General features: G+C 51.3%; 6 protein-coding genes and 1 long non-coding RNA gene across 8 annotated transcripts; 4 read left to right on the plus strand and 3 right to left on the minus strand.

Annotated features, from left to right (window-relative positions):
* Window positions 1-13,387: 13,387 nt before the first annotated feature.
* LOC100908475 (LETM1 domain-containing protein 1) lies at window positions 13,388-18,757 on the minus strand. Its single transcript, XM_018641384.1, has 8 exons — window positions 18,727-18,757; window positions 18,428-18,570; window positions 18,227-18,339; window positions 18,022-18,104; window positions 17,647-17,827; window positions 16,088-16,192; window positions 14,021-14,264; window positions 13,388-13,934 (listed from the first exon to the last, which is right to left on the minus strand). The coding sequence occupies exons 1-8, from the start codon at window positions 18,750-18,752 to the stop codon at window positions 13,852-13,854; spliced, it is 978 nt and encodes a 325-aa protein (XP_018496900.1). The 5' UTR covers window positions 18,753-18,757; the 3' UTR covers window positions 13,388-13,851.
* A 361-nt stretch (window positions 18,758-19,118) lies between these two features.
* Ak3 (Adenylate kinase 3) lies at window positions 19,119-21,215 on the plus strand. The gene is made up of 5 exons (XM_003748316.2): window positions 19,119-19,308; window positions 19,894-20,024; window positions 20,379-20,603; window positions 20,737-20,887; window positions 20,997-21,215. The coding sequence occupies exons 1-5, from the start codon at window positions 19,283-19,285 to the stop codon at window positions 21,133-21,135; spliced, it is 672 nt and encodes a 223-aa protein (XP_003748364.1). The 5' UTR covers window positions 19,119-19,282; the 3' UTR covers window positions 21,136-21,215.
* Window positions 21,216-23,083: 1,868 nt separating this feature from the next.
* ncm (pre-mRNA-splicing factor nucampholin) lies at window positions 23,084-26,927 on the minus strand. Its single transcript, XM_003748407.1, has 5 exons — window positions 26,807-26,927; window positions 26,111-26,293; window positions 25,642-25,847; window positions 23,429-25,469; window positions 23,084-23,292 (listed from the first exon to the last, which is right to left on the minus strand). The coding sequence occupies exons 1-5, from the start codon at window positions 26,815-26,817 to the stop codon at window positions 23,127-23,129; spliced, it is 2,607 nt and encodes an 868-aa protein (XP_003748455.1). The 5' UTR covers window positions 26,818-26,927; the 3' UTR covers window positions 23,084-23,126.
* A 1,220-nt stretch (window positions 26,928-28,147) lies between these two features.
* LOC100908755 (histone-lysine N-methyltransferase EZH2) lies at window positions 28,148-32,572 on the plus strand. Its single transcript, XM_029112868.1, has 9 exons — window positions 28,148-28,271; window positions 28,785-28,987; window positions 29,080-29,527; window positions 29,648-29,923; window positions 30,053-30,292; window positions 30,997-31,432; window positions 31,563-31,824; window positions 31,947-32,194; window positions 32,290-32,572. Exons 1-9 carry the CDS (start codon window positions 28,148-28,150, stop codon window positions 32,351-32,353), a joined length of 2,301 nt encoding a protein of 766 aa, XP_028968701.1. The 3' UTR covers window positions 32,354-32,572.
* A 601-nt stretch (window positions 32,573-33,173) lies between these two features.
* On the plus strand, window positions 33,174-33,827 carry LOC100907868 (hornerin). Its single transcript, XM_003748317.2, has one exon. The coding sequence runs from the start codon at window positions 33,174-33,176 to the stop codon at window positions 33,825-33,827; it is 654 nt and encodes a 217-aa protein (XP_003748365.1).
* Window positions 33,828-34,073: 246 nt separating this feature from the next.
* Window positions 34,074-35,100, minus strand: LOC100908007 (uncharacterized). 2 transcript variants are annotated; one of them, XR_145710.1, is made up of 4 exons: window positions 34,969-35,100; window positions 34,542-34,593; window positions 34,276-34,418; window positions 34,074-34,193 (listed from the first exon to the last, which is right to left on the minus strand). It is a non-coding gene; the product is annotated as an uncharacterized LOC100908007 (long non-coding RNA). The 2 variants fall into 2 exon arrangements; XR_001951237.1 differs by having other exon boundaries at window positions 34,108-34,193; window positions 34,276-34,406; window positions 34,969-35,074.
* A 119-nt stretch (window positions 35,101-35,219) lies between these two features.
* On the plus strand, window positions 35,220-39,261 carry LOC100908147 (ATP-dependent RNA helicase DDX42). Its single transcript, XM_003748318.1, has 11 exons — window positions 35,220-35,320; window positions 35,828-36,074; window positions 36,163-36,355; window positions 36,439-36,628; window positions 36,776-37,000; window positions 37,097-37,266; window positions 37,419-37,625; window positions 37,730-38,060; window positions 38,198-38,378; window positions 38,487-38,847; window positions 39,039-39,261. The coding sequence occupies exons 2-11, from the start codon at window positions 35,842-35,844 to the stop codon at window positions 39,192-39,194; spliced, it is 2,247 nt and encodes a 748-aa protein (XP_003748366.1). The 5' UTR covers window positions 35,220-35,320; window positions 35,828-35,841; the 3' UTR covers window positions 39,195-39,261.
* The last annotated feature ends 14,027 nt before the right edge of the window (window positions 39,262-53,288 follow it).

Here is a 53,288-nt window from a genome sequence, read left to right on the forward strand (position 1 = left end):
AACGTTGACGACTTTGATGTCATTCAGACGCACACAACCTCTCTCCTCTACCTGCCAACAAGAGGGTGAGTGAGTGAGTGAGTGAGCGAGCGCACACTCAATGCTCTATGACGAATCCGAGTTACGATCCTCGAATAATAAAGCCACGCTCCCAACCGTCCAGTCATTTCCAACGAGGGATAACTTTCCTCGCTCACCGTGAATCATTCGAGGAGCTTTCCCGCGATCCGATTTCAGAAACGCTCGCTATAATTCTGGATTCCCGGTAGGCAGTCCGGATCGATGATATCTTTCACTTTCGTGACCGACTGAGTCAGTCTTTCGCGGGTCATCGACCGGTTTTCCTCATCTTCGAACATTGTATTGTGTGCTGCTCGACGAGGGTGCTTGCATCTCTTGGACATCATGCAGAATCGACGAAGCTCGACTCCGTCATACAACCGAGCAATGAAGCGAGTCCGACTGCGTGATCGGAGTTTTTTCTCTCCGTGATTCGTTAACACCGATAGCTGAGACGTTCGCACTGGCTGTAAGTCAAACAGATTCCGTCAATCGGACAGACATCAAGTCGAACTATTCGCGAAGCCACCGGTAAAGAGCACTGTGAACATTCAGTGAGCGCCGCACTTCTGCGAACTGAAAGCACGGTGGATCTTTTTCTCTTTTTCTGCTCGACCGTTCGATGCAAATGATGCTTCGTCGCAAACGACACAGCCTACACAATGCTGAGAGTTTTGGAACTCGTTCGACGTTTCCGTCCGATCGGCGAGTGGTATGCGAGGAAAGGTTCCTGTACGGTAGATTGCAACCCTTAATTAGAGCTATGCTTTGTCCTTTCCGTAGAAAGTATGACAGTATTTCCCCGAAACCATAGCTCTCTCGTGGACAGCTCATCCGGTTTTGATAGGCCCTGCGAACGATTTTTCTCACTGAGTCTAACTCGGAAATCACCGTCTTTTTGCCTCAAGCAAGCGAACTAACTGACCGATCGTGTTATTGCTGCTGCGGCTGCTGCCAATCTTCATGAGTGCTATGCCGGTACCGCTCGCGGGCAGCTGACGAGTGGATATTGCTGAAGGTCAGCAAGTTGCTTCGCATAGCTTTTCAAATTTTCCGTCCTATATCTCCCACGCGGCGATGTTCCTCCGCGGAGATCTCAGAATTGTTCAGACCGTTCGAATTGATTCCCCGGTCGACGGCGAACGGGGCGTTTTCGTTCGAGCGCACTTGAATTATCACGCTGCGGTCTCAGATGTTCGACGAATCGGATCCCTCCGTAGTCGTCGTCGTCGTCAACATCATCATCATTATTATTATTATTATTATACGCAGCTCCCGTCGTGGAGCTGACTAAGGCACTCCAAAAGCGGAAGTCAGATGGAATATAGAACACTCACGCTAGGTCACGGCCTGTGGGTCCCGTGTGTCTTCCTCTGACGAGACTCGACCGTCTGACGACGGCTGTTTGTCGCTCCGGCGGCTCGGCAAGCTCGTAGACTGATCGGCACCCACAGAGATTCTCTGCACGGGTTGGATTCAGTTTTTCACTTTTGGGATTCCCCGAGCCTTCAAGGAGACGAGGTTCCGAGTCGACGAGCATTCGACTGTCCGGAGTCTAGAGCCTAAACCTCGAAAATCGTTCCATAGTCAAGCTATTGCCCTGACTAAACTACTTTCATTGCTGGTTAATCAAGATAACCTTTGAGCTTTATCGTCTGGGCCGGCACTCATCTGCGTGAATCGAGCCCTGACACACCGTCAGACACTTGACAGGCTTTGGGGAACGTTATCGACAATCAGCACTGTAATAACCACAGCCCGCACGATGGGGATTTTGATGAGTTGCCCATGACGGGAGCGTCGATCTCAATATTCGACCGAACTCGAATTAGAATCCCCAACACGGACATCACACGTTTTTTTCGGAACAGAAAAATCCGTCCAGTTGTCCGGAATTTCAGCCGCTCTTGGTCATGAGCTGTGTGACTTGTCCCTTAAGTCCATCCGCTAACGACGATTCGGGTCCTCCAATTTTTTTCGTCGGTGGGATACTGAGAAATTTCTGTTACGGAAGGAGCGACTCGAGACAGGGTCCGTTGATACGACGCTGCGGATACCGCTAGGCACGGGTGAATCCCGAAAAGTTTACTCTGCCCAGAACAACTGACTGTTCATTGCCATGGCACGGCCCAGGTTTTTTGTTCTTTCTGAAAATCGTTCGAACAACGACGAGATTGTTCTCCACATCGTTTTCCGAGCCCGAGTCATCGTTGTCGTCGTCGCTGTTGATGTTGCCGTTAGCCGAAAAAAAATGTAGAAGAAAGACGACTCGAGCAACTTTAACAAGGATGTCGTCGTCTTCGAGTTGAATAGCGGCGCGCACGCGCAGGCGTAGGGCTCGGGACTCGACACTCGGTCAGTCGGCGACGAGCGGCTGAGAGCTACAAAAACTGATTAAGATTGATCTGATTCGAGTCTCGATGGACGGCTTACTCGCTCTCTCGCCGATTGGGCTGATAGTGTGACCGACCAGCTGATGGCCGCTTGCTAAAATACCCGAACCGGGCATCTTCGCAGCGTTCTCCGATCTCGCTAACCGGATGCCGGACGAGGGAGAGCCGTTCGTTTTGAGAACTCTCGCGATCTTCTTCCTCCGGAACATCATCTTTTTAGTATCCGTCGAGCCTCGATAGCTCTTGACGCGCGAAATTAGAGTCCTTGGCGGAGGCGTGAGAAGCCGGAATGGATACATGTACATTCAGCTTCGTTCCAGCCTTCCTACGTTGCGGCAATCGAGGAGCCGAAGGTACGAATCGACGAGCAACGTGGACAACTGTCATAATAACTGAATTCAGGCTGGATAATCGGTCAGAGATTGGGATTTTTTCAGATTCTCTTCCCGAACGACTTCCACGGCTCAGAAATCGAGAACGGAACGGGAAATTCAATTTCATCCATTCGTTCGCCGAAAGAAGAATTCCCCAAGCCGCTCGCGGATTTTGGTAAACAGGAACTCGTAGACCACGCTGTTCAAGTGAGCGCGTGCGCGAGTGATTGACTCACCAGGCCACAGAAATCTCAGCAAACAGAAAGACTTACGCGCAGCCCCTACGCGCGGATGAACCAGAGGCGAGCAGGCGATCGGGCATTTGTGAGATAGACACTGATTTCAGAAATGGATTTTTCTGTTTTTGAAGTCATCCACGGAATAATCAGAAGTGTCTTGATCCCCCTCCCGCGCGCTTCCCTCCGGTGGGTCATCGCTCAGAGCTACCATCATCTAGCTCATCGGATTCTGTGGTCCTTGTCTACGGAGCTGACCGACAGGGAGACGTATAGAATCATTTCGCCTTGACTCCGCATTACGGACTAATGAAATGGGATTCTCTAGTAAGTCGAAGTCCGCCGGATTTGCACGGGGCATCGCAATGCCATCAGATTATTTATTTGTTCCCCACGCTCCCGCTTTTCCGATCTCCACCACGCCACTCTCTAATTGAATGGCGTGGGCGGCCGCTGTAACATATTCAGAAAGCCATTTACCAAGCTAAAACGACCAATCGAAACTTGTAGCCAGGGCGAGGGAGCGAGAAGAGCTCTGAGACCAAGAGTCGGATCCCAATGTAAAATCGATACGGGCCGACCCGCCGGCCGGTCGACAGACGGACCGACGGACGGGCGGGCAAGCGACCGGGCGATCGGGTCGCTCGCTTCGAGTGTCATCGAGTTCCGAAGCGAACCTGGCCTGAGAGCAAGTTTTGCAAACCTTTTTCCTTCCACGTTGCGCCTCTACAAGATCGGAAATGAGCCGAGAGCAGGAAAATCTCGAAGCCACGACCTTGGTTCTGTTTGTTACAAGTTTTGTACAGCGAAGGTCTTTCACTACGAGCTCATAAATTGGTTTTGGTATATACGACTCCCAGACTTGCTAGTCTTCGGCATCCGCTGCTCAACCGCCAGCCTTCGAATCTGTCTGACAGGCTTTGACTATTCCAGAACGAGAGTTTTCGAAGCTGCCATCGACTAGTGAACAGCAGCTATACTAGATTTATTGACTCGAGCTCAGCCTGTGAGTAGTTTTGGCAGCGTATCGCTTCGTCTTCAGATACTTGAGGCTTCGGGTACTTCCATGTCTGGAAGAGCTGAGCCGCCGAAATGTCGGGGTTTCTCCCGAACGGGAAACGCTCGAGTTCGCTCCAGACGATCTCGGTGTCGCTCCCTCCGTGAACAACACGAAGGAACGATGAACACAGAATGAACGAGTGCATATACGAAACAAGGGGTCCCGGCCACGCTCAGTGAAGTGAAATCGAGCAAAGTGCACTCCTGTTCGTGCCCACCTCCCTCGAGCAAGAGGTATCCGTCTGGAAAATGTTTATATCCACCCCCCACTTCGCCAGCTCCCGCTGTTCCTGCTCGTTCCCGCCTAAACTTTCGAGATCTTGCCCCGCAACTTTTCGCTCGTTCCATATAGGTTTCTCGGGTAGTTCCCTCGATTCTCGCGCTCAGTTTAGCGCTTGTTTCGCCCTCGCTTTTTTTGCTTCTTTTGCACCCATTTTCAGAAATGACTCGACGCCTGACTCGCGCTAATCGTCGAGAGCCTCGTTCCTCTCGGCGAGGAAAGATACGTCGAAGATATCCTCGCACAGCTTCAGCGAGAACGCCTGCGGAAATTCGGGGTGGGTATGGCGCCCGCTTCGAATCGCATGTTCAATTACTCCGCGCGGTGCATGTTTCTCGATCAGATGCTCGAATCCCGAGCTGATCCGATCCGTGGCAAACCGGCCGGTGGACTGACCAAAGGCAGTTACGTTGATTATATGGTAAGGAACGGCAACGACCAGCGCTGCCGTGGTGGTTCAACAGCGGCGGCTGGATGGACTATGAACGATGCGGGCTGCACCTCCCATTTGGACTACCGGCGACGACGATGATGTAGTTGTCATTTCGAATACGATAATGACATCCTATATCATATACCGGGCGTTCTTCTTAGGCTTGCATGCCACTCGTTCAATGCTTCGGGACTCGAGAGGATCGCTGTCTAATTTTCTCTCCGAACAGCTGGCTGAGCGCATCGTCAACTTTGGCAGCGGATTCGCGCACGGTCGAGTCGGCACCGCGCCTCCCGAAGATCAATTCCCGGTGCAGGGAGCTCGTTCTAATCCTTTGTGATCGTCCGCGAGTACACGTTCAGAATTTTCAGAGATTCGCGGAACTTTCCCAGTCAGGACCACGGTAGCGGTCTCAGTTTCCGATTTGAGTCGGTTGCGTACATCGTACGAAATAGGAATCGCGCGCCAAGTGAATAGCATCGAGCTCGACACTCGAGCGATCTGACATGAAGTTTGTGGCTTCCCCGCTTGCGAGCTTTTCGGCGGAGAAGCTCCATCCAACCGAAGTTCCTCGAAAATTTGGGAGCTTGCGAAGCCGGTGAATTTCGCGAGGAGAATCGACGCTGTCATAGTCCTATATGTTGACATTTACCTGTTGCCATGTTTCCTCGAGCGACGGTTGAGATGGTAGGTATCCGGTGTCGTGGATGGCCTGAAGTTCATTGAAGATACTTCCCGAAGCAAGGATGTCCATTTTGCCAGTTTGGTCAGTTACCAATCACTTCGATTGACGAGCTGGCGTCGAACAAATGGACAACTCCACACAAAATCACTCGGATAATACAAACAAAATCTTGCAATAATCCAACGTCAGTAGATCATGGGAGACTCGACGAGATGCCGTGTCTGATGTCGTCCTGTCGTTTCACAATAATTGCACCTTGCACAGTCGGAGTATCCTCGTCGTAGTATGTGTAGTAGTATGCGGAATACACGTTTGCCTTTTTCCTTTCTCTCACAGCACTTTATAACACAGCGACAACAGATTTTCGTCGTGTCGCTGGGTCGAGTTGCGATCACACACTTTCTGCTCAGCTGCTAGCTCTGTCAGTATCTGTCAGAAGTGGAAACGGCACCGAACTCTGCGGCATCAGCAGCCAGAATAGCCGAAGCAGCGGTTGCAGCAACAGTAGCTGTCGTACTGCTGTCAGGAGTAGTCGTCGTCGTCGGAGCAGATATAGTATTAGCAGCAGCGGCAACAGAGAAACTCATGCTGACATGGGTAAGTCGGAGCGCGCGATACGGTCCCCTTGAACGTCGAGGCGCTTCTGAACGAGCCACCCGACAATTTCCCTTTCCAACTCGGCGGTGGTGGTGGCGGCGGCGGTGGTGAGCTACCACGAAGCTCTCACTCAGCAGCGACGACAACAACAACAACGACGACGCCGACAGCAACAACGACCCTTCCCTTCCTTCCTTCCCTCCGTCCGTCCATCCGTCGAGTTTTGTGTTTACATCGGTGGCCGCGTGGAGGCGCTAGAGAAAGTGCACACCACACATCAGAGAGGACGTTCACCCCGCTCTGCCAGCCTTCCTGCTCGGGAATCTGCTATCCTGAGTGCTGCTCCTGCTCCTACTACTGTTGTAGATGAGGAGCAGCAGCAGCCAAGTCTGGCCGCCACCTCTCCGGCTGGCTGTTCTTCCCGATCCCCTTGCGTTAGCTAACTCATTTCGACTTTTTATTTTTGAGTCGGTTCTCATTTCGCGCTCGGCACACGCTTTCCGCAGACATCATTTCTTTCCTATGCTAGAGGATTCGCGGAAGAACCCTTTTCGCGCATTTTCGTTCCCCTCGACAAGTAGTTCTCTTGCGTACGAAACCCACTTCGATTGGCAGGGGTTCCCTCCTGCAAGAGGAACGATTCCGTACAACTCAACTCTTCGCCTCGCTGCGAGAGGAATTTCGCCCGCTGTCTCTGCGGTCAGGTATCCCAGAAATCGAGTCCACCTGGACTCGATTCCCATCGCCAAGTCGACCAATTGGCCAGAGAAATAATCCCCTGTCTCGAATTCTTATGTTCGAGACGTGGGGTCAAATGTTCACTCTGTAGGCCGAAATTCGCTTTCAAGGACGATCCGCGGGATTCCGGACCGGCCGCTGCTCGTCATCGATGCGAATACTATGACCACGTTCAGGAATTCGATTATTCTGGAGGCTCTTGTCATCTATCTGGAAAGAGTTATCCTCTCTGGGCAGATCGAATCGAGCTGTGAACTCGATCACCGGACGAGCTTGAGTAACCCCTTGGTATCCGCAGTCTGGTGGTTCGTGAGTCGGGCACTGATTGAATCATGTCGACCTTGATTCCTAGAGACATCGAACAAGCACCTGGAAAACCCCGGCTTATACCGGACAAGATCAAGGGGGGGGATTCTTTGTGTACGACGCGCCTCAAAGAAATACCTTGAGTGTGACAGACAGAGATAGGATTTCCAGAATTCAGGATTTCCATTCTGGAGTGTGAAAATGAGAGACGGATCCTGGCGCTCGAGCGGGCAAGAGCGGCTTGATCGACGCTGTGGCATCGTGAAGCCGGTGGTAGCAATGGCACCTTCGGTGTTGTTGGGAAGAGTGTTTGCCGAGACCACGACGACGGCTACGAAGAGATGAGTGTATGTTGGCCGGTAGGTCGGCCCGTCTGAGTTTCTGTCCGTTTGTCTGTCAGTCAGTCAATTCGTCTGGTTTGTGCGAGCTCAGCGTCTAATGCCACTCAACGTCAAGAAAGCTTCTCACATCACTGCGATGAGTGTTCTTCCTTTGTTGCCTACCTTTGATTCTTCTCCCCTCCACTCGTCTACAGCTAACCAGCCTTGCCGGTCAGACACACGCACGCACCAATCGCTAAGCCGAAAACACTCGAAAATGAGAATTGCAACGACACACGCCAATCTGTTTATTTGCCGAGGACACACCGTGAGGGGCTTCGTCGCCGCAGACGGGATTCACTCTCGTTCCTCTGTCAGCATCTCCGAGACTCCCGCTAGCTCGTCGCACGCACGAAAGACTCCCGAGAATTTAGAGCATGCATGCACAAAAATACCCAATATCTATTATACCGAAATACCCGAATTTCAGAGAATTTCCGGAGTTGAGTGATCGCGAAGCTTATTCCACTGCGAGCTCTCCCTAGGTTCATTTTCGGCTCCTTCCAGACCAGACGGATCTTTACCTCCGGGGTTGAGGCCGAATGTGGCGAAGCCCGCGGATTGTCGTGACAGCCGGGATTGGGCCCCGACCGGGACTATAATGTAGTTCGGGCACCTCGAAGGGAACCCGGTCAGGAACACCTACAAAGGTGTTTTTCCCCCTCGATTTTTGTCGATTCGATGTTTTTTGAGGTAAATAGCACAGAGATAAAAGCGTTATTGCACAAGAATGTTCAGACCGCTAACGGGTTGACAATCGGACGGTGTTTGACTAGCCATGCTGGTTAAATCATTGGAAGAAGGAGTCTAAACAAACAGTGGATTTATTCCATGATTCGATTCATGATTTCGCAAGGTCAGTCTCTCAATTGTTTGCTCTCTTCGTAACTGGCAATCGCCGCTTTCTTCCCGTGCTCTTGTCCCACCGTAGAGCACCTTGCCGTTGGTCGCGCAATGTCTCGGCGTCGCGTCGTCATCCCGCTGACTCGCTCGATTCACAGGAAGAACAAAACAGTCGAACCGTTCCCAAGTGACTGGCTGGCGCTGTCCAGAGGAGTCATGCGTGCTTCGCGCATGAATCACGAATCTTCATCCTACGTCACATGGTTTGCCTCGCGATGGAGATCACCGAAAGGAAAAACCTTCGAAGATCGCCACCAGAAACCGCATATGCCGCAATATCTCTCCGAGTGTTTGGAATGCGGCGATTTTTTGCGGCATGTCCCGTTTCTCCCTTATGCTACATTCACGATGGATTCGGAAACGATTAATTCCATCCGACGTGAACGTGTCACGAAATCGACTGAGTACTCGGCTTTTCCGATTTATCCAAAGTTTGTGGCGTACGAGAAGAGCCACGTCGATACTGGGTTGTCTTTCCCTTGCGATTCTCCGAAATCGTTTTGTTCCATCGCAGGATTCTCGAGAGTGTCATCGATTCTAGCCATGATGGATCTACCGCCCGATCCCTCGTGCGGGAGGATCACTGTCGGGGCTGTAGCGCGTAGAGAGAGAGAAACTTCGAAGGCCTGTCCCCCGGATTTTCAATGAAGTGCTGTCACTCGAAGACATGCGATATAGAGTTCAGTCGGTGATAGTCCTCCTGTCGGCGCTGTTGTCGTTTCAACTTTTTCCTTTGCCACGAAGCCTGCTCTGAGTGGCTGACAATCGAGCTGGTTAACCATTACCAAGCGAATGAAAACGCAGTTCCTTGATGCCTCTTTCTATCGTAGCGTCCGTGATGACTTTCTCAATCTCCGTCATCCGTTCGTACCGGGGCCAACGCCGCGCGGCCGTCAACCGCTGTCCACGAACTTTGGGATTCACGATTCGATCTGGCGCTCCATTCACGAACCTCTCAGCTCGGTATAGGAAATAATATAGGCGAATATTTAATCACCCATCATCAGGTTCGTCACTTTAGACCTTTCTGTCGGACTGGACAGAGAGCTACTTCACTTGCGACTTGCGACTACTGTGGAGACAGCTGAGACTATGACGAGCCGCTGAAGGTTCGAACCCAGGACCTCTTCAGCGCTGGGTCCATGACACAGTGGATCGTGCTTTGTTACTCAGTTACATTGCAAGCGCACTCGACTCAATAATTTTCTACCGACGCGACGTGCGTTGACTGCGACGCGAGGATGAGAAGAATGCGTCGCTCGCAGCGAACTCATTTCCCGAAAGAGAATCCACATATTGAAATTGTCTCTGAACTCTATTCATCGCAACGACACATTCAAAGTCGCACTCTGAACACCGTTACCGTTGGACTCTTCCTCCTGTTGCACTCGGGGATTCCAATTTGGTGACCCGAGAAATTCTGCACAGCGTCGCATCGCTCTCAAAGAGTAAACCCGTTTTTTCGCCCGCCACTCTTTCCCCACATACTCAGAGCCGACCATTTCGAATGAGTGCTTGGGAATTGAATGAGATCGGCGGAATGAATCCCTCCGTACAACCGAACAAACGAGTTTTCCATCGATCCCCGGAGGCTGGAAAAGCATTCTCCCATGGACGATAGGCACATGTTCTCTTTTTATACGAAAGTAAAATCTTAATGTGGCCCGCGGGCATCTGCAGCGCTCGAATGTGGCCTGCCAAAAACTTAAGACTGTCGCCCCTGCTCTAGGTGGTCAAGAAGAGTGAATTACCTACTAGGGGCTCTGAAACGTGGGGAAGTGCGGAGAATGTCGTTGTGGAATTTCGAGAATTGAACGAATTGATAACGGGAAGCCCCGGGAGAAAAGCGGACCAACAGACAGACATGAGGGAGCACACCTGAGTTGGGTGATCCCCAAGATCTGCGGACCTATACGGGGGAAACAATCGATAGCTGCTGGAGCAGGTCCAAGATTCCGGAAGATCTGATTCGTGAGAACCGCGTAGGCTAGGATAGTGTGTTTACGCGCGCTGAGGTTTGCGAGCACGGCCCAGGAGTAATTTTCGTTTCCACATTTATTGAATTCGGTTTCCATCTGGGAAAGATTCGTAGCATCTCCGACAAATCCATTCGCAACACCAGAAACTCTTCAAGTAGAAGCTTTTTAATGAATCGTCTTGGAACTCTTGCTGCACCCAAGGCGCTTTCTGGAAATTCTTCACCATCCGGAACTGCGAGACTGCTTCTTCCGTACCACTCGCGATCGAACGTGGCTGTCGGATTCGGCAGTCGGTGAAGCAGACAACCCGATGTGCGCGAAACGAGCTGTTCTAGGAAAATCAGGAATCAGTCGAACTACCAGGCCGTGCGATTTTTCTCTGATTTAGAGTTGTTTGACATCTTCTCTCTTCTGAAGATTTCGCGGGGGAGTCCTCATAGGCGAAGACAGAGAATTCGTTCCCATAGTGCCTTAATCAATCCCATTCTAATTAAGTATTTCCGACACTATCCCAAGCCAAGAACGTTGTTTGACGATGAGAGCTCGGTGAATTCAATGAATGAGTGAGTGATTCTTGACTCGTAATTGATACATTCACGAAATAGAAAGGATGCCGTCTAGGGTCAATGTCGAGCTGGAAAGATTTTATTCGAACCTCGCAGTCGCTGGTGCCAGTTCATTGTTTAATCACGATGATGTATTAATTACGCGGGGATCTCAATGATGTAAGACTTCTCAAAACTCGGCGGCCTGAGACCCCACCAGCACCGAAGTTCATTCACCGCGGAACGCCCGAACCCCAATCGCTCCTCATACGATCGGCTTCGGTCCGCCCGACAGCTTTGAGAGTTGCTCGGCCAGCTGATTATTATCGAAGACATTCTGGGTAGACACGTGGGCCCGCTCGTAAAAAGAAAACACTCACGTCATCCGTGTGATTCCAGAGGCGTCCATTCGATGACTCACGCGCTCGTACAGGGCCATATTTTCGTTTTAGCTCTTCCTCCCCCGGTACATCTTCTATCCAGTGAAGACTTCTCTCTGTGGACCCATACGCCTCACAGAGAGAAACCAAAAGTGTATACCATGATGGCATGATTTAGTGTCTCTGCCATTGACTCGAATTTCAGGAATATTCAGGAATTTATGCACTCCACGGTATCCATGTTGTACCCAGCACGCAACTTGCTATCGTCAATGCAAATGACCTTCCTATTTTGGTCCCACGGGATTTCATTAAACCGATGTGTCGCTCGATTCCAAAGCCAACGAATGGTTCAGCAGAGCTTCTGTATTGAAATTTCCTCTCCCCTATTTTCATTCTAGGGACTTCACAGGCGTCCGGATCCGTAGCCTTGCTCCCGGTCTCATGTCAGCGGTATCGATGCCTGCAGCTGCGGAGAAAGCTCTCGATCTGCGACATGAAAGCTCGAGACACCCTGCGCTCGAAGATTCTTTCTCTGACTGAACCCTCTAATCAGGTACTAATCGAGCGTCCGGACCCCAGCCAGAAAAAACAGTTTCAGTTCTGTATCGAGAATTCGTTGCGGTGTTACATCCGTCAGTCACACGGAGAGGTAGGAAAAGGAACAACGGATGCAGCGACGTTGCTGGGGAGCGGCGTGGCGTCTTCCAGCTATGAGTTGCTTCATTCGGCGCGAACTCGGTTCATTCCCCGAAGAAAGCCCTGAGCCTGCGAACTCCCCGCAAGCCTTGACTTCTCGGTCGGAAGTGCCATCGAACTATGTATTATCCAGAATGATAGAGTATATTGTATTTATTCGTATTTCATGTCTGAAACCTGAGGTAGAATACCAAAAATCTGAGGACCTGAAAGCTGGGTAGAGCTGACCCGGAGCAGAGGAGACTAAGAAGAGAGAGGAAGGGCTGGAAGTGTTGAGTCTCATGCCGGAAGCTAAAGGATATACAGCGCTCCTCAAGAGCAGAGAATGTAATGAAGCTTAAGCACTCTGAGGCGCGAATGAGTTTTCTGCAGCCGTGGCTGTGTCTTTTGTACGCCGTCCATCCGAAGACGATTTGACGTACGGCTTGGCTCAATCGGTACTCAGGACCTCCATTTTTTCTCCCTCGGTCACAGCTCGGGCGTTTGTTGGATAGGATTTGTTGGCACAGTCTGGAAGCTCAGGAGAGCGACTTGACGCCTTACCGGACTCGATAACCGGAGACCACGCTCATTCTCGCCGTGATGAAGTCATTGGGAACTCGTCGATGCGAGAATCGATGAATAGCCGCATACAAGTTCTGATAAAAGCGCATTGAATCCCGACTCTTACTACTATGTACTACGAGCACCTGAGATTCGAAACTCAATCTTAACGCCAAGATTTAGAATCTACCGATCGCGGATCTCCCGCACTATACGAGGTGATTTTCCGGCGTGAGTAAATGTTCTTGCGGATGTGCATGTCATACAGACTATTCGGAAATCCGTCAGTCGAAACATTTCTGATCTCCGATCTTCGACTACCCCAAGCTGTGCTGGACTCGCCAATTCATTTCTCCTTCGCCCGCTATTGTAGCCATGATCCCTCCGCGTCGAACGGAGTCTGACTCGGGAATGTCTCGATCCGGTCCCCTTGGATCTTCACGACGCCGACGATCGAGCCGCGAGACTCTGTCAGCGATTGGTGTCTGTTTTGCCCGGGGCTTGGATTCCGACGCGGCCTGCAGGGCTCTCGACCCTCACATACACATTTCAAGAAACAAAAGGCTCCGGATATCAAATGCAGTCATCTTCGATTAGTATTGGTCGGGCCCAGTTGCGGCTCCTGCGCTTTCCGGACCGGAATGGACAGCCTCTAACAGAAATCTTCAGACTCTTCGGCAAGCTGCTGTCGAGATAGGGTCTTCTAGGATATGAAGAAATAATGGAGATAGGGTATGATCCTATCTCTAAATCGGGACCTCTCGTCATCTATGGGCATGCACGAACTCCCTTAACTCAGCGGCACTCAGGAGAGCGAAAGTTGATGGTTTATTCACTCGCTCAGGAACACAGGTCCGATCTGACTTCCGCCCTCTCTCTCTCCATTTTATATATTACAACAAGCGCCCCTCGAGGGACCTCACCTCGTATACACTGGAATCCGGTGTATCTCGTGGAAGAATAAATAAGTATCTCCGCCATTAGACTTGAGCTTCACAAGAATTCCCTCGTGGTATCGATGTTGTACCAGCGACAGGAACAGCTACCGTCGGCGCAGACGTCTCGTCTGGGTTTCGGCCTCACGGAAAAATTCAGTTCCACGGAACATTCCGTGTTTTCTGTACCAATAAGTCGCTCGTTCGAGAAGTCGAGGGATCTTCTGTCACAAAAGAAGAACGACCAAACGAGAGGATTCCGAGAAGCTACTGTAGGTGAGACAGCTTCCGACGAATCTCGATGTATCCTTCCGAATCCTAAGTCTTCACAGGAAGCTGATTCCGTAGTTGTTCTTGTGGTTGTATGCCAACAATATCGGCGAGTGCAGCAACAAGGAAAGCTCGCGATCTGTGAAAAGAGTGATTCAGAGTTCGTCTACTCTGACTGGTTATGCATTTGAGAAAATGCTGGCATTCACCGGTCCGGGAACCAACCTTTCAGTTCCAGTGAAACTCGCAGCCATGTATCGAGATACTGCTCCGCTTCGACTCTCTTCAGACCGACGGGATTGAAACCGCGCATGAAGCAGCATTGTTGCAGGTCGTCGTCCTGTAGCTGTGCAATGCTTTCTTTGGCGAGTCCTCTGTCCATCTCCCAGAGGTAGCCTCCGAACCTCCAAGATTTTCCGTATGGCATGATACCTCCATAACGAATGCCGTGGGACAACGATAGAGCTCTCTGTGAACGACGGTCGTCATAAGAGTCTAGCGGTATCACGAATTTTCGTCTTTCTTTCCTACGGGCCGAAGGCGTGGAGGAAGAGGCTGGAAAAGTTTCCGAGAAATTCCCGACAATCGGTGCTGAGTCGAAGCCTAGGGCCCGCTTCCCGAACAGAAGATGCCCCCCAGGAGTTCCGCACCGGAGGCAGCGCAGAGCCCGTCAGCGAAGAGGGGGAGCGTTAGGAACATGGATGAATCTGGTCTTGAGCTCCGCTCAGAGAAGCATTCAGAAGAAGACAATTCGGAGGAGCAACAAGAGAACTGAATGCGACGAGTGAGTTGTTACACAAATCGACGAACCCAGCGGCGACCGTGGATTCGAGCGAAACCGTGATTGTAAGTAATGGGTAATGGTCACAAATCGTCCGGGTAATTGCGATACCGACGCCGCACACCGTGACCCCAGCGAACAGCGCAGGCGAGAAGACCACGAGCTAGTTTGATGCTGCGAGAATTCGTCGGTACTCATCGGAATGTATAATGTTTCTATTCTTTCTCCTTCCCGGCGACCCTTCCTCCGAGTGATCGCTCCAAGGACTCAGGCAAATAATCGAGGCGGTGAAGTGTACAGAAGCTGTCGACAGAAATAATGATCGAATGTACGATCCAGCCATCTCCATCGTGGCGTTATTTTTTCCTATACTGAAGCCGCCGCTGCCTCGGAAACAACAAGTTGGGAGCCAATGCGAATCGGGCAAGCAGCTATAAACGTCCCCAAGAACAGCGGAGTAGCGCATTACCGTCTCTCATCACCATACATTTAATAACAAGTTCGTCTATTCTGCAAGATGAAAAATGATTCCGGCCGTATCAAGCGGAGCCGATGAAACCGCGGTTGCTGCTGCTGCCGGATCACGAACTTGATCTTCGGTCGGCAGCATCGACGTCGGAAGTCGTTTTGTATTTTCTCTCAAGATTCTCGAAGTTCTCAATGAAATAACTCCCTCGAGGAAGGAGATCATAAACATCGAGAGATGGTAATGGATGTTTTCACTCGACTGATCAACTGATCAATCGAACAATCAATCCTGCTTGGATCTTCCGAACCCGATGCCGAAGATTTCACCTAATTACACAGCGTCAACGCAGAATTCAGGCTCATCAAATCTTGAGGATGGCAGAAAGTTCTGTCCTCCGCGGGGACATCTTGAACTCTCAAGAAAACGAATGAGAAATCTCCTCTATGCCGAGAACGGGAGCGGGATAGAGCCTGCTTATAAGCTGTTCCTGAAATTCGTCCGTCGCTGTTGAAGTGAGCTCTGGCGAAAGAGGATCGGAGCAACTCCTGAGAAATTGCCAGAAATTGGAGAATTAGGTCTCCAAAGCTCCGCGATGTCCCAGATTCCAGTCCAGCTTGTAGGAAAATTTTCGGCGTATGTCTTTTTCAAAAAATCACCCTCGGACCCAAGGGAGGCTCCACTTGTCATGGCTCAGGCAAAATTGGAGTGCGATCTCTGAGATCTGGGTCTCTGGGAATTCAGAGGACGTCTTGAATCCTGATCTAACAATCGATCTTCATCATGAGCATATTTCTGCTCCCGACATGAGACATTTCTAACCAATATATTCTCGATCCTATTTCCTCTATATGCGCCGGCGCACTGTCGGTATCCACTCTGTTGACGAGAAGACTTCAACCGTTGTCGTAGAAGAATTCGTCGCTCCACTCGACGAGAGACTGGCGGAGCGAATGAGCCAGGAGGAGGACTCGTCGACCGCACCGATTCACTGAGCGGAGAAAAAGTGATAATCACAAGGTTTCGGAAAGAAGTTAGAACTCACCAAGTGCCCGTAGCCGAGGTTGTGCAGCGCGAAACTTCCTCCATCTTGGAATAAAGGTTTGATTGCGAGAATTTCTTCGATACTGGGCTGCTTTCCAGAGCGAAGCTGTAAGCGGATCGAGGCGTACGACATTAATCTCACCGAACTGAAGAGGGTGAAAAATATATGAGTTCCGTGGTACGTCCATTTGATAGATGTTTTGAGATTCAGTGTGTCTTTCGTCGCTCTATACATGTTGATGAGAGCTGCCGATAGTATCGGTACAAGGAACTCTCGGACGAGCATTCCTCTGTGAGCTATACGTTCTTAAGATTTAACGTTTCGTATATTCCCCCTGAAGGGACAATCGAACTGATGGGTTGCTTCATTTGTCCAGCCGCGGAGGTGAGCGGGGAACAACACTTCCTACCGGAAACCCGATCCGGCATCCATCGGGAGCGGCGAATCGCCTCGAGGAGTTTCCATTCGCTATGTCGGGCTCCCATTGACGATTTCCCCAGTATACAGTAAAAGCTCGTTATAACGACCCCCATAACAACGAATTTCTCGGTACAACGAACATGGAATTTTTCCTCCTTTGGCCAGCTCGCCATAGGGATAGTGTTGAGCGGCATTCGTTACAGCGAAAATTCGGTACAACGAACCAGTTTCGTCGGTCCCTTCGTGCTCGTAGTAACGGGCTTTTACTGTATCATGATCCCGGACGGATCGAAGGGGAGCATGCTGAAGGTTTTGAATTCGAATAGGGTAGTGATTATTGACTCTGGTCGGAGCTCAATGTTTTCGTCTGATAGTGAGACTTCTTCGATTTTTTCGTCAGAGGCTCCGATCAAGGTATCGAGACCCAAACTGCCAAGATGCCGAGTTCCTCTGGGGAAAACAGCGCCAGATCTCCCGGAGAAACCTGGCTTGACAGCAGAAGCCAATCGAGGTGGAGAAGAAAGTTCTGGCTGACAGAACAACGCAGGGTCAGAGTCCAGGTCCGAGAGGTTCCGTGGGTTGTCGCCGACGCAGAAGTTTTTCCCCGTCGAGTGGCAGAGGCTCGACCAATCAATCAGTACCCCCACCGGAAACTTCATCAAAATCTCAGAATTGATCCCACACTGCAAAAAAGCCGATGCTGTCGTCCCAAGACGAATCGCCGAGATTTGCCGCAAATTATTGAGAAAGAGAGCTACATATCAAACTATCCGTTCGCAATCTATCAAATTGCGGACTGAGGGAGGATCCTTTTCCCAGGCAACCGTCTCTCCCTGTCAACCGCTCAGGTGGGATCTCGGCTTGTGGACACAAAGGCGGTGCTGGGGATTCGATACCTTGGTGCTGCACTGTGTGGATGATTCGCTAGCCATCCAACATCAGGCTTGGCGCCACCCCTCCGTCTCTTGGAGTCTGAAGAACTTCAAACAACATCCTATCAAGAATGCTGTGAACCACTTCGGGCGGGGTTCCAATCTCGATATCGGTATCTATCGGGTGAAGCGGAGCAGCTCGACCTCGCGGCACTTCTGCCGTAGCGACAGCTAGTTTATAGCCCAGAGGCAGCGTTCAGAACTCACCAAAGACACGATTTCAAGACTTCTAGCTTTGAGATCAGCATCGCTAATGTTTCCGCGCTCGAAATGCCAGAGCACGTTATCGTGATATTGAACCCTCTCCAGATGCCTTGCAACTTCGAAGTAACGGAGCTGTCGACTCGTCCAATATTGCGGAGATAGGAGTTTCTTCGGGAACAAGTACCTGAGTGGATATTGAACGGAATGTCTCCATTCATTGCGCCAATGATGAACGGGAGCGGCTCACTCTATCAATCTTCCGCGGCATATAGTCATCGTTCTATCGGAACCCACATCAGATTGGGAAGGAATGAGAATCGTCGTTCCTCAGAGAGGGGGGAGGCTCTGGGAGTGCAGATTCTGCAGAATTCAACTCACAAGAGCGGGAATATGATGTAGTTGGTAAACGGTAATGCGGCGATGACTAGAGCTGGTGCCACGTGCACGATGTCATTTGGCACCTGGAAAATCGGATTCTCTCATAGACAATTCCTAACCAGCAACGGCTCGGAGAGCGTCATGGATTGTCGCTACAGATATAAGTTCCGAGACGGAGACAAGGCAGGCGGAATTCGGGACTCACTCTGTAGTAGACCTCCAGCTCTTTGCGAGTCAGAGAGCTGGCAGGCTGGCCCGCGTTGAGTCTTTTCGAGACGTTCAAATAAACTTGAACCTCCTTATAGAGTAACTTGGTCCCTGGAAAAAATTCAGAACTCCATCCACGCGATCTGGAGGTGCTATGGGAATCCTGATATGCGGCTAATAAGCGTGCAGAGAACCCCACCCGTAGAGAGATTGCTGTAAACCTCGAATGCTTTCGGCGCATGTTTCTTCATAAGACCCTCGTAGCTCTCAACAAAGGCCAGGAACTTGCGAGCGAGATATATACGGGGCTTTGACCTTGGTTTGACGTAGTCGGTGCCGTATCTGCAAGGACAGCAATCGTGTTAGATGAAGAAGCTCCCAGTAGAGACAGAGAAGACAATCGTTTTCGAGTTGGGCGCTTCCGAGCGGGAACCGCGCACCGCGGCTCCGGATGACGCCAGCTCCCGAGAGCGTTCGAAAGAGGCATGTGGTACTCACTTTGTTTTCTCTCCCGACTCGCTCATCTGTCTACACAGCAAGAGCCCTGTCGGACGACCCGTGAAGAATCTCGCCACGGGCAGCGACATCTCCTATACACAACGAGTCTTCGAATTCCTGGAGATTACATGGTGAAATCGAACGATGGATTCAGTGAGTCCTCCAAGATCGCGCACGCAGTGGGCTGCCATATTTGAACACGTGTGATGATCTCCTCGATACGGCCCCGATACAGATACTGTGATGAGGATCAATAGCTTCATATATCTCCCGCTTCGAGTGATCCGCCCCAACTAACTTGTTCATGAGGATTTCATCGCCACCGGGAGAGATAGCATCGAAGGATACTTTTTCCGAGGATGACGACCATTCACTTTCGTATCACATCTAGTATCACACCCACGACAGCATCATGAAAGTACCACAGGCGGCTCCTCGATTCCTTGCTGGCACAGGCATCCGTAGACGGCACCGATTTCACCTTTAAAACGCAGACAAGGCCATCTAAGGAGCTTGCTGATAGATCTCAGGGAAATCGGACAAAGCTTCGTCAAACATGGGGAGCATCCAAAAAGCCTTCAGGTCAGTGACGGATCGATCGGAATCTTACAGACATCGGTTATCGATCGCCGGTCTCGTTGCATCTTGTGAATTTAACGCCGGACGAGCAGAATATAAGTCGCAAGACTCAACACACTGTTGGAACAATGCTCTTCTTGCCATCGTCTTTAAGGGATGGGCTCTCGTGTCCGGGTCTCAGTTTCCCTGACGGCGCTCACGCTTCTCGGAATTTTGCCCGTCGACAGTTCCAAGTGCAGTCTAAAGGACTTACTCCTACTGAAGTTTCATGAACCTTCCGTATTCCGGTGAATGCGAGAAAATAGTTTCCCAATAATCAGGAGTCGGGGGGTCGGCCTCTGCTGAACAATTATTGAATCGCGATGCGCGTAGTTTGATCCGGGACTCTCCGAAAATTCGGCGAGCTTTCGAGTGAAGGGAGATTCATCAGAACCTCGGGCGCTTTCTCAACGGGAAGGAAGTCCCGAGCCGCATGCGTGACTCCGATAAGTTCGCGCTCGAGTTTCGGATTCTCGGCCTTGTTCCGGGCTCCCTCTAGGAAGGCCAGCTGATCGACGCCTCCCAAGAATGTTTTTTCTTTACTTCCAGGGCACTGATAATGGGAGCTCCGGGCTCCGGGAAGGGAACAATTTCCGAATGGATTGTCAACGATTTCAATTTGAAGCATTTAGCAGCCGGGGACCTCCTGCGGAAGAACATCAAGGATCAGACGGCGATCGGTGAGTCGTCTCTCTCGCCAATCGCGTCTTTGCCCTCGAGTCCAAGACGACCGAGTTGGATCGTTCCTGATTCTTGTTTACGATATAGAGATAAGAGCGTCACGCTTGTCGTAGTCCCATCCTATGCAACGGGAGATGCCATGATCGAGCTAGCTCATCTCCTGACCCTCGGAGCTTCTCTAGTCTTTCAAATCCATCTCGCGCTGTCACCCCGGTGATGGTACATCGGAAGCCGGATTGCTCGAGCCGATTTTCGTGGAAAATGTCTCCGATTAGGCTTAAATGCGCCATCGAAGTTTGTCATCCTTTACAATAACCAGCGTTTCCCCTGAACTCCAACTGATGTTCTTCCAGGGAAGGAGGTATCCCAGTACATAGAGAAAGGTCTCCTCGTCCCGGATGATCTCGTGACGAAGATGATTCTCGAAGAGCTTTCCACGAGTCTCCGAAACCAATCTTACCTCCTCGACGGCTTCCCGCGCACTATTCCTCAAGCCGAATCTTTGCACAAGTTCGAGAAACTCGATGTGTGCATCAATCTCGACGTTCCGGAAAAGGAAATCATGGATCGTATTCAAGGTGATCTTCAGACAATTGAAGACTGGGGCGTTCTCGGGTTCCTGCTCACGATTTTGGGCGCTTGCTCGATTGTCTCGACGAATGGGGAATACCACCTCGTTCCCATGCTCATTTGCTCAATGCTCTTCTGCAGGACGCTGGTATCATCCTGGCAGCGGACGGACCTATCATTTGCAGTTCAGTCCTCCGAAAATCGAGGGCAAGGATGACGTGACTGGCGAACCACTCGAGCAGAGGCCCGACGATAAGCCCGAGACTGTCAGAGCTCGTTTGGACACTTACAGGTGAGGAGTGCCTTTTTCTCGAAAACTTCCTCCGATACTTCGAATGCGGACGTCGATCGAGAAATAGAGGCCAGTCAGGCGAGAATGAAAAAGTCCTTTCGACTTCCAGGAACCAAACCGCCCCGGTCTTGAGCTTCTACCGTGAGAAAAATCTGCTGCAGGAATTCTCGGGGACGAAGTCAAAGGAGATTTACCCGAAAGTCAAAGAATACTTGACAAAATTGAGACCAGTGACGAAACCGTCTTAAATGGACAATAATTGAGCCTCTCTGTTTTTCTTAAACAACTGATTCTATTTTTTACGAAAATAAATGAATATTCTTACTTACATGTGTCTCTTAGAAACGATGCAACGGCACAAGCCGCAGCCTTGGAGAAGCTCTATGTCTACCTGTATACCTGTATCTCTAGGCGAAGGCCTTCAGGGATTCCCGTCACCTCGGAGAGATCGTCGTGCTTCATTCGAAGGACAATCTCAGCTCCACAGCGAACGACTTTTCTCCTCTAGGTATAAATTGTACGGTACTTTGAAGAAATCCATATCTGGAGTTGAAAGTCGATCCACTCGAGTGAGTCATAGCAATGGATCCTTGTCAGTCTGCTGAACCGCTCGAGAACAAGATCAAGTCCCTCTTTTGACGCGAGCTTGACTAGTCCGGGATCGATGGCAATAGTCCGGGTGCTACAGGGGAAATCCAGGGCTTATTTTTTGTTCGTTTCATTCGGAGCGGGACGGCGGGCCAGCTTTGGCTCGCCGGGGACTGATCGAGAGCTCGCGATTTGGGAACGTGATCTCTCGCATCCGGTAGCACGGAGCTGGATGACACAGCTCAGCAGAATAATGAAGAGTTGGGCTGCTCCGGGGGTAATGATCCTCAACTTGCTGGAGTTAAGAATTCAGGGACATTGCTTCGAATCTGAGGAGTTCGCAGGGAATCACTCCGTGGCTCACTGGGGATCAAATGTCTCCAGTTAAAATTTCCGGGGTCGCCTGCTGGGGAAGCTCCCGAGAACAGATTCGCTGATAGAAACACTCTTTTAATTTCAGAGCTCTGCTCCTGGAATGCTCAGTTCCCCCTTCGGCACCGATCTGAGGGATCTTTCCGTGAGACAGGGTTTTTCCTTTATCCCGCAAACGTTTGTCCTCGGGCTCCGTGCCATCGGATTCGACGGATCTTTCTCGAAAGCGGCGAGTGCCGTTCGCTGTTGCCACTTCGGCAAGTTCAGAGTCCTCGCGAATGGCTCGACACAGTTGGATGTGGGACAACGCTGTCTTCATGGTGCAGAGGCCCATCGAACCCGAGCCAGAGATGTAGCTCGTCGACAGGAGACCTAGAGACGTCCCGCGAAAATCGCACAGCGACCTCATCAAGGACATCTTGAAAGGCCTCCGTACTACTGAGAAACTGGCTTTCACCTAGCATAACCAAAGAGAGAGCTTCGACGATTCCGTGTCAGATTCGTGCAATACCCGGCCCCGGCTCCAATACACAGGATATTGTCGGTCTTTCTAATGGATATAGTTTCTCGGTTTCTTCGCGTGACCGTGACATAGGGCATTCCCCCGAAAATGCCAGCATTTTCGACCCGGAACACGTTCTTGAGAAAGAATCTGAGAATATATCATCCTGACTTTATTCGTAGCCCGTTTTCTTACCTTATGAGAGCGACCTGTTTTCCACGAATCGGCGACGTGACGACACGACCATCGATAATAATCGATTTCTTTCCTACTTTTGTGGAAACTCGAAAGGCGTGGACACCGCCTCCGCCAGGTGGGTGTCGAGCAAAACTCCGAGCAAATCGCCAACGTGCAGACCAGAGATCGGTCAGCCACGACAAGCACGGAGAGCATCGGTCGACACAGATCACGATGAAAGTCCACAGAAGGAGCGATAGGTTCGCGTCGAGCTATCACCAGAGACTCGCTCTGAATTGAATTGAGCCTTCCGCCGATCGAATAACTTGATGGGGCGGGAACGTGAAGGAGCCGAATCCGGTAGCCTCGACATCGCTTGCGGGATTCCGATCTCCCGATGAGCTACAGGAAAACTATTCCAGGAATTTCTCGTCGAGAATGCAGTCAGCTGAAAAGCTCTTAGCGCGGATTTATTATGTACATACATCGGTCAATATTTCACAAGTTTATCATCTCCTGCTCGAACATTTTTAGCATCGGCCCGCTCTGAGGACGAGCCTTCTCGATTACTGTATCCATGCCGCGTTCTCAGGGTTACTCCTATCCCGACGACGAATCGTCATCACTCGAGGACGACGACGAAGAGGATGATGACGACGAAGAGGATGATGACGACGAAGAGGATGATGAGGAGGACGGGGACGGACGGACCGGTGCGACTGCTGGCTTCTTCGGCATGGTCTTGAGATGATTACGCAAGTCATCGCTGGAAAATAAGAACACGAACATTTTTGACGTCACCTGTGATTGCAGATTTGGACTCCTCCGAGAGGCTCCGCAGAGAAGAAGGAATCTACGGCCCGTCCCAATTGCGGGACCGATCCAAATGAAAATAAACTTACGTGAGACCTCCTAACCCTATGGAGGTGAAGAAATTGATGGCGAATCTCGTGTTCTCCGGCGAATCTCTGGGGAAGAGCCCGTCGAAGGCTTCCTGCAGGGTGGGGTCTCTCACTCGTTCGTTCAATTTCATCAGACCCATGAATTCCGCTAATTCTTGGAAGAGGATTTTGATGAAAATTCTCGAGGAAGAGTTGGTTGTCTCCTCCCCGAGTTTGATGATAGACAGGACCTGCCATGGGATGGCGTCAGAAAACAATAAACTCGCGAAGAATTTCGCACAGTTTCGTAACTTATTCGTGTCCAGACGATGGACCGTCTCGTAGGCGTTGACGAATATTTCACAGAAGGGCTCCAAATATTCTTTCCGGATGAGGCACAGACGTTGAGCGACCAATGCGAAAAACTGCTCGTAGGTTCTCTGCTGGGAGCAACAATCCAGAATCATGTGACACATTTCCGGGATCTGATTCGGTTGGATGCGCAATTTCATTAATTTATGCACACATTCGTCGAAGCTCAACGAACTCTGAATCGTGAGGAAAACCGTCCGTCGGAGAGCAACGAGATTCGTCTCGGTGTTATCGACGATTTGATCCGCTTTCGCTTCGGCGTTTTCCTCATCCGAATCGTCGTCCGAGGACGATCCCGAGGATCCGTCTTCGCTCTCCGAGCCGCTCTCGCCGATGATGACTTTATATATGCCCTGATACTTCTCCTCGTTCTCTTCGTATTGAGGATCGAATTTGAACGCGTTCAGACCGTCCTGGCCGTCATTGACTTCTTCGAGAGTGATAACGTGAGTGTATTGATCTTCATCCTGGACGAGATCAAGTTCCGGGACCACCGACGGGTGATCCTTGAAGCCATCCTTACGAACCGCAGCCAAGACCTCGATCATGTACTGACATCGTTTATCTACTTTGCCCTCGTGGAGAATATGGCGGAGACTTTCCATGATCCCGAGGAGGCCTCGCGGGGAAACTTCGGTGAGCTTCCGTCCCACCTCTTTCAGGAAAGCGATCGCGACCTCGACGGAGTCTTCGGTTGGTTTCTCCAGGAGCAACGTCAGGATTTCGAGAGCGGAAATCTCGTGGGCGACTTGCTGATTCACAAGATGAGCGAGGAATTTCACCGCCGCAACGCACATGGCCTTGTCGTTCCGGCGGAAGCCTCTCTTGAATTGGAGTATCACTCTTTTCAGGATCAACTCTCCGGTCTGGGGGAATTTGGAGTTGATGACAGCCGTCAAGGCCGCGTAAACGTGCGTGAATGTCGTCGAGAAAGCCTGAGCTTGCATTATGGATCGGGCCAGGACACCGCGTCCACGTACGAGGTTCTCGCGGAAAAGTTCGTGCACGATGTCTTTCAAGTTAGAGACGTTAACTTTGTTTACAAGACCGTTTATGCTCTTCTTGAGTGCTTCCCACGCGATACGTTGGTACTCAACGCTTCCCTTATTCGTGATCTGCCTCTGCATTTCCCGGAGCTTCGCCGGTGGTATGTAAGCACCACCGGTCCGCGTCAGCATGGGGTCCAGCGCTTTTCTTTTCGGTGGCTCAGTCTCCGGCGGAGCTTTTGGGGGGACCATAACCACGCGGGACTTCATGCGCTTATCGGAATCGCTCCGCTCGTCATCTGTCGCGCTGGCGGACTCTGAATCTTGTTGGCGGTTTCCCCTTGCGGGTTTCTTTTTCTTCCGGTTCCGATTCTCTTGATCCGAATCTTTGTTATCACTGTCACTCTCCTCCTTGGGTTCCGACCTCGTCGATCGGCGGCGCTTCCGGTGCGTTCTGTTTCCATGGGGAGCAGTGGTGTCTTGCGTTGGCGCGGTATCGTCACCGCTCTCGCTACCAGAGGAGGGGGAATCGGCAACGGTTCCTCGGACTTTCTTGGGTGCCTCGGTCTGTTCTGCTGATGGCTGTGGCTTGTCGTCGATTTCGCCCTCGCTTTCCGCCGCCTGGAGCTGGAGTACATCGGGATGCTCGCCGGATTCGGTAGCACTCCGGACCGCTGTCTGCGCGTCGTCCGCACTCGGCCTTCCTGTATAGAGGGAAGAGAATAATTGTCAACGGGTTCGGAAGCTACCACAGAGGCAAATGGAGGCTGAATAAATGTCAACATCATTGGCCATGGAACGTTTCCACATTTTCCCAGAAGGGTTGATATTTATCATACACCCGTATGTAATAGATGCCTAGTTCGTTTTTCTTACGTTTCGTCATTTCGAGGTACTTTTCGTTGATCGTTTTCAATTTCGCCAGAGCCTTCTGACTCTTGTCTTCGCTACTCTCACGTTCTTGTGAAGTACCACGTCTGCTCACGGATGTCTCTCTCGATGACGCTGCCGATTCTGTCCGAACACAAATTATTTCCTCACAGCGCCCGCGGTCTCGGTCGGCGTTTCGCTCCTCAGCGTAGCTGCAATATACGATTCCCATCGTTTAGCTCCTCCAATGCGGAACGACCAAGCACCGAATCGACTATGTTTCGACATAATTTGATTCCCGCTCCCTGTGTCAATTCCGATCCTCCCTACGAGAGTTTTGAATTAGACCTCTCAAAATCACCGAATGTGAAAGCATCTCATTCTTTCAGGAACTATTCCCATGCCAAGCACACTTTCAGGTTCCCCGCTTTTTCAGCCTTCTCTACTCTTCAAGAGGTCTGCATGCCTGGCGTACCGTCTGTCTCTTTCACGAGTGATTGTGTCTCGGGAGTCGTCTCTCCGGCTTGAGCCGCTATCTACTGTGCGTTCGCGTGCCGCCCGTTCAGGAGTTGCGCTCCTCGATGTATCTGAGCTTGATGCCCTCTTCGATGACTTCCGATCCGGTTCTCCATCAGAGGATGAAGAGGAATCGTCACGCCTACAAAGAACGGATCACCCGTGAAATCTCGATCTGACAAGGATGCTTTCGCATTCGGCAAGCCTCCCCGGTTGGAGCACTTGTGCGGGGGTCCGCGGATACCACTCTCGAAAGCCCTCACCCGTATGACAAGGGGAGGTTTCTAACTGTGGGGGCCTACCGTTTGGCTCCTTGACATCGATCGAGCCCGGCGGATCGCTCAGTGTAATTCATAGAGATTAAGTAATTGTCGGGATGCGCGTTCCCCTACCCCATCCGCTCGGAACAGTTTCTATGACTCCACGAGAATCGCATGAGATGATCGAGAGAGTTCTCGTGGCGATCATATTCCAGCATTCATGCACTCACTGGAGAGTAAACAAATTTCACGAGCAGAAGCCCTGATTGTCGAGAACACGCGTATGATAACTTCGATCGTTTCACAGCGGGAGTGACAGGGGCGGCATCTGATTCCAGTCGTTCGGAACCCCTGGTTGCGTTCTGCATCCTCGATGCCTTGATTTGTTGACTCACCTCTTCGGCATAACTCGATGGTCACAGCTCGCCGTACAATCCGCAATTATCCGCTATCAGTCAAAGCACCGCCAGAATTTCGCTCCAAAGCGTGAACAATACGTTTTTCACAGACCGCCCGATTTGTTGACAAACACGAGCGGGCCGCCAAAGCAGCGGGCAGGGGCCCAGCTTTCCGAGAAGTCCAATCCTACCGAAATTCTCTGATTTCTCTTCTGCCACGAACGAAATCGTCTCAAGTCCCCCTCTACGCGAACTTCCTGCAATCTAACATCCTAGCCCTCACACGTTCCGAATAATATTCCGATTCGGGATCCTGTCGAAATCGGAGAAAAGGAGCTACGTGCCGCTGATTTAGCGGACAGGTCGGCGGGTTCGCCGTTGCATCTAGCTGGAGTGCTCCCCAACAGCTTTTTATCCCGTCCAGCTGAGTTTGGAATGATTGTTTTATGTTGCAGTTATTCATAAATCTGCCCACGTGTGCTGATCACTCCGGGTGGTGATTGATTGTTGCTCATAGCGATGATTGATTGGATGCTGAGGTGAAGCGTGTGATCCGAGTGAGTACTTCTCATTCTCATGGGTCGCTTGGGACCCTGCACGACGAGCTGAGAGGCGAATGATGGGACGAGCCTATGAAATTGAAGGCCATAAACGCTTGGGGATTTCTTCTTCAGACGCGAGCTCCTTCCTGTGCCAGGGGGGGTTTCGTGGCTGGCTTCGGAGCTGAGTCCAGCCGAGAAAGAACTGGAGAGGAGCGGGATTCCGGGTCGAAGACTTGAGTCCCTCCGGAGCTCGTTTTCGCGGAACCGCTCGATTATACGTAATATTTGAGCGGTACAAAACGGTGCTGCTGAATCATCGTGGAAGTGAATGCTATATCGGATGCCGGGCCTCGAGCTTCGATTCCCGAAGCTGCGAAATCTCACTTGTTCTCGATTTTGCATCCATGCTCGTCTGCTGGCACAGAGATCATTGACGATCTGCCAGAATTCGAGAAGACTTCTGTGAGCGAGGGACGGTGGGATTCTCCATCCAATTCTGTTTTTCACGGGGAAGCATAGCAGCCGTTTCCGATGGGATGCAACGAAATATGCTTTCGACTTCATGGAAAAGTATGCACTTCGATGATCGGGGAACATTCGAATCCAGATCTGAGATTCAAGGCCTCTCCGTTTACCCAAGCCCTACAGGACTTGAACCGTCGGTATAATACTGTGGTACCTCGACTTACGATCTTAATCCGTTCCCGGAGACCGATCGCAAGTCGAAACAGAATTTCTCATGGGAGCCCATTGTGGGGCGATTGATCAGCTCAGAGCGGAGTAGAAGGACCGCGAAATGTGTATTTATCGACAACAAAACCTCAGTTCATTAGTTGTGTACATATTGATTCAGAGCGAGTCGAGCGACAACCGCGAATCATTCGTCCCGAAAAATTGGACGCAAGTCGAATTAATCGTTCGTAAGTCGAAACAAATTCTTCTACAAAAAAAGATCGTAAGTCGAATCGTTCGTAAGTCGAGACGATCGTAAGTCGAAATACCACTGTATTTCCCTAGTTGTTAGTCATCATCACAATCGAGCTCCCGATAAAAGGCTAGTATTGCGAAAAAGAATCTGACCGCGCGAGAATGCCGAAAAATCCGTAGGGAGACCCATGTGCATTATGCATGATGAACGTCGCGAGGTACCAATAACTCCTTGGGGGAATCTGTTTATAGAGGGGGAGCTCCAACGTGGCTCTTCTTAGGGGTGCGGCATTCTTCTCTAGCTCCCTTAAGGGAAGAGAAGTTCGTCGTGTCCTCGCATCGAGGCTCGTTCGTCGATATTTTCATTGTTCAATGGCTAGCTGCTGACCACGCAGCGGGGAGTACCGGGCACACGGGGAAGCATTGACGAAAGGGCTCCTGTTCCCGGCGAGGCTTCCAAATCTATGATATTCTTCTGGATCTCAAACGTTTGTTTCTCTCGACAGACCAGCTTGTTATGGAGGGCCGAAGCAGTAGGAGACTGTCGCAGTTGGCCGACAAGGAGACGAAGAATGGCGGTAGGCCCGAGCGACGGGAGAAAGCGGACATCTCGAAGTATGATATTCCGCTCAAAATCAAGAAACGGGTCGAACAGGAGTATAAGAAGATCCTGACAGCTCATAAAGAAATGAGGACTCAGCAAATCATTGTGAGGACTCCTCCCACGAAAATCGTGCCAATCGGGTTATGCTGCATTCCCGGCCTTCCCGTCTCGCTAATAACGGTCCCTCTCTATCCCAGGAAAAATACTCCGACAACTGCAGATATATTCAGAGTACACTAGACGCAACGAGGACTGTGAAGAAGTATACACGACGACCCATATCGTCGTTCCCCGAAATGCCATCTCAAGGCAAACTCGGCAAAACGGTTTCGATAGAAATTCAGAACGAACCCAAGAAAACGGTGCCTTGTAGGCTCATGAATGCGGTGCAGTCGATTCCTAACATGTACATCTGGGCACCGACCCAACAGAATTTCCTTGTTGAAGACGAAACCGTTCTGCACAATATTCCCTACATGGGCGATGATCAGGACGACACGTTCATAAAAGAACTGATAAGCAACTACGATGGCAGAATTCACGGCGACAATGACTGTAAAAACTCTGTGAACGATGAAAGGCTCATCGAGCTGGTCCACGCCCTGATGAACTATGAAGATGTGGGAACTATGTATACACCAAAAGGTACGGTTTTCGACCGTGAGCGCCTCCGAATGGGTTTCAGTATTCTTAATTCAGACAGTTCAATTCTACCCTAACGTTTCCGTCGCGGCTGTATCGAGTTCTAAAAGCCATTCTCCACAGAGCTAGAAGATAATTCGTCGGATCCACCCGAATACCTGTTTGCGTGCGTTCTGTCGATGTGTCCGTCTCTGGCTGCTTCGCCCCATGATCTCCTGGAGAAGTACCGCCAGCTGACCGGCAAGGGCCCGAAAGTACCGGTCGGACAGTGCACTCCGAGTATTGACGGTTGCGGCGCGCTCTCGGTACCACGAGACCAGAGCATGCACTCCTTCAAAGCTTTATTTTGCCGGAGGTGCTACAAATACGATTGTTTCTTGCACTGTGAGTTCCTTCGGTGCATAGCGGGTCATCGCCACTTCAGTAGCCGGCCTTCAAGCGCTCGGAGCGGAGGGGGTGCTCGGCATATTCCTGGGACGGACATTCCGTCAGGATTGATTTTTGAAAAACTTCAACCTCGTATTGCAGCGCTACCCTCGTATCCGCAACCCAAGAGAAGGTATTACGACATGAAAGTGGATGTTGAAGCTTGCGGCGACAAATGCTTCCTGCACCTGACCGGTGTACGAGAAGAGAGAGCGAGGGAAGAAATCGAAGGTGCTCAGAAGGGCATGGAGGAGAAGGGACATGATAGCGGTAATGAAGGAAGTGAAGACAGCAGTGATTGCGGCGTTCAACGTCAGAAAATCACTGTCAACTCGTTAGCAAGTAAGTCTTTAATGATTCCTGATGCTCTTAGCGGGGCAGCGGCGTCGAATAATTCACGCGGGACTTAAACTCCGAAGGCTAGCAGCGGAGCAATAGACGAAGGCCTTCATATGAGACACAAACTCGATTCCGGAAATATGAGGACAGGTTTTGATTTCTCCCCAACCTGGATGGCTCGATGCCCTGGATGGGCCCTTGATCGGTCGTAAAGTCGCGGGTCTTGACTCGGATCCCGAAGATTCAGCATTGCGCCCCAAAACTTAGACAAACATGATCGGGCACCCGTTTTCCCCCGAGCCCCTAGAAATCCATCATTTCGACAACCGCACCTTGCAACAGAAAGAGATAATAACCTCGGATATTGTTATCAATCCTAGAACGACAGTTTCGCTCTACGAATCGCAGAAAATCACATCGAGCACCATCGTGCAGTTACGATTCAGGTACACAGACGCGCGCACGATTGCAATGAAATTCGGTCGTAATCCTTCAGCACGCGCCTCTGCAAAACCCAATCCTCTAGGCTGAACTCCACACCTTAGGTCGAAGATACCGTCTCGGACCGATAGACGCCTTGATACGCCGAGAATTTCATTTCGATCCCTGTCAGCTTACCGCGCTTCTCTTTTTTTTCGTGGATCCTCCGTTCAGATCTCACGAAGCTCTGAGGACGGATGAATGACCGGGATTCTTCATTTTTTCAGCAGATTCGGAACGCACTAGTCTGTCGTATCCTCACAGTCAGCTCACTGCCAAGGAGCTAGAAGAAAGCTGGAGTCCTGCCGAAATGTCGATGTTTCGAGTTTTATCGAAACCGTTTTACAAGAATTATTGCGCCATGTCAGCAATACTTGTCTCAAAAACTTGCGCTCAGGTTTACACGTTCGCCCTGATAGAGCAGTCCGAAGAGCATGCGCCCCCAGAGGACGATGACAGCAGACGTCAGAAGAAAAAGAAGAAGCAGAAGTTGTGGTCGACGCATTCCCGAAAGTTCCAAGTGAAAAATGGAGGATCCAACCTCGCCTGCCAATACATTCCCTGCAAGCATCCAGGACAGCTCTGCGATCAGAACTGTCAGTGTGTTCAAGTGGGCAACTTCTGCGAGAAATTCTGTCATTGCGCTCCCGATTGCATTCATCGGTAGGGGATCGAATCGGAATATTCAATGGACTCCAGATATCGTACCGATAGATTCGTAGATTATCATCGACAAAGTGTTCCAAGGTTACGAGTAGGAATAGTCTAACCAATTTTTCTTGACCCATGGCAGGTTCCCGGGTTGTCGCTGCAAAGCACAGTGTAACACAAAGCAATGCCCTTGTTATCTCGCTGTTCGAGAGTGCGACCCGGATTTGTGCCAAGCCTGCGGCGCGGATCAGCTGGCTGTAGCCAATATAACCTGCAAGAACGTTTGCCTCCAGCGAGGGTTGCGAAAACATCTGCTGATGGCTCCGAGCGATATCGCTGGCTGGGGAATCTACCTGAAGGATGCCGCGGCTAAAAATGAATTCATATCCGAGTACTGCGGAGAGGTGAGCGCCGTGCTTCGATCTTCATTCCTCCATATCACTGATCGTGTGGACGGGGCCCCAATTTGAAAGAACGATGGTTGAACCGAGAAGTTTGGACTTGGAAACGTTGCGCTTCGTTCCAGATTATCTCCCAGGACGAAGCCGATAGGCGAGGGAAAGTATACGACAAGTACATGTGCTCTTTTCTGTTCAACTTGAACAGCGAGTACGTAGTTGACGCGACGCGCAAAGGCAACAAAATCCGGTTTGCCAATCACTCGATCCAGCCCAACTGCTACGCGAAAGTTCTCATGGTTAACGGAGATCACCGCATAGGCATTTTCGCGAATCGGAACATACTTCCTGGAGAGGAGTTGTTTTTCGACTATAGGTGAGCATCTCGATCCAGGTGACGATATCGTAATCATCTGATGGGAGTGAAAACTCAGACAGAGGTCCATTGATGAGATCGTCCCCTGTTTACAGATACGGACCAACCGAACAACTGAAGTTCGTTAACATCGAGAGGGACATAGAATTTAGGATGTGACCGATGCGGAACCCAGGGTCCCATACGACGATCTGAAGTGACTCACCTGATTCGGTCACGCATCACTGCCATTTTGACTGAACGAATCTGTTCTCTTTCATCTGCACGCAAGAAGCCCCAGCGGAAGGAGAGAATTATCTCAATTGCGGTGTACATACGAAAAGACGGATGATATCCCAATAGCGCGAATTTAATAATTTTTGCGCTCCATATCCTCGAATGAGCATTTCTGAGACTTTGAAGTTCGCTCACTAGAGCTGTGAAAGTTGAAATGAAAGTTACGCAAGGCGAAATCAGGCATCGCGATGGGTGAAGTAGAAGTTCGTAAAGACTCCTTCCCCAAGCGGTACGATGATACGTATGCGCAGACTGCATGAAGAAATTGTTCACGAAAATAAATGTCTGGTTCTGAAAGTGCGAAATAATCTTCATTTTCGAGCTCAGTCAATCAGAGATTTCACCCGAATCCAAGAAAACGAGCAGCGGCTGAACTTGATCTCTATGAGGTCATGATGACAACGTATGATGCTCCGGGAACGGAGCTCTTATCGACTGGAAGATTACGTCATTTTTAGCGATCTGTGATCCCCCTCCGCTGTTATCATCAATAAATAAATATGACGTCACACTCGGTAGCCAAGGCGAGCTTTCTGAAGAGTAAGATAGCGGAGAAGGAGAGAAATGCTCCGAGAGGGGTTTCGATACGTTTGATTAGGTGAGCGTCAGACAAGAGCTTCGATGCCTGATATAAAGGCGACGAGCTCGGAGAAGAGTATCACTTCTGCATAGAGTCGAACAACAACCCGGGAAGATCTCCACCATGCGCATCCTCATTTGCTCTGCGACTCTCCTCTCCGCTGTCTTCGCTGCGCCCGCCACAACCGGAGGCAGATCTCTGGGAGCGGCGATTGTTCCCGTAGGATCGGCATCCCAGCACGCATCTGCCTTCGACAAGGGCGCCCAGCAGGCTGCTGCTACCCACGCTCAAGGCAGCTCAAGCTACGATCATGGAACTCAGGCAGCGAAGACCTTCGGGAACAAGGAATCCTCCGGTAGCAGAGAGAGCTTCTCGCACTCGGCTGACAGCTCTCTCAATCAAGGCTCTGGAGGTTTCTCGAATGTCGGAGCCTTCGACAAAGGCTCAAATCTGGCGAGCTCAGGACAGCATCTCAGCTCCTTTGGAGGAGGACTCGGAGCCATCGGGAGCTCCTCCTCGGTCGGGTCTCATCAGCAAGGTCTCCACTCGAACGGGCACTCGGTTGGTCAAGGAGCATCAAACTTCAATCAGGGTCACAGTTCCGTGAAATCGTCGGGCAGCAAAGAAAGCTTCCACAACAAAGAATCTTTCGGTCAGGAGGGATCAGCTTCCCATGCGAAAGGGAGCGGACAACAGTCCCACGCGCAAGGCGCGCAAGGAGGACATCACGACCGAGGACAACATCAATATTCTGCCAGCCAAGGCGTGATCGGTTGAGAAGGCTCGATTCTGTGATATTTAACATAATACTCATGTATATTTACTTGAACGTTTCGCGGCACAATTGTAATAAAGTTCACCTGCTCGTGTGGACCTGACGACCGTCTCCGAAAGCAGGAGCAGGACAACATTGAATAGAGGGAACTTCCTTACTAAGATTTTTCCAAGAATGTCCGAAGGGGGTTTCGTCCACGGGAATGATTTTCCCGCTAACGACCGAAGGCATGAGAAAAATCCTCAACGAATAATTGGAACAATCTACTTCCTGTTTTATTTACAAAAGTCTCACGAGTCCCCAGTCGGTCAGGTGCGCCGTGAGTGTTTCTAGCTCCTATCGCCCGGCCCCTAAAACGCTCCGCCACTCTGAAAAGTCACAACGGTTAGATTAATAGGTTCCTCTGACGAACGGCATACGCTGCGCACGAGCTCACGATGGGACCCTCACCATCACGAGTTCTGCTTCCTGTTCTTCTAGCGGCAGTCGAGCGTATCTCCGAGGTAGAAGATTCTCTTCTATTCCCGAGCCCCGGGCTGAGGAGCCGACAGAGGCGGAAACTTTCTGATCCGACTGAGCCACTGAAAATGAAGCTGTGGCACACGGTCGTCGTCATTGAGAATGAAAAGAAAAAGGAACGGAATGCTGAACACAAGGAACGGCATTGAGTGAGTCGCTGATGGTCCAAAGGATCTCTAAAGGCTCTCTAAACTTACCGGCTCGGCCTCCCTTGCGGAATTTAATCATCGGGATATGCGGCCGCAACGCCTGCGGGGGAAAATCAGGAACTTACGTTGAGATAGACAATTCTCTATCGAGAGCACGATTGCGGACTAATCAGTTGTCAGGCTTCATATTATGAGCTGAATATTCCCTCGAGTCCGGCAGACGGCAGAGATGAATAGTCGGGCAGGAATGTGGACTTGAGCCCATGAGTGCTCGGTACCCGGGACCCTTCCTCCGAGGGGTCCCGAAATCACCAGAATCGATATCACGGACTCTTCATCCGGAACAGGTGTTCTACCTTCCTCAATTATTGACCTTCATTTGTGCCAAATTGTCGCCGCTCTGTCGGAAATTCCGTTTCCTCCCGAGCATCCCCCAGAGGCCCAAGACCTAGATCCTCCGTCTCCATCGACTCACCTTGAGAACACTGCTGGCACCAGACATCGGAAATTTCGAGAATCAATTTATCGAATAAGGATGGGAGAACAGAACCCTTCCCAGCAGCTCTTCTTCACCGTGTGCCGTGAATCTCTCCAACTTGTCCCAGACAGACGCCAGTTTTTGTTTACAAAACACTAGTGGCGGCTTTCCGCGACGACCGATACACTACCGCCACACCAGGAGAGTATCCGAAACATGGAGTAGCGATTCGCCGGGTTTTTCGGAACACAGTGATCACCCAGCAATCAATCCCCACTTTACACTTGTGTGGAGCCGACGAGAAGGCTCGAATTCCTCCTAAATTCCACCTGTCTGCGAAAGGGCAAAGGTATGTAGATACGAGGCAGAACGTCGTCCTCTGTCCAATTCTATAGGTTCTCCAGCTTCATGTTGGACGGAAGAACGTGCGCGGTCTTCCTCTGAGACGCCGCTCGCAGAAATGGAGTCAACGGGATCTTTGGAAATCTCACGCCGGCATCAGAGCCCGGATGAAGCGGCGGAGCGAATACTCTGAGGAATCTGTATCCCAAGGAACGAATCCGGCACCCGAATAATATTTCCGGACCGAATTTCTGTACCCCATTCCTTTTCCGTGCAAGTGGGAATCACCCCGAAAAAGTTTCATCAGCCATAAGACTACCGTGGCCGTCATAAGCATAGCTAAGAGTTTCTTGTGGCAGTCTGTGTCCCAGCTTCCGATTTCAACTTGAATTCTGTCGCTTCGATTCGACTCGAGATTCGAATGGCTAGCTGTAGATTATGCCGCGTGAATTTCAGAGAGGACGGACCATAGGGTACCTCAACCGCGAGCTTCACAGAGATCCGTTTCTCGTAGGTGCATTTCCCTGGATGATGTCTGGCAGAGGCCGGAGATACGATGATGAAGGGAATTACTCGTCGTACGGTAGATCCTCTGGGAGTTCCGGCAGCTCGCGAGACTTTAGAGCGGTCGCGCCTCCGGTGCAAGTGTCCAGAGCGGCTCCAACGACTAAAGGTTACACAAAGCAGACTCAAATCCAACAGACAATGGATCAAATGCCGAGTTACGATCAACTCATCAATAAGCCTCGAACCGAAGAAGAGTAAGAGTTTCAGAGAAGCGCTAGCATCTGGCTGATATTTTTTCTATCCTCAGACATATTTAGACGAATTCGTTTTCCTCTTCCATAGCTACTGGAATGAGGACGAGGATGAAACACCTCAAAAGCAGGCGAGGGACGACGACTCTGATGACGAAGAAGATCCGTTAGACGCCTTCATGGCTGATCTTAGCAAAGACATGAAAAAGCAGGATAAACCGAAGGACACCACAAAAACGTCTAAGAGGGGAATCCGGGACGATATAGAAGCCGAGGACGATGAGGTACGTCTTTCTCCATTGATGGAGCGATTCACCAATCCCGGACGAGTTGGAGGGCAGCGGAACTCATCAGTCCCCCATTGCAGGAGAGTTATTACAAATTCATGAAGGAGAATCCCTTAGCTGGTACCGCTGCTGATGAGGATGATCTGGACCTAGAATACGACGAGGACGGAAATCCGATCGCGCCGCTCAAGAGCAAATGGATCGATCCGTTGCCTGCCATAGATCACTCATTAATTCAATATCAGCCGTTCGAGAAGAACTTTTATGACGGTACGTGGTCGAAACCAGGCCTTAGAACGCAGAGGGTCTATATCTGAGAAATTCAACCGCGAGCAGCGGGCAAGCGTGGCCGAAAGATATTTCCCTCCGGAATACCAATGATATCCATTGATGGATTATTATTTTCCCGTGGGACAGAACACCCAGAAATTTCGAACCTAACGGCGGATGAGGTCCAAAAGCTCCGAACGACGCTCGGGATCAAAGTCATCGGAGCCATGGCCTCAAAACCCGTAGTTTCGTTCGCTCACATGAACCTGGACGCGAACCTCATGAAAGCTGTCCGCAAAGCCCTCTATGAAACGCCTACTCCGATCCAAGCACAAGCGATTCCCCTAGCGCTCAATGGAAGAGATCTCATCGGTGAGTCAAACCATTTAAGCTCAACAGATACCGGAGTTAGGTTCCTTGCGAAGAAAATGGAAAATGACTCGGGACGCTCACTGACTAATCTTCCAGGAATCGCCAAGACCGGATCCGGAAAAACTCTTGCATTCCTGATCCCCATACTTGTACACATCATGGATCAGGCAGAGCTGAAAGTCGGTGAAGGTCCGATCGGGTTGATCCTAGCTCCGACCCGAGAACTCGCGATGCAAATCTACACTGAAGCGAAGAAATTCGCCAAGGTACGCTCCCTATAAGGAGAAAGAAAAATTTCGCATCGGAATCCGCGTGAGGAATTCCGGCATTTTCCGAAAAGCTCGACCTTAATCATAGGGGAGTAAATCTTGAGCTTTCCCAAAGATTACCCCTGACGAAGCTCATGATTGAACCGTAGGTCTATAATGTAAATGTTGCGTGCTGTTTCGGTGGAGGATCGAAATGGGAACAGTCAAAAGCGTTGGCTGAGGGAGCCGAAATCGTCGTAGCCACTCCTGGCCGTATGATCGATATGATCAAAATGAAAGCCACAAATCTCGAGAGAGTGACGTTCCTCGTCTTGGACGAAGCGGACAGGATGTTCGATATGGGATTCGAACCTCAGGTGAGATATTGTTCACTGAGCGCTCTCCGGCGCGATGGGTACTCCGGGGACCCTTGGGATGGCGAACGATGCCGAAAGACCCTGACGAAGTTTATTTTCTCTAGGTGAGGTCGATCTGCAATCACGTGAGACCGGACAGACAATGTCTCATGTTCAGTGCCACATTCAAGAAAAGAATCGAGAAGCTGGCGCGAGACGTGCTCTCGGACCCAGTCAAGATCATCCAGGGCGACGTGGGTGAAGCCACCGAGGACGTCACGCAAATGATGATTTTCATCAAAGACAAAGAGTTGAAGGACATTGAGAACAAGAAATTCCTCTGGCTGGCCGAGAATCTCGTCGGTTTCTGCAGTCAAGGAAGCGTACTGATCTTCGTCACCAAGAAAGCGAGCTGCGAAATCGTTGCCGAGAAACTGAAACAAAGGGATCATAAACGTGAGCATTCATCGGCGGGTCACCGTCCGGATCCCCCAATGATGTCACGGAGTATTATTTCCTTCATCATGTATTTTTCTGCGAGCATCACGAACGGCTCATGTAACTAATTTGTGAAATTTCTCTCTGTCATCCAGTGGGTATGCTGCACGGCGACATCGATCAGAGCGAGCGAACGAAGCTGATCGCTGCGTTCAAACGTCAAGATTTCCCGATTCTCGTCGCAACTGATGTCTGTGCGAGAGGTTTAGACATAAGTCACATAAGGACGGTGATAAACTTCGATACGGCTCGGGACATAGATACTCATACTCATCGGTAAGAGAGGAAGGCGCATCCGGAGAATCGTGAACGCGGATATTGAGATAATCGATCAATTCGTGACAGTGGCGCTTCCCCTGAAACAGTTCCTTCTTTCTCCTTCAGCGTCGGAAGGACGGGCCGTGCTGGACAGAAGGGTTTGGCGTATACGCTATTCTCTGAAAAGGATAAGGAGTTCGCAGGGCACCTCGTGAGGAATCTCGAGGGCGCCAACCAGAAGGTTCCCAAAGATCTCATGGATCTCGCTATGCAGAGCCAGTGGTTCAGAAAGTCGCGCTTCAAGCAGGGCAAAGGCAAACACCTCGAAATGAAATCAAAGGAGAGACCGGGATTAGGATGCTCATCCCAAGGAAGCTCCTCCAACCAGCCCCAGCAACCATCGCTGAGCGAAAGTTTCGCGGCTCAGCAAACCTCCGGTGACATGAAGCCGGTGAACAGATTGGCTGTCATGAAAGCGGCTTACGGAGTGAGTTCCCGGGTCTGCTGGACTCGATTTCGGACACTACTAAACCTCGCGGAACCACGGAGTTCCCGTAGGACACGAACCAATAATCATGTTTCCGATTGCGCTCGATTTTCACTCGGTGTCGTTCTGCTCTTAGATTGGGTGCATTTGAATGGAGTGCCCGCATTCAAGCTAGTCGTTGATCGTTCCAGGCACAATTCCGAACGCAGTTCCGAGCAGCTTCGGACTCGACGAACAGCTCAGCAGGATCGCATTTCCAGCAGCCGACGCCTCCTCCACCACCACCTGCTTCCAGCGAAATGCCAGGGACAGACGAAAACAAAAAGAAGAAGTCGAGATGGGCTTGAACGATCATATCGAGCAAGATTGGATGAAGATTACTGTATATATTGCAAATACAAAACATACAATCACCGAGAAACGCGCGTCATCTCTCCTGCAGCGAGGGAAGGTGCGGGCTCTGAGCTTTCTCTCCAGGTCTGGGAAGGGGGTGGGACACGAGAGAGAATGGTGCGCGAGAATGATTTCGTCTCTTCTCTCCGATGAACTTTCTCGCTGCGAGGTCTCGATTCGTCACAAGCAGTCGATGTGACGAGAATGCCTTAGGTTTGTCGGAAGCTTGCTCGTCATTGGAATGCTGCTACTTTCACCATTACGAGTCTTACGCGCCCCTTCCCCTACGCCCCGCATACCAACTCACAAATCGCTCGGAGCTGAGCGCGGTATCCCTACCCAAGCGCCCCGCTCCGAAAAAAGGAGTACGGTGCACATTCTCCCTCATGCAAAACATGAAGACGACTCGCTTCAACCTCCGGGCTCGCAGCGTTCTCTTCAGTGTATGCATACCTCGGAAACGTTCTCCGTGTTTCCCCTACTTTCAATATCTCTCCTGGCTGGCATTGCCGCTTTATCAATCGGCATCCCCCTTTTCATTCCTCCTTCTCCTGTCGCGACCAGGAACCGGACCGTGAGGGAAGAATACAAGGTCGTTGAGACTGTGGAACGAGTTCAATCGATGACGTGGGGAGGGTCGAGTCCTCCCAAGGGCTTCTCAAAGCTTGACGAGAGTCCGTGGGACTTCGCTAAATTCGATGATACTCCCCGCGAATCGGCCCTCACGAATCAGGGGTCCGACGCTACTACTCTCAAGAACTTTCTGTAGGAGCTCGACCACTCAGAAACTCATGCTCTTGAGTCCCTTCGGTCTCCAGAGCGTTTTGAATCCCTCCGCCTTATGTGGCTATCAATGCAATCATGGATGGTATTCTCAGATAGGCCCGATAGGCTAGCAGGGAGAGCACGGCGTGGCCGAGTGACGGAGGTGTGTTTCATGACGAAGTTGAATCTTCTGCCGAGAAGAAGCGGATATCGGAAGTTTCGCGTATCGCTGAGAACCCTCACCGCCTGTTCGGGGATCTCTCGATCGGGATAACTTCCATGGAGTCGGTCTGGGCTGCGGAAAATGTTCGCAGCCGGTCGGAAAAAGATTGTAGCTGAGTTCACGTGCCCCCACGTGCAGGAATTGCCCGTAGATACGCATTTCCAGAGAGTCTACTAGTCCAAAGCCCCCTAAATCCCTCGCGTCGATCCTCTCGCTGGGAACCCGCGTATGGCTGACGAAGGCTCGCGTCCATTCCGACCTCGCTCATCGAACTCTTTTCATAAGCTGTGTCTTTCCGCTCTCGTTTACGATATGGATCCCGAGTTTCCATCGACAATGGAGGCGACCAACTCTTCCCCGTTGCTTTCCGATGATGACCACTCGAAGGATCGCGCGCTTCGGAATCTACTGATCGACTCCATAGCAGTTACAGTCGCGCATCGAGATTGCGTTCGATTAGAGAAATGGAGCGAGGGTCCGCAGGCAGCGGACTCAGCGCGGGATCACACTTTCAAATCGCAAAATCATGATGACGATCGATGTTCGCTAAAGCGATCCGCGACGGTGACACGTTTCGTATCCCCAGCGGAAACCTCGTCATTCGAGGATGGGTGAGAATTGCTTCGGAGAGCAGGCAGGGAGTCGGACCCCGGAAACCGCTTTGTCGGACACGGTTTGACCCGAATAGAACTTGGGAGAGACAAGCATATTTTCGCTGACACTTGAATCGGGAATTCGTTAGTCTGTCTCCCGGGGAAGCGCTCGACGACGGGCTCCGTGTACGATCGTAGGCGAGGGATTGCTCGATCATCACAGACGAGCGCTCAGCTGATATTCGTTCTCGAGATCCGGAGTTATCCGGTCTCTGGAGACATCCGAGAACTTCGCTATCAGAAGCTCTAGAAGAGCTCTATTCGGGACGACATATCCGTCGGCAGCCGCTCTGGTTGAGGATTCCGAAGCAGCGCTGTATTCCCAAACTTTGTCTTCCACCCTCGGCGATCCTTTATGATCCTCCTGTCGTCCATCTTCATGCGTTCCTCAGCCTCGATCATTGTTCCTATGCAATCTGAAACTACCTACTTACTGGACCGAGGGATGAGGAGTGGCCCTGATCACTCGAGCCTTGAATGTAGGGAGCTTGTTTACAGGCTCTCTAAAGCGGGAAAAGATTTTCAATCGGGAGCAGCTGTGAGCATTGCTACAGAATGATTCGCGTTCTTCCAGCATGGTAGAGACTTAGGATTCGAGGGAAAGTGGAAAAACTGCGAGGGAATCCTGAGGTTATGACCTATGTATGTAGAATCACTTTCGCCTGGGCATGAGATACTGCTCTTCACAGTCTCCGAAATTCCGTCGTCAAACAGGCCCTTCGCAAGCAATCGTGCACGAGGAGGACGGACTAATATTCTAGAAACTCCGTCCCATGAGATCTATCGAGGGAATGTTCTGAACCTTCATCCACGGGATAGAGTGCCATGGCCGAGCTTCAAGCTTTCCGAATTCCGCGTCCTCTCATATGAGCTATGGATCAGGATCGAAACCTTGCCTGATTCAATCATCGTTCGATAAGGACCCGACAGTCCGCGGCAGTCCCCTCAGATAGGAGAATTGTGTGGGAGAATTCACTGCCCCGGTCAAACGCAGCCGGAGTCTGATCCTTAGAAGATACCTCATCGATGCTCATCTCCGGACCTTGGAGAACACTCCACAGCTGGAACCGATAGCCGTTGACTAGCCTGGATCTGTGAATGGACAGATCCGCGCTCAAATTAGCGAAATATCTCTCCGAGCTTGGTCCACCATACGAATGTATGCAAGGAGTGCGCTCCTTGTGGCACCGGCGCTCAAACCACCAACCGACGAAAAGAGGAACGGTCCGTTTGGCGGGACCTAGCCTGATATCTCCTCATTCGACGGGCAGAAAAAGCCTCAAAGAGACTACCAAGCGGGCGAAAAGTTCTTTTCCGTCATAACAAGCTTACCCCATAGAGCCCGAGCTCCCGCCCGTGAATGAGATCTCAAAACTTTGGGACGGAGGAGGCAGACAAACTCGGAGAGTGAACGTTCAACGTCGTCTGGAACTCGGTCTCAAAGGCTACTAGATTGAAATTCTTTGACGGGAAGCTGGATCGCCGACTGCAAAGACTTTTCCGTCGGCTTCCAATTTCTTCCTACGACAGCCGCAGCTCGATGGTACCAGGAGTCACAACACTGACAATCATCTAGTTCTGCGTCCGAAATTGCGTCGCTTTTTCTCCGCTTCATTATTATTCATCCGCCTTACATACATGAATCGGGTAGAGAGGAGCGCCGGGCTCCATGCTCCTTTGCTGGACCGGATTGTACCGGATCTCCACCTGAATCGAGGCAGCGAGTTCTTCAATGTTGATTTTTTCCGATATCTGCATTCGGATCGACAGACCATCAATGGCTCTGCGTAATGTTTCGGTGTTCTCCCTCCGGAACATGCAGCCCCAATGCGCGCAGGAATCGCGCGAGAACTCTGCTCGAACCTTCTCCGTTTGAGAGCAACTGGTCGATGTGACCGACGATCAGTATTCTGACCCTCCGAAGGAACTCTCGTCGTGTTTTTTTTGTGATGGCTGTCATGCTATCAAGTAGCGAACTCCCTTGCCGATCCTCCTCGCCGACGGTTAGAGCCCTCTCTTCATCGGCGCCGGTCGCCAAGTCGGTTTCGAAGCGAGCAAAATTCGCTAGAATAGAAATCGGTGGCTGAGGAAGCCTGTGTTGAAGGGGCTCGAGCAATTCGAGCTGGATATTGGTTTTGGTGCAGTTTCTCCGAGTGCTGTGGAGTGTTTTTGAATTCTAGCCGTGGATATCGAAAAGTTTCTCGCGACGACGTCCCAAAGGATAGCCAACAGCTCAATCTTTTCGGATAAAGTGTTCACTTACTCCGGGTCCACTCAAGGTTCGTAGTCTCGCGACGCTCCAGCCGTCATGTTTTCAGATCTTTCCGCTCACTTGGATACGAAGAAATCAAGATTATTGCGGATGGAGCCCGTACGGGAGACGAGATCCCGTTTCCCGGCGGCGGCTCGGTCCGTAGAGGGTCCCATTCGCGATCATGTCGCTGCGAGCAGGAGATCAGCGGGCTCACGGCTGACTTGCAGCTCAAGCGGGAACTTCCTGCAAAGTTGGAATCAGCAGCGATCCTTGAGCTCCGAGACTCCGTTTTTGCCTTTGTTCTGACTCAAAATCGAGCCCGGGAGAAATTCTGAGAATATTTTTGTCAGAGCACAGCCCAAGGGTATTTTGGAGCAGCGATGGTGCGTGTGAAGCAACGCTGTATTCATTTTTTCCTCAAGCAAAAACAAAATCATCATCCGTGTTCTTGGTCGTCACAGGCCATCGACGCGAGAGCGACCAACCAACCGTCCTACCGTCAGTCCGAGCTTGCTGTCGATTCGTGAAGGGGTGCTCTGCTATCTTCCTGGTGACCACCACCAGAAAAGCATTGAGGTGATCGCAGGCCTGCTCTGACCAACCGCTCGTTATCTCAGTCAGTCTGGGCAATCATGAGGGTTATTGTTTGTACATCCAGACCGGCATCTGGATGGTGGCTGGGAAGCCGATTCGTACATCGACTGAATGACTTCGCTACATGAGAAGATGCTCAGCCTCTCGAACGGATAAAATTGTGGAGCAAGACCTCCCAAGACGCTGAGAGATGGCCTGCTCGCTACTTCTGAATTTCCGACTTCCTAACCAGACGCCGTACCCAGAAACCCCGGGCTTGCTTGTCTAAACCCATCTGCGGTGCTGAAATCCCGAGATTAGAGCCGATCGATGGGACAATCTGTTCCATAATCGCTCGGCTTTGGACAAGCCCACTATTGATGGTGAATTTAAGATTCTCGAATCATTGCGCCATTTGAAGAGGAGCGCAGTCTTGGACGCATCCAGTTTCGTGTCTCGCATTCCGCGCAGTTTTCGGAGCGTTCCGGGAAAGACGCGGGGATGAGAGTTCTTCTCTCTCTCGGTGCGTTCCTCGAGACAATACTGATTGCCCACACTGCGAGGGAGATCATCGTCAAAGGGACCGACGGCAACACAGACGGGGCATGATGAAAATTAATTCACGCGCTTTCTGCGACCACTGTTTATCACAATGGCGCTGGTGTTGCCAAACGCATGGAACGAAGGCAAAAGACAATTTTCTCACTGATGATTGTTACCACCCACTGAGTTGGCTGGCATCGGCGTCTTCATCGCCGGCGTTGTCGTTGACTTCTTCTTATTATTTTCCATTTTTACTTCGGTTCGAGCCACTCCTCTACTCTGGAGCGCAGTTTTTTGGAGAGCGGAGCGCATTCCGTCGCGGATGAGCCGTCCCCCACATTCGTCAATATTCGTTCTCGTCGCGGAAGAAGTCGGTGGTTCTTTCAAATTTTGGCGACCAAGACTAAAGTGAAAATTTCCGCCGAGAAATGTTCTGGCCTTCGTAGGGGCAAATTCGCGAAATTTCTCTTGGCTGCGTTCTTCTGCAGACAATAGCGAACATGGAACCTTTTCTATAGGCCGCTCGATTCGTTCGCTTGAGTGGTCGTCTATCTCAGCGATCGACTTCCCGACCGAACGCCCGACAGACCGGCGAACTGACTAACCGAGCAATCGAACGAGTGACTGGTTCTTTGTGTCATTTGTCTGATATTCATTACGAGGTTAAAATCAGCGATTCTTTCCGGAAATCCACGATCGACTTTGTGCCGCATGCGCCCGTGGTCAAAGCATTGAATCGGCAGTCAAGGTCTCGCATGATGCCGCATCGCTCTTCAAGTGTGGATTAAGCGCGGATCAAGGGTTGTTGCTCGTATTTTGAGCATTCCGCTCATCCTGATTCCTCTCGATTTCCGGATCCGTTCTGGATTGCCCAGCTCCTCTGGCCGTCTCGTTGTAACCTTCGCACGAAAACGTTTCGCGAGCGAAATCTTCATTCATCGAGAAAGGCATACAAACGTGCGGCCGTCGCCTCCATGGAGCGGATCTTGCCTCATTCTTTCACATGTCGGATCGTATCTGTTCCTTTTCGTATGTCCAGTGTGCCGCATGACTCCGGAAAGGTGGACACGAGGCCGACGAGGAATGACAGAGAGCAACGTTGCTCGCCCTGTAGGCAATTGCACGTTCATCACCGTCAAATTGTATCAAAGGCTCACAGCTGAGCGCGAGACTGGACCCGATTCCTTTTGGATGAATTGAGCGTTCGCGCTGCTCTGGTTAAATGTCCTCTCGGACACGTCGATCGCTTCCTCGTACGGAGGGACTCAATGACACTAATTTCGTCAGTTTCTCGAATGTCGTCACGCTGCGGTGCCGACGAGGAAGGCGACGCCGGCACCTTTCTGTTTGTCGCCGAGGCTTGCGAGACACTCGAAATGATTGCCGACCACGAACCGACCTCATTTCTCCGGATGGGAATTTTTCTGTGAGCGTGATTCTCTAGTTTCATCGAGCTCCCTTTGCAGATCCAAGACCGCAGTCAGGAATCTCTAGTCTTGATACATTCTTCTCATCCTGCTCGAATTCAGAGCGTCACCGATCGCACGTCAGTGATATTCTCGGCGGCAGAAATTATTCCGCGAATCTTCGAAAGCGGCGCACCGATGACAAATAACGAGACGATGCATCAGCTGTCGAAAATGAAGGCGACCGGAGTGTTTTTCTGACAATGAGGTGCGGCCGGCGGACACTGCTGCGTTCCTCCGGAGGCTCTCGTCCACACGCGCACCGAGCGCCGGGAAGTATTCACACCGAAGACTTGTCATCATCGCTGATGACCACAACAGCGCCCATCGCTCGACGCGAGACGAGGCTTTCGGCGTTCTGTGGAGTCAGACTCTCGGACTCCGTAGCTTCGCTTCTCGGCGTTTTTCCCTTCGTTTTTCTGTTGTTGTCTCTGTTGTGGCTGTCGGAGTGGGAGGCGAGACAGAGATGTTGGCGAATCCCCAACAGACACGACCGACGTTCAGAAAGACCTACAGTAGCCGCTCGAGGAATTCCAAAATGAGGAAAAAGCGAAGATTTCGGCACTGTTCGTCCGCGAAGACCAAGTAGCTGTAGAAGGGAAGTAGAAGCGAGTTGCAGTCAGCAATCCGAAACACTGCGGTCACTCTTCCCTTTTCTTGAGTAGAACAAGGAGAAGAGAAGACAGTTATTACTACCTGCCTCTCCGAATAGAGCCGCTTCGACTCCAGACCTTAACGAGGAACTGTTGTTGATTCTGGCTGCGAACCTTCAGCGCTGCCGGCTACGTTGACAGCAGGATGGCAGAGGAGCAGAAGAAGCTGGAGCAAAGGGAGGCGGACAACAGAAGAAATGGCAGAAGCCACGGCAGAGGTATTGAGTTCGATGATGCGTGTAAATATTTCGTTTCCGAAAAAACGAGCTCTGCGTCGGAATTATGGCGGAACTTGCCGGCATCCGACAGCCATGTCATCGAATCGTCATTGCATGTATTCGCGAGGAGCGTCGACCGCCCGAAGACTCGCAGCAAGAGAAAAGAAATGGAAATAAAATCGTCGTCAGAGCTTTTCTCTGAGAGAAAGTCTCTTTCGATAGCTCTCCCCTCTTTACGACGTCCGCGCTCGTGGCTCGAGCCTGGATTAGTGTATTCGCGATGTGAGGCACCGTCGGGTATAGTGTACCGACTTCCAAAGACGACGAGCGCGACTCTCGAGCGAGAAGGAGCGGCGGCAGTAGGAGAGACTCCGGAGCTTCGTATTTTAGCTCGAGGCTCTGAGATCCTGCTCGATTCGATTTTGCATCGACCGTGGATTTACAGCCGGCAGCATCGTAGCTTGCCGTGAACACGCTTCAGCTCTTGCGATTTTTTTCTGTGATGAAGCCAAACAATGTGTCATCGGATCTTTCTTTTCGGTTCCCGCGTCCGACGTCGGAGAAATTTCGTCAGATGCGTTTGTGTAGACAGTGATATATTTTCGCCATCGAATCCGCGGTCACCACACGAACCCCAGAAAGATGGCGAGGGTATAAGGCTAGAAAACTTCAGGTCTGCTCCCGAGCTGAAGGTTTGATGGAGCCGTAGGACTGGATTTGATGCAAACGGAGAAAGGAGCAAGATCAATGAGCAATGCCGGCATACGAGAGACAATAGGAAGCTCCGCGCGCTACCAGAACATCGCGTCGCCTGTTCCTGTTTTTTCTGTGAGCTATTCCGTGTCTACCCTGCGTTGCGTCTGTGAGCTCTTACTTACAGAGACAAAGCTTGAAGATCTAGAACGCCGTTCGGGTCAAGCACAGAAGAGACGTCAGGGACATCTTGAGGGAACATCACGAATGTTAGAATGAACCGCAGCTTTCCTGAGGAGAGAGATCGAATCGGAAGTCGAGATCGTCCTCGGAGTGGACTGTGACCGGACTCAGGACATCCGTGGATTTGGTTTTCCCGCATCGGACCTTCCCCCGATTTTTAACGCGAGGACATCATCCAAGCTCCTCACTCTGACCTTACACAGAACAAGAAACAGAAACGATCACTCGATTGTATATCGGGGGATTCACGTTCGGATAGCGAGTACCCCATGAATGCCGAGTACTCGCCTGTCGATCCTCCGATCGGTCGTAATTCACGTCGTATCTCTTGCTTGTTCGCTTTGAACCTTTTTCGAGTTGTTTTCTGTGACTAGTCGAATCCCCCCGTGAGCGTCAACCGCTGGACCGCTACCCATCAAGCGTCAGAAGAACGGCCTCTGCGGGAGTAATTTGAAACCGTCTAGGAGCCTCTTCACATCTTCCCCACCACTTATTTTATGAAACTCGCGGTCCACTGATCTCGATGTACATATGTACCTACTTAGAAGCCTGCTGCAGCCTTTTCGCTTCGCGATGAGCGGCTGGCCTGCGCCTCTTGATAATATCGTTCTCTAGATTAACCCTATCCGTGGAGCTCGGGAACAGAAGCGACAGCGAGCCGGGACGCCAGCAGTTCTGACTCCTAGCAAAAATCGGCATTCTGCTACGTCGCATATCTCAAAGCGTCGATAATAATCCGGCCTAGAGTGCGCTCAATCAGAAAGATCGATGTCAGAAATATGTACGATATTCTTCGCGGACGCGCAGAGAACAGAAGAGGAGGGACCGTCTCGATCCACGGGAAAAGACAAGATTCCTGCGACGCGGCTATGGAGACAAGAGAATGATCCTCGACCGGGGTTCTCCGCCCGAGTCTTGCTTCCTGAATCGCGCTTCCAGAGAACGAGACGAGCGGCGAACAGAGACGATCTTGTACGACGACCCGGGTCCCATCCGTTGTCCACACGGAGTTCGATGTGTTCGTTCATCTCCTCGTGCGGTCGTCTTATTCTTGGGCCGCTATTAGGGGGAAGGAAGGCAGTCAGTCCGCCGGCTAGCCAGTCAGTCGGCCAGGCGAGCAGGTTCTTCGTTTTTGGTTGCTTCTCACAGCCATCTCGCCTGCCCGCCGACCGACCGAGCGACCAGGCTACCGACCAAGCAAACCGAAGAGGCCCCGTGAGGTTAGGGAGGATTTTGTTTGGTACCTCACGCGGCTTCACGATCATCTTCTTCGATCTGAAACGGTCGAAGCTCAAAGAGCGCTTCAGAAACTCAAGCCGAGAAATGTGTCTGTCCAACAGATGGGATTTCCACCGGCGACTGACCACTTCTCGCGGTAGTTCCGTTCGGTCCGGAGAACAAGCGGCAATTTCCTCCGAAAAACGCATGTACAGTACATCGCTGCGAAATCAAACGCCCGCGCGAGCGGCCGTGAACTTGGCGCGTTTCATAATTACGCCTTGTCTCGGCCGCTGACACGGGCTGACTTGGTTCCTTGGCTCTTGATCCCTGGGGCAGAAAGCGAAATCTGTTGATCCTGTTTCATAAGTCGCAGACGCAAGGGTTTGAATACTAGAGCATTTGCATAATCTTCGTCCAATCGCTCGGATATCGTCTGGATCTTGCTCGCCTTCCTCGGGTGTCGAGCTGTGCTCGTCCTTCAGTCTCCTCACGGAGCTCCTAGGAGCCGCCTTCCTCAACCATGGGGGAATGCGTTGTCTGCACGGCTGCGAGCATCGCCGTCTACGCGGTAATTCGAACGGATCTCGCAAGCGTACTACAATCCACATCGAGTCGTGACGTCGGAAAGACGAATGGCTGCTGCGCACGACATTGTTCTTCCATTGCTCGTTGTCCTCTCCTCCCGAAGTCATTGTTTCAATTCGAACTTATCGACTCCCTTGCTGCGAGTTTCGGCGAAGACTCCCGGCATAGAAACAAAAAAACATAAGTCTGGATTAAGCTGCTTTTCTTCGTCAGCCGACGACTAGCGTAATTGCCGACTGGGCGCGGAAAACTGGCCCCCTACGTGATGGCATTCAATCGCTGCGGATTCCGAACCCACATCGATCGTCACCGGCTTTTCTTCTCGCGGCTCTGATCGGGTTGCTCGTCGACTCGGCCAAGTGACTGCTTCACTGACTGAGATCTGAACGGCCGCGTGCCTGCCTGCCTAGCTATTTGCTCGAGATAGTTCGTCCCGAGTTTCGGAGCCTCTTCGGTCCTCAAGAGAGCTATTAGGCCCAGCCAACCGGCGTCGAGGAGAACAGTAAACAGAATGTAAGACAACGCTCGGCGTGGACGCTTGTCCAACTGAGTTTGTCCTGAGCGTGCAGGCGACGTCGGACAGACCCTCGCCTCGGGCCCACTAAGCGTGGACGCCGGCGCCGGTGGAGAGCACTGAAATCCGAGCCTTCCTTCCGCACTGAAGGATGTCCAGGTCGTATTCTCAACTCTTGTCTTCTCTTGAGAATCTCCTCAGGCGCATCCCACTCACAATCAGTGGGGTCAAGTCGCCACGCCATTATATGAATCCTACATTACAGAGGAAGCGATGCTGCTCTCACTCGTATGTCATGAGTGGTTAGTCTATCGTCTATCATGAGTGCGGCTCGGGAAAAAACATCGGTTCTATGATCAGCGGTTGCTCGAATGGTATCATTCTTGAGGTAATCATTCCGTCGAGCAGGGAATGGCACATGGATATTCTCCGACTTTCGAAGGAACCCTTGGGTGCTGTGAAGGCATCAAAGTCGAGCTCTCCCACTGGAGAGCCGTATGCAACAGACTAGGAATGTTATCGCTTTTGAAAACAGGGATGCCACGCATTCTCGGCGCTCGAACCTTTATTATAGATGTTCCAACATGAAGGCGTGGTCTCGTTGCGCCACGTTTCCCACCAACGCTGGGAGCTTTCGAGGAAAGCCTCGAAGACCAATCTCCCTCGAGGCTCGTCTATCAGAGAATGTCATCAGTTCTCGCATTGTTCCTCGATTGAAGGAGTATTGAACACTCGTCGTGCTGATAACGGCTTTTGGACATACCAGCGCCGACGACAATTAATTGGAAGTCAGCTTGTTCTCAAGTTTCTGACCGCGAGCTCCTGCTGTCGTGTTGTTGACGTCCGAAGTGGACGAAGCGCTGCGCAAGAACGGACCGGTTGCCAGAACACGATCAGCTGAGTGATTCGACCCACCGCGTGAGGCGCTTATTTCGGGGCATGCGATGTCCAGCGGGCGAGCAAGATCTCGCCGGAACGTAGCGCTTTCTCTTCCATCGCTTGCAATAGCATTCAGTTTCCCGATTGCCTCACGCCGTAGACAATCTGACATTAATTTCGGTCGCAACACTGATGATCCCTCGACCTCTTCTTCAGCAGGTTGTGCTCTCCTTGAGCTGATTTATTTATCAGGGAAATCACGCACGCTCGACCGACGCGTTGCAACGCAAGCTCCGTCAATCTCGCCTCCGGACCTGTCCGGCGACTGTCTAGACTCTGACTTAATTCGGGCGTTCGGGCTTCTCGGGAGAGTCGCCTAACGATTTGTAGTGGGAGAAAACTCCTCACCTCCATGTCCTTCGAGCTGAGTCGTATCGTTTTCGGTTGATGTATCTATAAGTTTTTGTAATTCTCTGGCTCTCCGTGACAGACGTCGATCCTGCCCTGCTTCCCGCTCTTGTCGTTCCAAAACAACCAAGCGAGTTTCCTCCGATAAAACACGCGTTTTTGCATCGGCGTATTCCCCTGTCCGTGTGCTTGTGTTGTCGTCGTTGCTGGCTGCGAGCGTCGGAGTCACGACGACGTTTTCTTCTCGGCGCGTTTAACTCTGCATCAGAACCGAGCGCCGCGCCGTCGAGAATCAAATGAATGACTGACTGGCTGGCTGCGAAGCGGCTTGTTCTTTTAGCGACCCGCTGTGCAATCGGGTAGACTCTTCGCGTCGTCGTCGTCGATGCTCCGGCCGGTACCGGTGGAGTCGCATCTGCCCTCCGAGTCGCGTTCGGAGTCATTGGGCAGTCCGTCGATCGGGATTTCGCATATCCAGGGCGAATTCCTTCCTGTCGTGACAAGTCAATGCTGGAACCCGATTCTCAGCTTTGCTCTCCCCGTCGACGTTGAAACAATTCATCCCAGAACCATCGGATTGCTGTCTAACAGCCAGTCCCGATGATCGTTTAGATGTTTGGTGTCGGCGATCGTGTTGTTGGTGTCCGAACATGCAACACTCGCTTCTAAGAAGCCCTAAAACATTTGAAAATGATTGTCCTTGAGCTTTCGCGCTCGGACGAGGCGAGGAGACAAGGAGCCTTTTGTAATCAACACGCTGCGATGGGCTGCCATCTGCTAATACCCCCTTCGGTCACCGTATCAGGCGAGCAGATCAGGGCTGTCTTTTGTGGTGCCATCTCCTTTCGGAGCTGAGAAGATAGCGAGCTAGGTAATTCACGGTGTCTGCCATGGGAGTTTAGGCGACGCGTAGCCGGTTGATTAGAGCGGTCAACACATCACATGCGGATTGGCATCGATCTTATCCAAGCTCCCTCGGGCGGAAGGTCTACGGTTTGGATTCAACAGCCGGCTACTCCCCACGGGAAACCCGAAGGTAGACCACGGAGCCCGGAGGGGGCTCGTCGTCTCCGCGCGGAAGGCAAAGTTCACTCCCCGGACAATGGCAGACCGTGATCCGGCGTCCAATCGTCACGTCACCGGCCGTCAAGGCTCTGGCGATGGGGCTGGGGTAAAGAGGAGGGGAAAGGACTCGCCGCAGCTTCCACCCCGATCACAGCTGGGAGTTTGGGGGACGCAAAGAGGAAAGCGCTGGAGTTCCGACTTCCGAGACGTCTGATGGATATCGACGACTCAATCTATTCCAATAACCGAATACCCGCCGGTAACTTTGTTGGGTTTATTTCTTTCTCCTCTTCGATAGATCGCTCGGGCTTCCTGCCGGGACGGCAAACTGGTTTTCCGATCGGCCGAACTAGACGAGCGACTATCAGACTATATGACGTTGTTGATGCGCATCTTTAACGCGAACGATTTCGCCGACTTCGCTCACTCGCTCGCTCGCACTGATCGTTAGTCGAAGCGCCGACCAAAGATTCGATTGACGCGTGTGCTCATATGAATAAATCGTCGAACTCGCTCGATTAATTTCAGACTACTTATTCGGGTCGACAGCGGGATGAGTCGTTCGATTGTCGAAAGAGAGTTATCCTTCGAGTTCAATGGTCATCCGAACGATCGCATACACATGCAGTGGGTGAGTTCTTTCTGCCCGGATCTGATTAGCGGACTCACCGGCAGATAAGTGAAGATTCGTGTGTCAGGCACTCGGACGAACGACCGTAGGTTTTAGCAGGCTGGCGATTTGCTCCCCTGCTTTACGACCACGGATACGATTGACCGACAAGATGCATCAGAAAGAGGCTGCTCCGATGCGAGCGTGGCCGTGAATTACGAACAAATTCTCCTGGTGGAGTTTGATTCGTCGTCATCGTCTTGTTTATTGGCTGTCAAGTTCGTCGGCCAGCGACGGGCAGCAATAACTTCGGGCCAGGCTACGACGACGACGAGCAGAAGTACATCAAAGAGCGACAACAAAACGGCGCAAGCAATCACGATATAGAGCGAAGGAACTACATCATCACCATCATCGGTTGTGAGGGCCGTCCGTCTGAGAAGTGCAAATGATATCTGTGGTGAACAATGGCGGCTTGTTTT

Source organism: Galendromus occidentalis, unplaced genomic scaffold (assembly GCF_000255335.2).
Source record: "Galendromus occidentalis unplaced genomic scaffold, Mocc_1.1 scf7180000077530, whole genome shotgun sequence".
Classification (NCBI taxonomy): domain Eukaryota; kingdom Metazoa; phylum Arthropoda; class Arachnida; order Mesostigmata; family Phytoseiidae; genus Galendromus; species Galendromus occidentalis.

What these genes read in the sequence shown, in the direction of transcription:
- LOC100908475 (XM_018641384.1), bottom strand. Translation starts at nt 18,752, where the DNA reads ATGAGCGAGTCGGGAGAGAAAACAAA. An exon ending in GAGTCGGGAGAGAAAACAAA is followed by an intron (nt 18,571 to 18,726) that starts GTGAGTACCACA and finishes CTGTCCTTGCAG; the next exon opens with ATACGGCACCGACTACGTCA. An exon ending in TTACAGCAATCTCTCTACGG is followed by an intron (nt 18,340 to 18,427) that starts GTGGGGTTCTCT and finishes AATTTTTTCCAG; the next exon opens with GGACCAAGTTACTCTATAAG.
- Ak3 (XM_003748316.2), top strand. Translation starts at nt 19,283, where the DNA reads ATGGGGAGCATCCAAAAAGCCTTCAG. An exon ending in AGCATCCAAAAAGCCTTCAG is followed by an intron (nt 19,309 to 19,893) that starts GTCAGTGACGGA and finishes CTTTACTTCCAG; the next exon opens with GGCACTGATAATGGGAGCTC. An exon ending in AATCATGGATCGTATTCAAG is followed by an intron (nt 20,604 to 20,736) that starts GTGATCTTCAGA and finishes GCTCTTCTGCAG; the next exon opens with GACGCTGGTATCATCCTGGC.
- ncm (XM_003748407.1), bottom strand. An exon ending in GTACCTCGAAATGACGAAAC is followed by an intron (nt 25,470 to 25,641) that starts GTAAGAAAAACG and finishes CCCTCTATACAG; the next exon opens with GAAGGCCGAGTGCGGACGAC. An exon ending in ATAGGGTTAGGAGGTCTCAC is followed by an intron (nt 23,293 to 23,428) that starts GTAAGTTTATTT and finishes CTTATTTTCCAG; the next exon opens with CGATGACTTGCGTAATCATC.
- LOC100908755 (XM_029112868.1), top strand. Translation starts at nt 28,148, where the DNA reads ATGTGTATTTATCGACAACAAAACCTCAGTTCATTAGTTGTGTACATA. An exon ending in GCAAGTCGAATTAATCGTTC is followed by an intron (nt 28,272 to 28,784) that starts GTAAGTCGAAAC and finishes TTCTCTCGACAG; the next exon opens with ACCAGCTTGTTATGGAGGGC. An exon ending in GCACTGTGAGTTCCTTCGGT is followed by an intron (nt 29,924 to 30,052) that starts GCATAGCGGGTC and finishes CTCGTATTGCAG; the next exon opens with CGCTACCCTCGTATCCGCAA.
- LOC100907868 (XM_003748317.2), top strand. Translation starts at nt 33,174, where the DNA reads ATGCGCATCCTCATTTGCTCTGCGACTCTCCTCTCCGCTGTCTTCGCT.
- LOC100908147 (XM_003748318.1), top strand. Translation starts at nt 35,842, where the DNA reads ATGATGTCTGGCAGAGGCCGGAGATACGATGATGAAGGGAATTACTCG. An exon ending in TAGAAGCCGAGGACGATGAG is followed by an intron (nt 36,356 to 36,438) that starts GTACGTCTTTCT and finishes CCCCCATTGCAG; the next exon opens with GAGAGTTATTACAAATTCAT. An exon ending in CGAGAAGAACTTTTATGACG is followed by an intron (nt 36,629 to 36,775) that starts GTACGTGGTCGA and finishes CCCGTGGGACAG; the next exon opens with AACACCCAGAAATTTCGAAC.